The sequence below is a fragment of the Dermacentor andersoni genome, chromosome 5 (genome assembly GCF_023375885.2).
Source record: "Dermacentor andersoni chromosome 5, qqDerAnde1_hic_scaffold, whole genome shotgun sequence".
Lineage (NCBI taxonomy): Eukaryota > Metazoa > Arthropoda > Arachnida > Ixodida > Ixodidae > Dermacentor > Dermacentor andersoni.
The window spans coordinates 14603550-14675638 of NC_092818.1; positions in this window are offsets into that span (position 1 = coordinate 14603550).

Genomic DNA, 72089 nt, shown 5'->3' on the forward strand with positions numbered 1-72089 from the left:
TATTAATGTGAGAGCCGTTCCTATCATGCCATATTTATACAACTTGTACAGTAAAATAGGGTGCTTAATGGAGTCGAATTGCTTTTTAAAGTCTAGAAAAACACCTATTGCATATATTTTTTGCTCAAAGTTGTCTATTATTTTGTCCTTAATTTTTATTAGCGCCATTTCAGTAGATTTCTCTTTCTGGAATCCGTATTGCTGCTCGGCGATGATATCGTTTCGCTCGCAGAAGTTTAGTAGCCTGATGTTTATAACTTGTTCAACTACTTTCGAGAGGATTGGTAGGACTGAAATTGGCCTATAATTATTTGTCATTTCTATCACATCCCTTGTGTATGACAAAGATTTTCGCCATCTTTAATTCATCTGGAAATATTCCGGTACTCAAAATCAGGTTGCATATTTGCGTAAGTGGCTGACTAATCATGTGACTGATGGATTTTATAGGTTGAACTTTAATGTCATCAGCACCACATGCACGGTTATATTTTAAGTCTTCGATTACTGTGCAGATTTCTAATTGTGTAGTTGGAAACATGAAGATATAGTTTTGGATGTTGGACGTGATATACGTTGTAAGATCAGTTACTTGCCTGAGATTTAGTTGAAGCGCCTGATATAAGAAAGTGCTCATTAAGTTTGTCATGAAGCGAGGCCCCTGTGTAAGGCACTCCTTTTATGAGTTCAGAGATGCCGTCTCTTTCGTTGTTGGACATTAGCTTGTTTACTGTATTCCGTACTTGTTCAGGGTTGTTGCAGATATCAGTAAACTTATGTTCGTAATAACTAGTCCTGGCCTTTTAATATCAGAGTTTAACTTACTACGAATTTGTTTGTATTCAGTCAAACAGTCCATATTTTTCGTTCTGACGAAAGAGGCAAATAGTATGTCACGTTCTCTAATTATTTTCAGAAGGTCGGCATTTATCCATGGCTTCCTGGCTTTCTTACACTTTTTGAATTGTACGGTAGGGAAGGCTTGATTGTAGAGCTCAGTAATTGTTTTAATAAGGACGTCATATGCTGCGATGGGGTCAGATAGTTGAAGAACACCTGCCCAGCTTGTTTCTGCTACTAAGTTTCTAAATATTGTCACGTGGTGGTGATGTTGAAGAACACAGTAGCAATACTGTGAAAGACAAAACTAACCTTTATTGGGTGAACCTTTGCCCCCAGAAACAGGCTACACTTATAGCACAACGATAGCGGCGAACACGGTCGGTGATCGTCGAAAATCTGACCAGCGGGTCAAGCGCGCCGGCATTTATAGATCAGTCGTCGAATTTTCCAGAGTAACCGCTGGGACCCGCGTGTCTTCCACAAAGTTCTACACTATTCGCGTCGCGCATACGTGCATATTACACAAGTTGCGGTGAAAGACAGTGGACGGAACCATCGATAACATTGCAGAAACTTCTTTTACATGCAGGCGCGTCCTGCGCTGTGCGGTAACATTTGTTAGGCGCTAAGAAGCGGCCGCCCGATAAAAGTAAAGAAGTACACGTGTCATTACCCCCTCTTAAAAAGCATCGTCCCGATGCTACAAATATAAGAGAACGAAACACAAAAGGACACTTATTAAACAAAAGTAACAAAACGACGACAAGAAACAAAGTCCAAACGTCAGTTACGCGAAGTCCCAAATTTCAGGTCGTGAGCGGCGCCGCTGTGATATAAAGCAGCGCCCTCAAATAACCTGATTGAAAGCAACCACGTTGCTTGTGAAAAACCCGAAAGGACAGCGCATCACCTTGATAATAGTACGGAAGGAGCACCAACAACAGGTTTCGCGGCTTTGCAGATATTCCTGTCTGCATACGTCGCATTTATTATCCGTTTCACAAGGCCCACTGATCACATTGATAATAAAAGCCGCCTGATAACGCAGCCCAATTGCACCCTGACCATGCACGAAACGCGAAAAGCAAATGCGATAGGCATAGCATGTTTTAAAATCCCTGCTTTGCTCGCACCGCATCGACAGAGTGTGCGCACGCAGCTATATTTCGCGCAAGAAACTGGCTTCGGACCACAGCCCAATTCAATGGACGGTTTTAGTTTTCATAAGAATGTATATGTGTGTGACGGCCCACTTATGGGGGCAAAGGTTCGTGTTCTCAACGTTTTAACGGTTCTCTTAGGCGGAGCCTCCGAGAACCCAATTGAGGACAAAGCCGTTGGTTTGAACACACACACAGAAAGACTTTTAATCAAACTAGAAAAGGCATAAAGCAATTAGAAAGAAATAGGAAGCATGCATAAAATAAACACTCAAGCGGACATTGCGGTAAGGAACACACATAGGGCTTTAACGAGGGCGCGAGTCCGGGCTTGCCACGAGGGCGGGGACGCGTCGCAGTCTCGACGCGGCAACGCGGTGAGAAGCTGGCAGAAGGAGTGGCGCCGGTCTCACCAAAGGTTTCGGCGTAAGCTGACCGACCGGGCGCCGGGAGCGCGCCAGCTCTGGCTAGGGGAGGTAACGCTGGCGGCTGGGTGGCAGGAGTGGACGGCGGCGGCGTTCTGGCCGGGCAGAGAGCTCGGGCCCGTAGCCCGACTGCTCCCCTCTCGCCCACGGCGCGGAAGCTCGAACGCCGGCCTCGGGCAGCAGGCGGCACGGCAGACGGGGCGGCGTTCTGGCCGGGCAGCTGGCGTAGAACTCGGGCCCGTAGCCCGACTGTTCTCGTCCTGCCCACTGGCGCAGAAGCTCACCGGCCTCGAGGAGCTGACGGCACGCTCAGGTAGACGGGCGACGCACAGGAACAGGTTGGCAGGAGGCCCCGGGCGGGTGAAGTCCTGGTGGGCTCGGGTCCGGAACCCGACGGCCCGTCTTCAACGCCCGCTCCGGTGGTTGACCTCCTCCTGCCGTTGCTTCCCGAGACTCTCCTGGCGTCTCCCCGGCGTCTCCCTGCGTGTCCTCTTGCGTGTCCCCCGCGTCTCCCTTGCGCACCACGCTTTTTCTTCTGGTCTGGCCGATTTGGCATTCTCAGATTGGCTGCCCGACGCCCCGTGGTCTTTTCTAATTGGTTGCTTTTTTCGTTGTTGTCTTTCCTGCGCCGCGCGTTCACGTGCCGGGCGCTCTTCGGCGTCGTCGTTTTCCTCCTTCCAGCTCGGCGCGCGTGCACTCAGCGTCGTCTGCTCTCGACCGCCACGATCACCGCACCACGTCGCGCACCACACATCACAATGTGCTGCAAGAACAGGTTCGTCGCATCAAATGAAATCGAAATAAACAGACTGGGAAGTGACCCATGCGTTGAGAAAAGGCAAAACCGATGGGTTCAAGAAAGTGAATAAGTACTGCTAAATTAGCCGAATTGGCAATCGGGACGTTTGCACAAAAAAAAAAAAAAATAGAATACATAAGATTTCAGTGTGCCCTTATTACCAAATAATTCGTAAGCGCAGTTGAAGACCAGTTGCTGCCTAGTGGACGCGTTCGAACGGGTGGCCTTCTGCAGCTACGCAGTACTGAGTGCGCTTTATCACATCTTCAGTGGCTTTCTTGATGACCGACGCTCGAACTCTATGGTAGACATCCGTTACCCCTGTCTTGAGCTAACCCGACGTCCATCTCTGTCATGTAAGCACGATCTTTCGCACAACCGCAAAGCAAGAAATCGAGTGTAGAGAGGTCAGGTGACCTAGCCGGCAAATTTGCAGGCCCGTGCCTTCCAATCTATTGCGCATTCAGGCAGTTTCGTGCGCGGCTGTGTGCTGGTGCTCCATCTTGCTGATACCACAGAAGTGGAAAACGTGAAAGCGGGACTTCGCCTAGAAACGTATCCACCACTCCTTTAAGGATTTCGTCCATGTAACGCGGTCCAGTCGGTGTGTGATCAAAGATGGGACCGATTATGGCACTGGCGTAGATTCCGAACCACACATTGAATTAACACTGGTAGTGGTGCCGAGTGCGCTTTACCTAGTGTGGACTGGAGTAACTACAAGAGTGCATTATTGAAGTTAGGTGTTTCTGCGAAAATTGGCTTCATCTGTACACATTACCTTGCACAAAAAGTCCGGCTACTCGTTGGCTTTTGTGAGAACCCAATTTGAGACAGGTCCCTATCTTCCAAGAATTGGTGCTGGTTAAGTGGTACGGATATTATTCTGTTCCGCAAACTCTACTAATAACTCTCCCCTGCTATTCCTAGTGCCTATGCCATATTCCCCCATTGCCTTTTCTCCAGCCTGCTTCTTGCCTACCTTGGCATTGAAGTCGCCCATCCGTATACTGTATGTTATTTTGGCTTTACCCATCGCCGATTCCACGTCTTCATAGAAGCTTTCGACTTCCTGGTCATCATGACTGGATTTAGGGGCGTAGACCTGTACAACCTTCATTTTGTACTTCTTATCAAGTTTCACAACAAGACCTGCCACCCTCTCGTTAATGCTATAGAATTCCTGTATGTTACCAGCTATGCTCTTATTAATCAGGAATCCGACTCCTAGTTCTCGTCTCTCCGCTAAGCCTCGGTAGCACAGGACGTGCCCGCTTTTTAGCACTGTATATGCTTCTTTTGGCCTCCTAACTTCACTGAGCCCTATTATATGCCATTTACTGCCCTCTAATTCCTCCAATAGCACTGCTAGACTCGCCTCACTAGATAACGTTCTAGGGTTAAACGTTGCCAGGTTCATATTCCAATGGCGGCCTGTCCGAAGCCAGGGATTCTTAGCACCCTCTGCAGCGTCGCAGGTCTGACCGCCGCCGTGGTCAGTTGCTTCGCAGCTGCTGGGGACTGAGGGCCGGGGTTTGATTGTTGTGTTCATATAGGAGGTTCATAGGTTCACAGGTTCATATAGGAGGGAGAGTTATTAGTAGAGTTTGCGAAAGAGAATAATATACGGATAATGAATACCTTCTTCCCCAAGCGGGATAGTGGAAAGTGGACGTGAAGGAGCCCGAACGGCGAGACTAGAAATGAAATAGACTTCTTACTCTGCGCTAACCCTGGCATCATACAAGATGTGGACGTGCTCAGCAAGGTGCGCTGCAGTGACCATAGGATGATAAGAACTCGAATTAGCCTAGACCTGAGGAGGGAACGGAAGCAACCGGTACATAAGAAGTCGATCAATGAGTTAGCGGTAAGAGGGAAAATAGAGGAATTCCACATCAAGCTGCAGAACAGGTATTCGGCTTTAACTTAGGAAGAGGACCTTAGTGTTGAAGCAATGAACGACAATCTTGTGGGCATTATTAAGGAGTGTGCAATAGAAGTCGGTGGTAACTTCGTTAGACAGGATACCAGTAAGCTATCTCAGGAGACGAAAGATCTGATCAAGAAACGCCAATGTATGAAAGCCTCTAACCCTACAGCTAGAATAAAACTGGCAGAACTTTCGAAGTTAATCAAGAAGCGTAAGACAGCGGACATAAGGAAGTATTTATGTTATTTATTTATTTATTTATTTATTTATTTATTTATTTATTTAAGATACTTTCAGGGCCCGAAGGTATTACAGAAAGGAGTGGGTGAACTTAACAAAACATTTGTGCAATATACAAAGACAGATTCAACGTGGCGTTTCATGAATGCTGGTTTTGAAGGTGTCGGTATCCAGGATGGCTGCAACGGTGGCGGGAAGGTGGTTCCAATCTTTGCTTGTGCTAGGCATGAATGCATTACTACAAACTTTAGTACGTGAAGACGGCACACCAACTTTGAAACTATGGTCAGAGCGAGATGAATGAATGACGGTTGGGCGATAAGCTGTTCTTTCAACAAAAGGTTGTGGTGGTAGATTTTATGCAATAGCGAAAGGCAGAAGCATCTACGACGGAAAGAAAGTTCTGGCAAGTTAAGTGTTGTCTTCATTGAGGTAACGCTAGCATGTCGGGAGTAGTTTGATAAGATGAAACGCGCTGTACGATTCTGAATGGCTTCTATGCTGTTTATGAGTGTAATGTTAGCCGGGTATAATATAGATAGAATTGAACATGCTCTCAGGAACGGAGGAAGCCTAAAAGCAGTGAAGAAGAAACTAGGAATTGGCAAGAATCAGATGTATGCGTTAAGAGACAAAGCCGGCAATATGATTACTAATGTGGATGAGATAGTTCAAGTGGCTGATGAATTCTATAGAGATTTATACAGTACCAGTGGCACCCACGATGGTAATGGAAGAGAGAATAGCCTAGAGGAATTCGAAATCCCACAGGTAACACCGGCAGAAGTAAAGAAAGCCTTGGGAACTATGCAAAGGGGGAAGGCAGCTGGGGAGGATCAGGTAACAGCAGATTTGTTGAAGGATGGTGGGCAGATTGTCCTAGAGAAACTGGCCACCCTGTATACGCATTGCCTCATGACTTCGAGCGTACCGGAATCTTGCAAAAACGCTAACATAATGCTAATCCATAAGAAAGGGGACGCCAAAGACTTGAAAAATTATAGACCGATCAGTTTACTGTCCGTTGCCTACAAAGTATTTACTAAGGTAATTGCAAAGAGAATCAGGAACACCTTAGACTTCCGTCAGCCAAAGGACCAAGCAGGATTCCGTAAATGTTACTCAACAATAGACCATATTCACAATATCGATCAGGTGATAAAAAAATGTGCGGAATATAACCAACCTTTATATATAGATTTCGTTGATTACGAGAAAGCATTTGATTCAGTCGAAACCTCAGCAGTCATGGGGGCATTGCGGAATCAAGGCGTAGACGAGCCGTATGTAAAAATACTGAAAGATATCTATTGCGGCTCCACAGCCACAGTAGTCCTCCATAAAGAAAGCAACAAAATCCAAATAAAGAAAGGCGTCAGACAGGGAGATACCATCTCTCCAATGCTATTCACAGCGTGTTTACAGGAGGTATTCAGAGACCTGGATGGGGAAGAATTGGGGATAAGAGTTAATGGAGAATATCTCAGTAACTTGCGATTCGCTGATGATATTGCCTCGCTTAGTAACTCAGGGGACCAACTGCAATGCATGCTCACTGATCTGGAGAGGCAAAGCCGAAGGGTGGGTCTAAAAATTAATCTGCAGAAAACTAAAGTTTTGTTTAACAGTCTTGGAAGGGAACAGCAGTTTACAATATGTAGTGAGGCACTGGAAGTGGTAAGGGAATACATCTACTTAGGACAGGTAGTGACTGCGGATCCGGATCATGAGACTGAAATAATCAGAAGAATGAGAATGGGCTGGGGTGCGTTTGGCAGGCATTCTCAGATCATGAACAGCAGATTGCCATTATCCCTCAAGAGAAAAGTTTATAACAGCTGTGTCTTACCAGTACTCACGTACGGGGCAGAAACCTGGAGGCTTACGAAAAGGGTTCTACTTAAATTGAGGATGACGCAAGGAGCTATGGAAAGAAAAATGATAGGTGTAACGTTAAGGGATAAGAAAAGAGCAGATTGGGTGAGGGAACAAACGCGAGTTAATGATATCTTAGTTGAAATCAAGAAAAAGAAATGGGCATGGGCAGGACACGTAATGAGGAGGGAAGATAACCGATGGTCATTAAGAGTTACGGAATGGATTCCAAGGGAAGGAAAGCGTATCAGAGGGCGGCAGAAAGTTAAGTGGGCGGATGAGATTAAGAAGTTTGCAGGGACAACATGGCCACAATTAGTACATGACCGGGGTAGTTGGAGAAGTATGGGAGAGGCCTTTGCCCTGGAGTGGGCATAACCAGGCTGATGATGATGATGATGATGATGATGATGATGATGATGAAGTGGTACGTGTTAAAAGGTGTAATTTAGAATCCTCTAAATTGATTACTTGGAAATTGGCTTTTGAATGACCACGTCCCACACGCTAGCATGAGGGTTTGAAGCCGTAGATGCTAGAATATCCACGCGTAGGCTAGGGCTCAAGGATGGAGCCCTCCTCCGCTGTTGCTTGAAGCTGCCGGTTTGTCTGACGTTTTCATAGCTTCTGATGATAGTCGATGTGTTTGGTCTACCACCACACTTCCTTGACGGATATATATTTGCTGCCTTCTTGTTGCCATTTGCAGCTCCCAAGGCAAATATCACGTTTTACTTATGCTAATTACTGAAAGAATGGCTACTGGGACGAAACCAAATGCACATTTGAACTCTTGCGCTGATCTTGTCCATTCGCTCTTGTGGTTATAGGTTTAGCGACAAGAAAATAGCAAAAAAACATCTGTACACTTTATCTACGCTAAGGTAACAGCTATCAGAGCTTGCTTCCAAATAACACCAAACGCGACGTGCTACTTCGGTCCAGGCACGGCCGATGAGGCACTAGCTCGATCACGATGTTTTACAGCGAAGCTGTATATGGCTAGCCGTTTCGTCCGTCCGTCCGACTGTGTCCTCTGCGCCGAAAACTCTTCCGGCGCAACCCCATGCGAATGTATGAAAAAAAAAGCGATAGAGAGGCGGGCGATTGGCTGCGCCAGTAGTCACGTCCTTGCTCGCTGTCGCAGCCAAGCGGGCATGCAGCAGTGTCTCTCCGGCTCCGGAATGGGTAGGCCACGCATCATGCGTACTCCAGAGGAGCAGGCAGCTTTCGATCAGCAACGCCGCAAGCAGAACCGAGAATGAGCTTGTCTACGCTTTCCCGATGCTGCAGCCTGGCCACAAGAACAGGCTCGTGCAGCCGAGCGCAAGCAGCAACTGCGTACCGAGGATCCGGCAGCCTACCGAGCCGTCGTTTGATGAACCGTCGGCATTAACCCAGGGATAAACACCAGGACCACACGGTTGACATTCACTGGTTAACCATCCGTACGGAGCGCAGGGACGGCGATTTTTTTCTTTATTTCCTTCATTTCGTTCTGGCTAACTCAGAAGGAGCCAGTTCGAGGGCGCCGCTTTATGATGTGGATGGAAGCGCAGTCACGTGGTATTCGCCATATTTGTCAGGGTTTATTTATGAGTCGCTAAAATTAGTAGGCAATTAGTACGTCGCTGAAGATACCGCAGTTAGATGTCCCTTGGCTGTACGTGCCTACAAATGCCTCATTGACACTTTGATATTTATGATAGCATGGCTCGATTTAGATAATTAATTACCATAACATAATTAGGTATCAGTGACAAAAAAATTACTGGCAGCTACTCCACTTTACTGGAAACAATATGCATTAGGCTTTCTTTGAGTAAAGCATTGCTGCTTTTTTTAAATCTCGGTGCATGATAGTTTATTGGGACAACCTGTATATATTTATGATCTCTGCATGCAAGTGACGATGTTTGCATCCCTAATAAATGTTGTAAATTATTAGAAGTGTTTTTAATGATTAGTTAGCGTTGCTTGCTGGAAAGAAAAACGATACTTAGACACATATCATTCATGTGTCTTTCACACTTAATAAAATACTGAGCCGAAGGGGTCACTAAAGTCTAAAGGTTTTTTTCTTTTGAGAGTCAAAAAAGCACGCAAAGCATTTTGAAGGAAGGTGAACATGCAGAGCATATTCATTCTCTAGGCATAAGCTATCTGTACCTTTAGAAATAATTGTTATTTGGCTACCTCCTTCTCATTAAAAATATAATAAACTTTGTCGTGTGTATATATTTAAATATATTGTGTATGTGCGTGGTGTTTACAGTGGAAATTTAAACCAATGTTGAAGTGAGAAAAGACGGATGAGGCAGCCGCCGTTGGTACTTCTAATGCGCTTGTTCTCCTTTCATCAGAATTTGGAGGAATAAAGCAAAGCATGAATTAAAATCCATGCAGGTCTGCTCCAACAATGATGCAGTAAGCTATTAGCCCCAAAAGCATAGATAAAAATGCTTTACCCTTATCAGTGCGGTTTCGGAGAGGGTCGGTCGATTATAGATGAACTCGTGCGCATTCAGGCAGATTCGCGACACCTTCATGATAATATTAATAATATTAATGATAATAATAATAATAATAATATTTATTTTGCATCATCACACTGATGGAGGAAGCTGTAGGCAAAAGCTACTCTCCGTAGAGGCAGCTTGACAAAGGCCCACAGCTACCTTTGTCCAAAACAGTCTGCAGAGCCAATTGCAAGAACATGCAGCATACAGCAAAACATGACCAAGAAATACAGAGGATATCTTAGTTTCATAAACAGACAAAACACAGGAACAAGTATAAGGGTTACCAGAGAAGCAATGCAATTTAAAAACCTAGCATAGCTTTTCGCAATTCGACGAGTGTACACAGCCGAAAATCTATGCCAGCTTTCACGTATTTATGGTAGTGCAGACATTATGTAGGATAACTTATCTTTGGAATAATTTGTTTTCCGGGTTATCACTTTACATATTTCTTTATATCCTGTATTAAAGGAAGTAATGTTTTGTTATTGATGTGAAAGGTCATGTAGAAAAGGTCGACTTTCTTTCACTTCGCGCCTAATTGCTACAGCTAACTTAAGGTGTAGAGGTTGTGGACACGTAAGATTCCAGGCTGCTGAAACAATTCACCCATGTGGGCATCATACGGTAAATTAAAGATTGTTCTGATATATTTCTTTTGTATCAGGTATAATTTTTTCATGTTCGCAGAAGTTGTGAAGCCCCATACCAAAACACAATAGGGGAAGAGTGAATAAAAAAGTGATTTACAAAGTAAAAGCTTTACTTTAAATTGAAAAACTCTTTTACAATGATATATCATACCCACAACGCGCGATAACTGGTTCAGCATCCTGTCGATATGTTCGTTCCAAAGCATATTGCTTGAAAATGTAACTTCCAGAATTTTGGTATCGTTTACCAGCTCAATTTCAGTATCAGCCTACGTAAGTTGCAAATTATCGTTTATTGACTTATTGTTTGTCTAAATAATACCACTTTTGTTTTACTTATGTTAATGCTTAAATAATTAAAACATGACCAGTGTCAGTCCATGAAAGAATCTGGTCCATTCTTTCATGGACTGTTATACCGTCTGCAGCCAAAACAAATATGCCGGCATCCTCCACATATAGAACATATGTAGCGTTGGGATAAGAGCGAATTAAGTCATTTGTGTACGGTATAAAAAGAAGAGGCCCAGGGATGCTTCCCTATGGTACGCCCTTAGATATAGACTTAACCTCCGAGCAGTTCCTATTGGTCTCGACTACCTGTTGGCGATGTTTTCGATAAATTTTTATTAAATCTAGCGGATGACCACGAATTCCATAGCATTATAATTTCTGAAACGACGTAGCATGTTGAATATTATCAAACGCTATTATGAAGTCTACATACAAACCTAGCACGACATGTTTGTTTTCAAACTGGGATAGAACATCTCTTTCTGCTCCATTAAAGCCATTTCTGTACATTGCTGTTTTCTGAAACCAAACTGACTATGTGAAATCACATTATGTTTTTCGAGAAATTGGTACAGTTGACAGTGCATAACTTTTTCTAACCCTTTCGAAAAAAATGGCAGTATAATATGGGTTTATTGTTTCTAACATAACTTTTATCGTTCTTTTTGAACAAAACACGGACTTTTGCTACCTGCAATCTTTCAGGAAGAACTGCTCTCGACAAACAATGATAAAAAATGTGAGTAATATAAGGGAGAAGAATATCTTAGCGTATATTTCATGGAACTAATCTGCGGGGCATCAACTTCACGAGACGAGCTGTTCCTAAATTGCAAAAAAAAATACAGAATAGAAATGTTGTTTTACTAAAGGGGCAAGAAATATCGAAGATAAATTTGGATCAGGAAGAAATTAAATACACTCACTAGACATCGCGTCATCTGCAACAATCACGAAGTAGTCATTAAATGCATTTGCAAATTCGACTGCTGACATTTTCTTCCAATTATTTGTAAGGTTTCCACTCTTTGCCGTGATGTATTCCGGTTAAGAAATATATTCGCTTTTTACACAGGACATCTGCCTTATCTGCACTGGATTCTACTGCTGTGTCTCTATAGTGCGACCTCCCTTTTCTGATTTCCTTGTTTAATCGATTTCTGTACGTCTTGTATTCTTTAAGAATGATAGAATTTCTACTTGCCCCGAACTTCTGATAGAGTTCGTTCTTATATTTAATTTTTCTGAGCAGATCAGGGGTCATCTATGGCTTACAGTTTTTGTTTTATTCAAATTGACTTCTCTTTCTGCGAAGTGGCATTATATATGTCTGAGATTGCGTAAAAATTTATTGTAGGCTTGTTCACAGTTTTTTATCAGAAGAATCTCGTCCAGGTTACTACGAAGCAATTCATTTCTAAAAGCCTCCAGAATAGACCCATAGATATATTGAATGCAAAACGCCTTGCTCGTACCTTCTCGCGAACGGTGTCTTTTTTTATGAAGAGAAATATAGGAAGATGGTCGCTGAGATCCTGTGACAAAACTCCCGCAAAACTTATCCGTACGAACTCGTACCCAACAACCTTTGTGCGACCCTCCTTAATCAAACATTTGCACAGAATTTTTCCTCGGCCTCTTCAAATGAATTCCCCCTGACAGAAGCGATCAATCGACGTACGTGGTGTCGCTAAGCTTATCGGCGGGTTAAATAACTGACGGTATTAACACCAAAATTTTGAAAAACGTTAGTGCGTACTGCTCTATTATATTAACAAAAATATTCCAACAATCCTTGAACAAGGGTACGCTCCCCAATAAATGGAAAATAGGCAAGGTGATTCCAATCTTTAAATCAGGCGTTAAAAACTTTCCTTGTAATTCTCACCCTTTTTCTCTCACCAGTAACAGTTGCAAAATACTACAACATGTAATCTACAGTAACTTGGGTAACTTTCTGGAATCAAACTCATTTTTTAGCGCGGCTCAACATGGCTTTCGCAAACATATTCATGTTAAACGCAACTTATATGGTTTACTCACGCATTGCACCAAATCTTCGATCGCTCATCTCGTGCCATTTGTACATTCTTAGATTTTTGAAAAGTGCTTGATAAGGTCTCGCATAGATTACTGCTTCAGAAACTAAATCAACTAAATTTAGACACCAGTTTGTTAAAGTGGATTGAATTTTTTCTTACACATCGTTCACAGTTTGTGGACGCGAATCAGTGCTGTCCTGCTTTTAGCCATGTTTCTTCAGGCGTTCCGCAAGGATCGGTTCTTGCACCGCTCTTGTTTCTTATCTGTATCAATGACTTGGCGTTTCTCCTAAAATCTAACGTTCTTTATTTGCTGAGGACTGCGTTATTTTTCGCGAAATAAAAACTGTTAATGGCACTACCCTCTTACAGTCCGATCTTGATGTTGTTGCTACCTGATTCAAAGCACGGTTAATGGAACTTAACACTAGCAAATGTAAAACAATGAATATCTCTCGCACTAAGACCTCCATATCTCCTTTTTACCTTAACAATGTTCAGTTAGAATCAGTCATCTCGTACAAATACCTTGGCATTAGCATTACCACTAACCTAACCTGGAACCTTCACACCGAGCATATAAGTAGCAACGCCAACCGCATGTTAGGTTACTTACGTCGTAACTTCCTTAGAGCGCCATCGTCACTTGAACTATTGCTGTATAAAACACTAATACGTCCCAAGCTAGAATACGCATGCTCGATATGGGATCCAAGTCAGGACAAACTTATAATGGCAATAGAACTTGTTCAGTATAACTACGTTAGGTTTATTCTGTGTAACTACAATTGAACCGCTAGTGTTACTGCCATGAAGTCTGATCTTGCTCTCCCATCCCTGTCTGCGTGCCGCCCAATTTCCCGACTAACTCCTTTTCATACGTTGTATTATCATCCTGTTCTGCGCGACCAATTTATCTCTAGGCCACATTATCGATCCCATCGCATCGACCACAGCCACAAAGTTTGAATTGACATTTGCAACACTATGCATTTCTTTCACTTGTTTTTTACCCACGACTAATCGCAATTGGAATCACCTTCCTTCTGATGCTGCATCTACTAGTGATAACCAACACTTCCGACAGTTTCTATCTAAAGATGTATAAACAGGGTTCTTGTAATGTTGGTTTTTCATGTTGTTGTGCTAACATGTTCTGCATCTTTTCCAGGGATATAGCTAACATTGTATGAAGAGCGAATAATGTATACTTCTTTTACGTTTTGCTTGTAAATATAAATAAATAAATAAATAAATTAGTGTTAATATTCATAACAAACAAGCTCAGCAAAGTTGAACTGTTTGCTGTAATTATGGTTGGCGAAGCAATAGCACTAGTAAAACCTTTTGATACATTCAGTGTAGAGAGGAAGAACAAGGCGCCGAGTAGTACGGTCGTGCCCACATCGGCTCCTGCTTTCTTCGATATTTTTGGTGAAAAATTCATCTCAATCTCGATGATTTCTGCACCAACGGATGCGTAAGGAAAAGAGGAACCTACGGATACCAACCTTCCTACGGTGGGTGCCCTTTCGTCGGTTTTTCGAGCTGCTTCTCTTCCGTGACGCCGCGCTCCACTCAGTCTGACGGCAAGGCCTAACCAGCGTTCGCCGGGCAGGGTTAGTCCCGCCTCGTCATGACAGAGGGAATGCTTGTTGTAATGGAAGGAGACGATCTTTCACCGGAAGAATTTGATGCGGAGCATGGTTGGCGCTCTGCCACTCTCAAGAAAAACGCCCTGCGCGTCTCTCGTCGCGACAGCACCCGTGAAGCGGCAAACAGCGAGGAGCACCGCGAGCGTCTCAATGGCAGCAGGAAGCCCATTAGCTTAAAGCACAAGATCATCCAGTCGTTGCGAATGCCTCAGCTCCCGGAGGAACACTGGAAGATTATCGCCCACCCCAGGGGTGGTCTGGATTTTCAGAAAACGGGCTCCGCTCGGCTTGGTCGGGTTGTCGCCGCCGCGGCAGGACTCACGTCCGAGCAAGCTAGCCACGACATCGTCTGCCCCAACGCCACACAAAATATTATCGTCCTAAGCACCGCGTCTCACGATAACGCCGATGCTTATCTCAAAATGAATTGCTTCGCCCTGGGAATCAAACAGGACGAACTCAGAACTTACGAAGCCGTGCCGCATGCCACGTGCAAGGGTGTCATACGTCAAATTGATGTGTCGGAGAGCCAGGCCGACCTGAACAGAAGCATTCTCAACGAGCGAGATCCCTTAGCCCTGGGAGCCAAGCGAACCAAGAATAGCGAAACGATAGTCACCGTCTTCGACGGCTACAAGGTCTACAACTTCGTTTGCTACGGCTCGGCGCTAGTCAAGGGCTCCTTGTACCTCAGGCAGCACACGACTGCTGCTATGCCTGCGGTAAACTAGGCCACAGAGCCAACGTCTGCGCAACTCCGGATGACAAGCTATGCAGGAAATGTGGGGCCAACAACCCCGACGACAACCACACCTGCTCGCCTACTTGCGGGCTCTGCTAGGGCCCGCACTCCACAGCGGACAAGATTTGCAAGCAAAGATTCCAACTCCCGTACATCGTTCGACGGAGGAGAAGGGAAAGAAATGTAGAATCCAGGAATCGATATCTGTCACGAGCAGAGACAAGCGCCGACAGCGAACCAGCTAGACCTTCGAGCAGGCGCTCTCGCTCGAGAAGCCGCTCGAGGTCCAGGAGCTGTTCCCAGTCGTGGTCGAGGAGCCCTTCCATGTCCAGGTCCCGTGGCCGCTCTAGATCGGGAAGCCACTCCCGGGGCCCACAGAACAGGGCCCAGTTAAAGGAGCCAGCCGGTCCTGGGAAACAAGGCGCCACCTGGGCAGAGAGGGTGCGCAGTGGAGGGAGAACTGCCGAAAAGGTAACTGGGGGTGCGGCGCCAGAGCATGGCTCGTCTGAAAGAGCTCAGCTTAGGAAAGAAAATGGCAAGATGCGCAGCATAATCGAGTTAATGCGAGCCGAAATAGCAGAGCTGAGAAAGGCCAATCAACCTCACCACGTTCCAGTCTCTAGTTCAACCCCCTAAGGGACCCCCTCGGTGACCCCTCTCCCCGACCCGCTCGGGTAGCTCACACCATTCCAGTCTCTAGTCCATCCCCCTCGGGGATCCCCTCTCCCCAAACCGCAGACGTTCCCATGGTCGTGGATGTGAGCCACTCGGGCGACCCAGTCAAAAGACAGGCCGTTCGCAGCACGCCCGAAAATGTACCTGCTAAAGCAAAGTCCGAAGTCAGGGAAATGTTGAATTCCATCTGCTTCGAGATCAAGGCTAACGAACGACTATCTGCTGTGGGTCAGTGACTCGTGGTCGTGGATCAGAAGTTAGACGCGCAAAATGTCAAAATTCAATGCTTAGAAAACAGAATGCCAGAGATAGAGTCCAAAGTGCAGGAAATGGACATCAGGACGTCGACCCACGTACGTCCCGTTTACTTCCCAGATGGCGCGTCAGTACCTACGCCGCCACCAGTGCACATTCCCGGACCGATTAATAGAACCATCTCCCTCGAGACCCTGGTAGCAACGCCGGAAAGCGCTCTATACAGCAAAAATGGCGCCACACACCCAATTTAGGATTTGGCAGTGGAACTGCAGGGGACTCCACCATAAAAGATGCACCCTGCAGCAGTTTCTTCGCACTCACAAAGAAAAGCCACATGTTATATTATTGCAAGGAACGATGACTGATCAGGTTTCACTCCAGGGATACAAAGCTCTTACCTCTGCGTGAGGACGGCAGAGGAATCTGCACATTAGTCAGCAGCAAGTTCACTTTCGTCGCACATGATCTAGGGGTCCGGCCTAGCAAGACGGAGGCCTCCCTAGTAGAATTCATCCCAAGTCAATCCAACATCTCCAGCATATTTATATTTAACGTATATAGCAGCCCGTGCGATCACAGACAACGTTTCAAAACCATGATCACTAGGGCAACGAAACTCGCCGGAAACTCTCCACTGGTTGTAGCCGGCGATTTCAACGCCCCCTTTCACGCGCGGAACTACACGCAGGACACGGTCAAGAGCAGAAGCCTGTGGCAGGAGGCGGGAGATGTGGGACTCTCTATTGACGGACCCAGCCTTTCCCCCCAAACGAGGCACCTCCTCGACCAGACTCTGTCCCGGATGTCGCCTTTGTTAAAAATGCTGGCTCAGCCATGTGGTCGAATCTGCTCATAGACCTCGGTAGCGATCACTACATGACGGTCACCAGCTTACAAGTGGAGCACAAAAGAAAGAAGACCTTCTTGGTCCCTGACTGGGAGAAATTCAGTGTGGTTCGCAAGGCCCGCGCCGCCCGTGGAGAAAAGCCGGAGAGTCTCGTCCAGTGGTGCGCGCTAATTCTGCATGATGTTTGCTCCACCACCAAAACTATAGAGACGGATCCACAGACAGACAAAATGGATAGCAGGCTAGCACACCTTCTCGAGGCTAAGCAATCACTTCTCGAGAGGTGGAAAAGCCAACGCTTGAATCGCAAGCTCAGAAAAAAGATAGCCGAGATCAACAAGCAGATCGACGAGCACTGCCAAGCCCTGTCAAGGCAGCAATGGGACAAAATTTGCAATTCAATCTACGGGGAGATGCGCACGGGAGGTCAGTCGAATCTTCTCAAACACTTGCTCGACGACTCCGGTACCAAGTCAAACCAGAGAAGTGTCCTCGCTAAAGCGCTTAACGAAGCCAAGAAGTCGTCTTCGGAAAAGGGCGTGCTGGTGATGTTCGCTAAGAAGTAACTGCCGCTGAAAACTGTGGCCGATGAGGCGGCATACCCAGCATACAAAGAGAAGCGTAACTCCGCGCTGGACGAGCCTTTCAAAATCAGTGAAATCCGCCGCGCCCTACACGACCTCAATGGTAGGGGAGCACCCGGCCCCGATAACATTAACAACAAGGCTCTCAGAAACCTAGAGGACGCATCGATCGAGTTTCTCACAGATAAGATAAATCGGATTTGGTAGGCGGGAATCGTACCGGAAGAATGGAAGTTGGCGATGGTCATACTAATCCCAAAGCTCTGTAAGCCGCCGAGCTTGGACAACCTCCGCCCCATCTCACTAACGTCATGTGTAGGGAAGGTGGCCGAGCACGCCATCCATAACAGAATTGCCTAGTATATCGAGACCAACAACCTTTTTCCTCACAACAAGATCACCCAGGACGCCATGAAGCTTATCAAGATCCAAGTCCTGGAACGCTGCACTCAGGACACGAGAGCCATCCTTGGTTTGGACCTGCAGAAGGCTTTTGATAACATCTGCCACGAGTTCGTTCTCGACGCCATCTCCAAACTCGACCTGCGCTCGTCCTTCCATGCCTTCATCAGGCCTTTCTTGAGCAAACGATGCGCCATCCTCACGGCTGGAGATTTGGAACCGGAGAAAATGGAGCTGAGCAGAATAGGCACCCCCCAGGTGTCAGTCATCTCACCGCTCCTCTTCAACATTGCAATGGTCGACCTCTCAAGATAGCTAGACAAGGTCCAGGTCATCGGTCACACGATCTACGCGGACGACATCACTGTCTGGTGCACGGGTGGCAGTGACGGACAAGTCGAAGCCGCTCTCCAGGATGCTGTCGACACTACAGAGCGCTTTCTAACCGACACGGGTCTCCGGTGCTCCCCAAAGAAATCGGAGCTCCTTCTCTACAGCCCAACTAGAAAGGGCCGCAAACCACAGAACTCGAAACCTCCTACTGAAATTGACATTAATCTCTGCATCAAGTGCGGAGATCCCATTCCCAAAGTCGCGTCCATTCGAATCTTGGGAATGACACTCGAAGGGGCGGGCACGAACAGCATCACCATTCACAAAGTAGCAAAGAAGACGGATAGCGTCATCGGTCTAATCAGGCGGGTAGCTAACAGAAGGAGAGGCCTGAGCGAAGAGAATCTGATAACGCTAGTCCATGCTTTCTTGTTATGCCATTTTACGTACGTAGCGGCCATGCACGTCTGGAAGAGGGTCGAGCAATACAAGCTAAATGCCATGATAAGGAGGGGGATCAAGAGCGCGCTCGGACTACCAAACTACACACGCACCGACCGACTCCTGCAGTTGGGTATTCATAATACCCTGCAAGAAATTGCAGAAGCACAAGAAAGGGCACAGATTCTCAGGCTCTCCGGCACCAGGGCGGGCAGACCACTCCTAACTGAGATGGGCGTCCCACCGGCCACTGTCGAAAACGCCTACCAGGGTCTTCCGAAAGAGCAGAAAGATAACATCATCATATCGCCCGCCCCGCGCAATATGCATCCCCATGGCAACGTAGAAAGAAGGAAGGCCAGAGCGGTGGCGCTCCTACGCCACGCAACAGAACTCCCTGGCGGCAGCTGCTTCGTTGACACGGCCCAGTATGGAAACAGCAACAATTTCATGGTAGTGTCAATCAACCACACGGGTTCGACCGTTAACGCCACTTCGGTACAAAGCAAGTCGTCGCGTGCGGCCGAGCAAGTGGCCATTGACTTGGCCCCCCTGGACGACAAACATGCCAATATCTTCAGCGACTCCAGGGCAGCGTAAGAAAGCCTGTCGCATCCTCGACGGCAAAAACATATCCACCCACACTCACACGTGATTCCCCGCTCACATAGGATCCATCATGGGAGGCCCCACAAACCACAACGAGCTGGCCCACTCCAAGGCGCGAGGTCTCGCTTTCCGCGACCATGGAGAATTCTAACGCCGGTCCGCAGTGGTCGAGAAGAGAGATCAACCGACTTCATACAGTGAAATTGCGCAGCACTTTTATCTCGGCCGGAGAGACTTTCCCCTTCCACACAAGAAGTTAAATAGAGCGCAGGCATTGACCCTCAGATTATTGCAAACAGGCTCATATCCCAGCCCGGCTTTATTTCACCAAATTTATACCGACACCTATGCCACTAGTTCTTGCAGGCACTGCAATGACATCGCTAGCCTAGACCAAATGCTCTGGCGTCGCCCCTCGTTCCGAGGCACAGAACAAATCAATGAGGACAAGTGGCTCTCCGCTATCAAGAGCCTATGCCGGGGTGCAACTATGGGCTTTCCAGAGGGCCCACGACGCGGCGGTCGTGCATGGCATGACTGTCCCAAAGTGGGAGCGGCGCGCAGCGCGCTGAGTCGCGTACCTCAGGACCTTCATTAAAGTTTTGCATTCATCCATTCAACAATCAGTGTATGCATATTATGGTGGCATGCAGAATGACCTAACATATCAAGGTTAAAGTCACCTGCAGATACCAAAAGATACACGTTGCCAGACGAAAAATGTAAGAGCTTTTCATAGAAGCATAAAAAACTGCCAGGGTTTCCGTTTGGTGGCCTATAACACACTGAAAACAGATATTTACTGGCGCAAGCAGTAAGTATTTCGAAATTTCCACATCTGATGCAAAAGTCAGGAACTAGTCCACATTGCACGTCTTCTTTCAATAGCAACATAACACCACCCCATGACGCGTCGCGCGATTCAAACAAAAAGACTGATAAGACATGCATGTGGATGCATCATCCTTATCTTTGCTTCATGTTTAAATAAGCAATATGGCATCAAAACAAAAAGAATTCGGAGATAAACAATTGAAGATAGACTTGTTTCTTTCAAAGGGAACGAATGTTTAAATGTGAACATTTCATGGAATGTTTATGATGAGCGGTAGCGATAGCATTTAGTTCTTGCAAAAGAAATACTTTTTTGGTTCAGCCATCTCAGCGAGAATGACAAGGGTTTACCATTGGCCAAAACAATATTATAAGGGAAAGCCATGTGCTTTTCCTCCAATAGCCCGCTCGGCGTTTGCCCTGCGCACAAGAACCTTTCCATTCCTCTGCCACACACACTGAAAGCCATTTTCTTTCGCCCATTCATTCGCGACGTTAAGCAACTGCCTGTTGCGACTAATTAGGTTGTGTAGCACAATCACACGACAACCTTTTTCCTTCAATTTTTGCCGGTTTTCCAGCCACTGATCCCTCACCACCCGCTTCGTGTACTTCACAATTATGCCTGCACTTTTACCTGGTCTCGCTGGGAAACGGTGAATAGCAGCAGCTTCTAGTTCCGAAAGTATCGGCATGCTCATCACATCAGTCAAGTTGCTAACTTTTTGTAGCAGGCTCTCACTCCTAGTTACCTGAATTTCATGAAATTCTAAATTTAGCTTTCGGTTTCGCCACTCGAGGTCATTTAGTTCCATCTGCAACATTTTCTTCCCATCAGAATTTTTTTTTTTGCACTGCGCCTAAATAGCTCCAATTCGTTTATGAATGTCTTTATTCTCTTTTTCATGGTTTTCCAGTCGGCGTGGAAGCTCTTCACACTGTTCTGATATCATTTGAACTGGCCCTTCAATGTTTGACACTGTCTCCTTCAATGGCATCGGAACGTCAATTTTCTGGCTTATGCTACACAAAAGTAATCCGATTTCACCAGTTTCATGCCTCACGTCCACATGTTTCTGAGCATCTTTGCTTTTTGCAGTCTTACACGTAGAACACGCCCACTTCTGTCTTGATGCTACGCTTTCGCTTCTGTATTGTTTTTCTTTAAGGCTCGTGCAAGTTACGAAATGGTAGAAAGCAGAACATTCCTCACATCGGACCGGCATATCTAAATATAATTCTTTTCTTTTCGTGTTCTTAGATATGGAAAAGCCATAACTCAACTTGGCGATATGGCATTTTACGAGACCTCTCAGGCAATATGCTTGATGTAATTGGGCGTTGCTTATCACGCCTTGCATTTCATGTTCGAGTTAGCAATGCTCTATGCAGGTCATTTATACTACTGCAAGGTGGCGTACTAAGATATCGCCTTTTTGTCGTGAAAACGAATTTCTTGCGCTCATATATACGGCAGAGTATGTCTTATTTGGCATACGTGGATGGCGTACAGCTAGGATTAAACTCATGTAACCTCGCAATCTGTAAGGGACATATATTCAGCTTGGCTTGAACAATGTTTGTAAATATGTAGAAGAAAACGGCTTTAAGCTAAATCCTCTTAAACACTCCTGCGTCCTCTTCGCGCATAAAATAGGCTTATTTATAGAGTCCAATATAGAACTACAAAGACTGTCCATACCAGTTACCACACAACAGAAATTTTAGGTATCATATTAGACTCCAAACTAACCTTCATTCCCCACATAAAGCACCTAAAACAGAGATATGCCTAAAAGATTATTGCCCATTCCACTCTGAAGGTAGTTGACCAGCGAAGCCGTTTAACGCACAACACGGAGGTGACACAGAATTTCGAGCAAAGGTGTGAAATCATTTATTGTCATGATGGGCGGACATCGTAACGAAAGGTAAGCACACGCATTTTTTGTCTTGATCTGTGGTCATTATTTCATTCGCAACTGTAATCAAATTCTTTAATATTGTCAAATCGATGCACCTACGCCGCTGGGTCGTCGGTTGGGCCGGATCGGTGTGACATCGCAAAGGGCATGTCAAACCTATCAAATTGATGCGTTATTTTCTGACTTTTCCAAAGCTTTTGACACGGTTATGCACAACAAGCCACTAGGTAAACTAAACGTCATTTTAAATTATCCTCGACAGATCGACTGGATAGCTAGCTTTCCGAACTCTCGCTCTCAATTCGTTTCATTTAGTTCCACTACGTCCTCAATTGTAAATGTAACATCACGTGTACCAAAAGGCTCTGTTCTCAGACTCTTGCTATTTTTAATATTTATAACTGACCTTCCCTACAATATTAAGAGAAAAGTCCGTGTTTATGCCGATGACTGCGTGCTATACCAAGTAATTTCTTTGCCTAGGGATCACGCCTTACTTCAGGATTCCTAAAACAGATTTTGCACCTGGTGTACGGACTATCAGATGTGCATTTACTTTCAAAAAACCATAGTAGTGTCATTTACAAACAGCCATTTTCCTTCACAGCATGTGTATACGCTTTCAATAATACATAGTTCGCCGGGCACAGGTGTACAAATACCTTGGAGTTAACTTTACGCACAGCATGCAATGATCCGAGCATATTGGTCACATCGTATCTATAGCACTAAGAAAATTAGGTTACTTACAAACATTATCTAAATCGCCAAATACACTAAATTACTAATGTATAAAGTACTCATTCGTCCTCTATTAGAATACGCTTCATGCGCCTGGAGCCCGTACAAAGTTTGCGACATTAACAAAGTTGAATCGGTGCAAAGGAAGGCTGTTCGTTTCATTTGTCATCGCTACGATCGGGATTTTTCGCCTTCATCCGCAATGAATTCCTTGAATTTATCTCTTCTAGGCACAAGGAGCCATATAGATTCCATGAAACTATTACATTCAACTATTCACTTATGTTGTCGACTATCCGCTGATGATTACATCTCGTATGGCAGTGCTCTTCCAACTAGACGTTGTCACACCCTCAACCCAAAGCCTTTCTATGCGCGCACTAACACGTGTAAACAGTTATTTCCCGAGATTTGTGAACTGTTGGAACGAGTTACCCAGCTCTGTTCGTGAATTTGCACTGTCTGATTTTCTAGAAGCACTAGTGTGATAAGATTGCTGTTCCTTTTTTTATCGATTAAGTTCAACTGCCTTTTTGTTGTTGTTTTTTGCGTATTGTTGTACTCCACTCCTGCAATTGCCCTGCATGGATAGGGCTGAAGTATATGAAAATAAATAAATTAATTAATTAATGTGTATGCAAGACAATGTAGCTTCTTAAGTTATCACATGCAACATGGGGCAGCGACAGGAGGTGCCTCATGAACCTGTGCAAAAGTTTTATACGTGCACGGTCACATTATGGGGATATAGTCTATCAATCTGCCTGTCCAAGCGCCTCGAAGACGCTTGACCCTGTTCAACATCTAGGTATCCGCCAAGCGGATACCTAGATGTGACTCTCTACACTACGACTCTCTACGCTAAGAGAGAACAGGACAAGTCCTGTAGAGAGTCTTTGCGAGGAAATGGGTGTTTCACTTCTTGAACATATTCTGATGATTACGGCAATATCATTGCTGCCGTGGCAGTGGGAACGCACAGAATTCGTTACATCGTTCATAGCGGTGACAAAAGACGCGCCAGAAGCACATATTAGGATGCGTTTCCTAGAACTCCAGTCAAATTACTTGCGCACTGTATTTTACACCCACGCTTCCAAGTCAACTGGCGGGGTATTTTACGTAGTAGTAAGTCCATCCCTCTCGGATTACGATATGCTGCACCCGGAAAGAAGTATATTTATGGCAGAGGCCCATGCACAATAATGTCGGCTGTGAAGTGTAGAAGGAAATCAAAACTTCCAAAAACAATTGTAATGTGACACTCTAATGCGTGTTCTAGGTTTATGTCTGTACAGGTGGTGGAGCATCCTAGATTGGTGAGGAGTAGGAAGACGACGGGCGGCTGGCTACCTGAATCTCGACGGCGACTCAGCTGATGAAGGCCGTTGCGCCTAACTCTGCTCGACAACTTAATAAATGCCTTTCGGGGGCATATCAATATTTACAGACTCACTAAGCGTCGTTAAAGCCCTAATATGCCACGCTGTAAACACAAAATACTGTACTTATTGAGCTGTATTCCCTTCGGTGTAGAGCGTATATATCACACCAGCATGCTATTATATCCTACGTGGCCATAGAAAAATCGAGGATAATGTTCTAGCCGACCAAATGGCCGGATCAATTAGATCGTAAACTATTAATCCTACAGCTGCTGTCCCTGTCCCAGATCTGAAGCGTTTTTTACAAATATAACTGCGAAGCCACTGGCAACGCTTGTGGGACGCTAAAACATATAATAAGCTTCACGTGATTAAGCCACAGTTAGGTATCTGGCCCTCCACTACGAAGACAGGACGAATTGATGTCCTACTGTGTCGACTCAGGTTAGGGAACACTCTAAGGTGCCCATACTTTTCCACTGAGTCGAAATGAACCTCCAACCTGTGGTAGATGTGGTGAGCGGCTAACTGTCCTGCACGTCTTCCTGGAGTGTTTGACAAGCCGAAGCTGAGAGAAACTTTTCCTGTAGCATTTTGCTATCATATTCCTCTCCATCCGGTTATCTTTCTTGGCGCTTAACTGTTCTTTTTAACACCAAGACTGTTCTAAGTTTCTTGAATGATGTGCGACATGTTATTACCTCAAGAAATTCACAGCAAGTCATCTCGACAGAGGATGGTGCAGCGAGTTTTATTGCGATAGCAATTATATGGACGCACCAAGCGCATTTCTGCCGGCGGTGCCGCCCTCGCCGTGACGTTCCATCTAAATTTCGAGGGCGATGAAAGCTTCGCCGCGCGTCGTATGCTGTATGTGCGAGTGAAAGCGTGCGACGGTGAGAAAGCGATCGCGCTCAAAAGAGAGGAAGCGCGCCGTCTCCGTCACGCGCCAGGCTACAGGGGGAGGGCAGGGGCGGGGGCGTTCTCCTCCGGGCACCCGCGTGCGCCCGCTCCGGATTGTTGCATCTAGAAAGCCATCAGCGACGGCGACAGAGTCTGCATTGCGCTGTGTTTTCGCGGCTTAGTTCGCATTGATGCGAGAGCGAAAGTCAATTCGCTAGCTGCTGCTGCGGCCACACTTCCTCCCTCCAGCGTTTTGACAGCGAGTTTCCGCGGTCGTCAAGCGAGATGCGTTCATCTTTGCTTGTGTGGGCGTGACACTACGCTTGCTAATTCAGTTAGTATGCCTATGTTTGCAATTTTATACGGCCGATAAAGCTACTGTTCTTACTTCATATAGCTGTCCAATAATTTGTTATCGCAATTGATGTTTCGCTTTTGGACGAAACAGTGACACTTGGATTTTCTTTTTTTTTTTTGTAAAGCACATGCCTTCAGGCCCTTGTTTTTCAATGGCTTCTTAAGGTAGTAGTGCTTCTTCCAAATTTTCACCAATCACATATTTTAGTTTATCATTTCAAGCGACCGTCCGTCACTTCGTTGTCCCCGCCATGGGATTCATTGCCTCTTGCTCCGGAATCCAATTCGCCACGCCCTAGGGGTCACTGCACCCAGCTCTTTCTCGGACCCGAAGAGCCACTGCCCCAGTCGGGCAGCGGATTTTCTACCGTAACGTCGTGTCTGATAATCGGATCGTAGTTTTGACATGTTAAATCACGGTAATTATTTCAATTAGTTCGCACTTCATGATACATGTAATTGTGGGCAGATGCCGAAACTAGAGCATAAACCATATTGAGCCGGACGTTCCTCCTACTCCCATCTATTTATTTATTTATTTACCCACAGCGCCACAGTGGCATTACAGTGGGGGGGGGCGGGGGGTTGTACAAAAGAAAAAAAATATTACAATGGCAGTCACAATGACAATGCAAACACTTCATTGTCAGTAATATTAACAAGAAATGAAGATAAAGCATTCCATTCTCGAACAGTGCGAGGAAAAAAACGACATCTTGAACATATCGGTTTTTGACCTGAATTCACGAACTTTATGGTTATGATCAACCCGCTCGGATCTGTAGTGTAGATGAAAAATGTACTTCTCCCTAGGAATAGCAATCTTATCGTAATATATTTTATGAAAAAATTTAAGCCTTAGCTTTCTTCTAGTTACTTCAAGGGGTTCCCATTCTAATTCCTGTTTTATGCCAGACACACTAATGTATCTACTATAATTCCCAGAAACGTAGCGGGCCGCTAAGTTCTGGATTCTTTCTAATTTTTGTCTGTCAGTCTTTGTCGGCGGGTCCCATACAGTACAAGCATATTCCAACGCGGATCTAATATACGTTTTAAATAGTAAATTCCTAGAGTCTTGCGGAAACGTTCTCGTGTTACGGCGCAAAAAACCCAACATTTTGCAAGCTTTCCCAGCAACATAATCAACATGTCGATGCCAACATAGTTTTGAGGTGATGTACACACCTAAATACTTATATTCGAGAACAGTTTCCAATAAGTGGCCGTTTATGTTATAGACGTAATTAGGTACATTCTTTTTCCTCGTGAAACACATGTGCACTGTTTTTTGCAAATTTATATTCATCTACGTTTACTTTTTGTATTTTGCATCTGAGCCTTGTATTTATTGCTGTATTTTGTGTCACAACTTGTATTTAACATTTTTCAATTTTGCTAATCCTGTTCTTTTTGCATATATTATGTATTCGCCCCTCCTGCTTGGGCCTGCTGTAGGCCTGCAGTATGTTCTAAATAAATAAAATAAATAAATCTGCCACTGTTCGCACCACCGGTGCAATGTATTTAGGTCTTCCTGCAAAGCAAGCGAATCCTGGGAATTTTTCACTTCTCTGTAGACCACGCAGTCATCAGCGAAGAGCCGCATGTGGGAAGTAATATTCTCTGATATGTCTTAAATGAACACAAGAAAGAGCAACGGTCCCAAAACTGACCCCTGTGGGACGCCTGACGTGACGGAAGCTGCATTTGATTTGGCTCCGTTTATTGTGACATACTGACACCTTAAACTTCAATATTACCTAATCCATTCTACAACCTTCTCATTCACATTTAAACAGCGCAACTTGTGGACTAAGAGACCATGATCTACTACGTCAAAAGTCTTTTTAAAATCAATGAATATGCAGTCAATGATGCTACAACGATCCATAGCTTCGCATACCTCATGAACAAACTCGGTTAGTTGTGTGACACAGGATGTCTTTTGCAGGAAGCCGTGCTGATTTGGATTTAATGAGAAGAGGTTTATTGGCGGCTCCTAAGGCAAAAGCGCAGCGACCGGGAACGGCGAGACAGCCCGAAGCACAGTCCAAAAAAAGGCGACAGTAATCAACAGCGCGAGCGGAGCCGAGCCGCGCGTTGGCGATGTGTCTGTGCCGCGAGGCGCGTCTTCTTCACAATCTCCCCCCGGACAAAAAGAGCCATCCTGGCGCCTTAAGAATCAGGAGGCAGAGAGTCGTGGTAGGGCTTGAGACGCGAGACGTGGACAATGTCACGTCCACGCCGGCGCAAGTCTTCAGGTGGTGACAGTGGCTCAATTAGAAAATTCACCGGAGATGTTTGCTCCAAGACTCGGTAAGGCCCTTCGAATTTTGGGACGAGTTTCGAGGAAAGCCCCGGAGTCTGGAAAGGGACCGACAACCACACAAGAACGCCTGGAGCGTAGGTGGTGTTTGGATGCGTGTCGGTGCGGTTTTCTTTTTGGCGCTGCTGTTGCTTGCCGTAAAGGAGCGCGCTAGCTGGCGGCATTCTTCGGCTTGTCGGGCGACGTCGGAAACAGGTAGACACTCGGAGGCGTCAGGACAGTATGGAAGGAGCGTGTCGATGGTATGCGTAGGCTCGCGGCCATAAAGGAGGAAGAAAGGTGAAAATCCCGTAGTGGCCTGGATCGCGGTGTTGTACGCGAACGTGATGAATGGAAGGATGCGGTCCCAGTTACCATGATCAGATGCCACATACATAGAGAGCATGTCACCAAGTGTGCGGTTAAATCGCTCTGTGAGCCCGTTAGTCTGTGGATGGTAAGCCGTGCTTGTCCGATGAATAATATGGCATTCCGAAAGCAAACTTTCGACGACTTCGGAGAGGAAGGCGCGACCTCGATCGCTGAGGAGTTCCCGAGGTGCGCCGTGTCGGAGCACGAAGCGATGTAGGACGAAAGAGGCTACATCCCGCGCTGTAGCACTTGGTAAAGCAGCAGTTTCGGCGTACCGTGTCAAATGATCAATAGCAACTACGATCCACCGATTGCCGTCTGGCGTCATAGGAAGCGGGCCGTATAGGTCGATGCCGACGCGATCGAAGGGTGTGGCAGGGCACGGGAGCGGCTGCAAGGCACCAGATGGGCGCAAAGGCGGCGATTTGCGGCGCTGACAGTCAAGACAGCACCGAACAAACTTGTGTACAAAATTGTACATGCCGCGCCAGTAGTAGCGGTGGCGAATTCGTTCGTACGTCTTGAAGACTCCGGCGTGGCCACACTGCGGATCGTTGTGGAAAGCGGCACATATTTGAGACCTTAAGCTGCGGGGAACCACCAGAAGCCACCGACGACCTTCAGGAGTGTAATTGCGTCGGTGCAGCAGCTGGTCACGAATGGCAAAATGAACTGCTTGGCGTCGGAGGGTTCGGGATACAGGGATGGTCGACGATCCAGAAAGATAGTCGAAAAGAGAAGCGATCCACGGGTCACGACGTTGTGCGGTTGCAAAGGAGTCCATGTCGAGAGATGACACGGAATGTGCGGAAGTTGTTGCGCAGGCCGAGTCTGGAGGTAAAGGTGAACGAGACAAGGCGTCTGCATCGGAGTGTGTGCGTCCACTGCGGTATACGACGCGAATATCGTACTCCTGGATGCGTAGTGCCCAACGGGCTAGGCGGCCAGTGGGACCTTTCAAGTTGGCGAGCCAAGAAAGCGCGTGGTGATCTGTGACCAAGTCGAATGGGCGCCCGTACAGATATGGTCGGAACTTGCCAAGTGCCCATACTAAGGCCAAGCACTCTTTTTCGGTCACGCTGTAATTGGCCTCAGGCTTCGTCAGTGTGCGACTCGCATAGGCGACTACGTATTCGGGGTAGCCCGGCTTTCGTTGGGCGAGTACGGCGCCGAGACCGACCCCGCTGGCATCTGTATGCACTTCGGTTGCAGCTCACGGGTCGAAATGGCGAAGAATAGGTGGGGAGATGAGAAGACGACGCAGCGTAGCGAAGGCGGAGTCACATGCAGAGGACCAGCAGGAGAGGGCGGCTTCACCGCGTAGAAGCTGAGTCAATGGCGCCATGATCGATGCGAAATTTCGAACAAAGCGCCGGAAATATGAGCATAGGCCCACGAAGCTTCGAAGTTCTTTGATGGTCTGCGGCTTGGGAAACTCAGCGACTGCTCGAAGTTTTGCAGGATCGGGTAGAACGCCGTGCTTGGACACAACGTGGCCTAAAATGGTGAGCTCTCGCGCGGCGAAGCGGCACTTCTTGAGGTTCAGTTGAAGGCCAGCGTTCGTTAGACAGGTCAAAACTTGTCTGAGGCGGAGCAGGTGAGTAGGAAAATCAGGTGAGAAAACCACGACATCGTCGAGGTAACACAGACATATAGACCACTTGAGGCCACGCAGCGTGTTGTCCATGAGTCGTTCAAAGGTGGCAGGGGCGTTACAAAGCCCGAAAGGCATCACCTTAAATTCATATAAGCCGTCAGGCGTAATGAATGCGGTTTTCTGGCGATCGGCCGCAGCCATCGGGACCTGCCTGTACCCTGAACCCAAGTCAAGGGACGAGAAGAATTCTGCTCCCTGAAGACTGTCGAGGGCGTCATCAATGCGCGGCAAAGGATAGACGTCTTTGCGCGTTACCTTATTTAACCGACGGTAGTCGACGCAAAAGCGAATAGACACGTCCTTCTTGCGAACGAGAACGACAGGAGATGCCCAGGGACTGTGCGAAGGTTGAATAACATCACGGCGCAGCATGTCTTCGACTTGGCTGGTAATGACACGACGCTCTTCGGCAGCGACGCGATACGGTCGTTGACGTAACGGCTGATGTGAACCGGTGTCAATGTAGTGCTGCACTTCCGACGTGCGGCCCAGGTGAGGTTGCGAAACGTCGAATGAACTTCTAAATTTGTGCAGGAGATCAAGAAGGTCGGCGCGTTCGGCAGGTGTGAGGGTATCGGCGATGGCATTCGAGAACGCATCCCTGGACGTTTCCTCAAGCGCGGACATCGAAGATGGTTGGCCGGGGTCGACATCAAAAGAGTCTCCAGGGACGTCAACCAAAGACGAAGAGTCGAGGAGTTCCACGAAGCCAAGGCATTCACCAACAAGCAACGTAATAGGCGCACAGAGGGGATTGTAAAAGTAGATATTGCTGCAGCCGCCAGCCATGTCAAGCGTCGCGAAGGGTAGTGGGAAAGATTTACGGCTCATGAAGACGTCGGACGGTGTGAAGAGGACCGTTGCATCAGCGATGGCATCGCAAGAGACGGGTACGAGGGCGAAGGAGCCAGGTGGAATATCTGTGTCCTCGCGCACGGTAAGTTTAGAAGGGCGGTCGCAATCTTCGTCCAAGGGTGCCTCACAAGGAGAAAATTCAACTTCGGTGCGTGCGCAGTCGATCACGGCTTTATGACTGGATAAGAAGTCCCATCCGAGGATGACGTCATGCGAGCAGGTGGGAAGTACAATACACTCGACTATGTAAACAATGCCGTGAATAAGCACACGTACAGTACAGGCTGCGTGCGGAGTGACGTGCTGCGCGCTTGCCGTACGAAGCGACAGTCCAGAAAGCGGCGTGGTCACCTTGCGCAGCGAACGGCACAGTTTGGCGGCTATCACAGAAACGGCTGCGCCGGTATCCACAAGAGCGAATGCAGGAACACCTTCTACACAAATTTCGACCACGTTAGCAGGAGAGGCGCGAGGACTTTGAGAGTTCGAATGGGGCGCAGTTCTTGCCTCTTGAACTGCGACGTTCAGTTTTCCTGGTCAGGTGGTGCGGGTCGCCGACGCATTGGGGAGAGCGAGCGTCGGCGAGGGGATGGCGAGCGACGCGAAGGAAATTCTGGGATGTCAGCACGAGCGTACGGTTGGGGGGAAGGGGCGGCGTATTGGCGAAATGGCTGGCTGCCGTACTGGAAGGGCCGCGAGGCGTCGCCGAACGCTTGAGGACGACGGCGGCAATATCGGGCGACGTGTCCGGGAGTGCAGCAAGAATAACAGATGGGTCGATTGTCAGGTGTCCTCCAAGGATTAGCTCGCGGTGCGGTCCAAGATGTAGCATGGGCTTCCGGTGGCAGCGGTTGGGACTGGGTCGTGAAAGACGCCTGTCGAGTCCTGCGTACTGCCTGCGCGTACGTAAGAGGCGCGGCCACAGGCAGGACTGGCTGCGCATAGGTGAGAGGCGTGGCGACAGGCTGCACTGCCCGCGTAGAGTTGAGATTCGCGGCAGCAGGCGGCTGATGGTGTGCGGAAGGGACAACTTGGGCGACCTCTTCGGAAATGAGGGTGCGGAGCGTGTTTGGAAGACGGGAGGTGGGCTCCTGAGTGAAGGGGACTAAAGAAAGTTGGCGGGCAACTTCCTCACGCACAAAGTCCTTGACCCGCTGAAAGAATGAGGATGGGTCGTACGTGTTGTCAAGGCTCGCCAACAAGTCGTCGCTTCCAAAAGGACGCCGAGTCGAAGCGCGTTGCTTCCTTAAATCATCGTAACTTTGGCATAGGCTGACAACTTCAGACATAGTGCGCGGATTCCTGGCTAAGGGCATCTGGAATGCGCCGTCATCGATGCCTTTCAGTATATGGCGAATTCGCTCAGCTTCGGGCATTGCGGCGTTGACTCGTTTACAAAGGTCCACGACGTCTTCTATGTAGCTTGTGAACGTTTCTGCCGTCTGCTGTGCTCGGGCGCGCAAGCGCTGTTCGGCACGCAGCTTGCGAACAGCGGGTCGGCCGAACACTTCCGTAAAGGTTGTCTTGAAGACTGACCATGTGGGCACGTCACTTTCGTGGTTGTGAAACCACAGTTGGGCAACACCAGCCAGAGAAAAGATGACGTGAGTTAACTTGGCTGGATCATCCCACTTGTTGTGTGCGCTCACCCGTTCATATTATTACGATATGATAGGTAAATACCCGAGAGACGAGCCGCCATGAGAACGACGACGAAGTGGGTCGGTGCCCTTGGCGCGAGTGAATGTCGGCCTGGCGCTCTGGCTCCATTCTAGTGTAAATAGTCTGTAAATAGCCTCTTTTGTCTGTGTCTTTCTACACGTAACATTCTGGTGGAGGTCAGCGATCCCCGTCCTCGCCACGGAACTCCGGAGTGGTCGGTACGTCGAGCTTGTCACCATGCCTCCCGGTGACGAGCCCGCCTCTGCAACGGCTTCGGCTGGTCCGACTGCTCCCGTCGTCACGGTTGCGCAACATCGCGACCCTGGTGTGTTCTCTGGCCTGGAGGGACAGGACGTTGACGAATGGCTCAAGCTATATCAACATGCCAGCGCTAATAACAGGTGGGACCCAACCATTATGCTCGCCAATGTCATCTTTTATCTTGGCGGCACGCCACGTGTGTGGTACCAGACGCATGACGAAGACATCAGCAGTTGGGACTCTTTCAAAGAACAGCTACGGGAACTGTTCGGCGACCCCATTGGCTGCAAGGTTGCCGCGAGAAAGGCTCTTGCGTCTCGCGTTCAGACATCTACAGAGCCGTACGTTTCCTACATCTTCGACGTCTTGGCTCTATGCCGCAAAGCTGACGATGCTATGTCTGAATCAGATAAAGTGTCACATGTCCTAAAAGGCATCGCCGACGACGCTTTCAATTTGCTTGTTTTCGGAAATGTCTCGACAATCGACGACATCATTAAAGAATGCCGTCGCCTTGAACAAGCCAAGAGCCGTCGTATCACACACCACATCACGCGGCTACCCAACACCGCTGCTACGCCGACATGTGAGGGTCGATCGCGTCAGGCCACCACCTGTGACGACGTCACCCGTATTGTTCGCCGCGAGCTTGAAGCCGCCTGTTCGCCAGCTTTCTCGACGACGCCTCCCGATCCGCCAGCAACCACGATTGCCATGATTCAGGCCGTAGTCCGACAAGAATTTGAGAACATGGGTCTGAACTCCGTGTGTTCAACATCTCAACCCAGCGTTCCCCAGTTCTCCACCGGCCCTCCTCGTCCCAGACAGTCCTTTTCCGCCACATCTCGCCGCAACCCGTCCGATTGGCGTACCCCTGATGACAGACCAATCTGCTTTCACTGCTGTCGCATCGGCCACGTCGCTCGTCACTGCCGCAACCGTTGGCCTCCGCCTCCTCGGACATACGCCGCCACTTACTCCCGCACCGTTGGACCTTCCGTTCCCTATGCCACCCGCCGTGAACCCACTGCCGCTGATGCTCCTCTTCCGAACCTTCGCTACAGCCGCTCGCCCTCACCTCGACGCCGTCAGTCCCGTTCGCCCCAACCCCGCCGCTTCTCTTCGCCGCCTATCACCTCCCGGGCCCAGCCGGAAAACTAGGCACTGCAGCTTCTGGAGGTGAAGCTGCGTTGTCGACACTGCCCTCAAATCATCTGCTCACGTTAAACACGAACCAAAACCTTCTTGACGTTGACGTTGATGGCTATCCTGTCACGGCACTCATCGACACAGGGGCACATCTTTCTATTATGAGTGCTGCCTTCCGACGACGACTGAACAAGCTCCTCACCCCAGCGTCGGCACGCGTCGTCCGCGTTGCGGATGGTGGTACTGTGCCTATCATCGGCATGTGTACGGCACGTGTTAGCATCGCCGGCCGCCACATTCCTGTCCTCTTCACCGTGATTGCTCATTGCCCCCACGACCTCATTCTCGGCCTCGATTTTCTCTCCGCGCATTCTGCTCTTATTGACTGCTCTGCCAGTACCCTTCGCCTTGAGTTACCGATTCTCGCAGAACCTTCTGACGCACCCCAGTGCCGCCTACGCCCCACTGGCTTTATTTGCCTGCCGCCAAAATCAATAGCCTATATTGAACTCTTGTCTTCCCCACCAGTCCCTGATGGCGAGTACCTCGTCACTCCTCTGCGCGACATTCCACTACAGTATGACGTTACCGTGCCTCACAGTATACTTACTGTTACTGCGAACCGCACTTTCATGCCTATCTTTAACTTTGGATTGGCGAAGCAAATTCTACCACAAGGTATTTGCCTTGCCAACGTTGATTGTCTCGGCGACCATCACGTGGCAAATTTATCAACCGATCCTTCTTGCGAGCTTAGCAGGCCTCTCGTGCCAGCCTCCGCCGCCGATCCCAAGATACAGAAAATGGTTGCGACGGACCTGTCTTCTGCGCAGGCTGAAGACCTTTATCGAGTATTATCGGCCTACAGAGATATTTTCGACTTCGACGATCGCCCTTTAGGCCAGACGCTCGCGGTCAAGCATAGGATTCTTACTGGCGATGCTACTCCTATTCACCGACGACCGTACCGAGTTTCTGCGTCGGAACGCGAAGTTATTCAAAGCGAAGTGAACAAAATGCTAGACAAAAACATCATTGAGCCTTCTTCGAGTCCCTGGGCGTCACCTGTAGTGTTGGTTAAGAAGAAGGATGGCACGTGGCGCTTCTGTGTAGACTACCGTCATCTGAACAAAATTACTAAGAAAGACGTCTACCCGCTCCCACGTATAGACGACGCCCTTGACTGCCTCCACGGTTCCAGCTATTTCTCTTCTATTGATCTTCGTTCTGGATACTGGCAGATTGCTGTTGACGATATGGACAGAGAAAAAACCGCGTTCATCACACCTGATGGCCTATACCAATTTAAAGTAATGCCGTTTGGATTATGCAACGCCCCTACCACCTTTGAGCGTACGATGGACTCCTTGCTCCGAGGTTTCAAATGGTCCACATGTCTCTGCTACCTCGACGACGTCATCGTCTTCTCACCCACGTTCGACACTCACCTTGAGCGTCTCACAGCTATACTTGATGTATTTCGAAAGGCGAAGCTGCAACTTAACTCGTCCAAATGTCGTTTCGGCCGCCGCCAAATTACTGTTCTGGGCCACCTCGTTGACGCTTCCGGAGTACAGCCTGATCCTGACAAAACTCGCGCTGTCCGAGACTATCCGGTTCCGAAGACAGCCGCCGACGTTCGAAGTTTTGTAGGGCTATGCTCGTACTTTCGTCGTTTTATTCAAGATTTTGCGGCAATTGCTAGATCCCTCACTAATCTTTTGAAGAAAGGCGTACAGTTCTCGTGGGGTACTGCAGAAGCCGCCGCCTTCTCTCGTCTCGTTACTCTTCTCTCCTCACCACCCATCCTCGCCCACTTCGACCCTGATGCCCCTACAGAATTGCGTACAGATGCCAGCGGTCATGGCGTAGGTGCCGTCTTAGCCCAGCGTCAGCGTGGCCAGGATCGCGTTATTGCTTATGCGAGCCGCCTCCTCACACCACCGGAGCGCAACTACTCCATTACGGAACGAGAATGCCTTGCTGTAGTCTGGGCGGTAGCGAAGTTCCGTCCTTACCTTTACGGTCGCCCTTTTTCCGTAGTCACTGACCATCATGCTCTCTGCTGGCTCTCGTCGCTAAGAGATCCTACAGGCCGGCTTGGTCGATGGGCTTTGAGGCTACAAGAATTTTCATATTCCGTGGTGTACAAGTCTGGCCGCCTGCACCAAGACGCTGACAGCTTGTCGCGTTACCCTGTTGACGACCCTGACTCCTCCAATATTACCAGTGCTGCTTGCATATTCTCTGTGTCGCAGCTGCTTCATTTCGCCGACGAGCAACGTCGTGACGCCTACATCAGAGCACTCATCGACCGTTTTGAACACACTCCGGCCGACGCCACACTACGCCTCTTCGTCCTCCGCGATGGTACTCTGTACCGTCGTAACCTTCATCCGGACGGCTCTGAGTTCCTACTTGTCGTGCCTAAACACCTCCGCTCAACCGTTTTAGAAGAGCTTCACGACGCACCAACGGCAGGACACCTCGGCGTATCTCGAACCTATGACCGTGTACGTCGCCGTTTTTTCTGGCCGGGCCTTGCCCGTTCCGTGCGACGTTACGTCGCCGCCTGTGAACTTTGCCAACGACGCAAGAAGCCTTCCCAGCTCCCCGCTGGTTACCTGCAGCCGCTCGACATCCCTGCCGAGCCCTTCCATCGTGTCGGCTTAGACCTTCTCGGCCCATTTCCGGAATCTACATCAGGAAACAAGTGGGTTGCAGTCGCGGCAGACTACGCGACCCGCTATGCCGTAACACGCGCTCTTCCGACCAGTTGCGCAACTGATGTTGCGGACTTCCTCCTGCATGATATCATTTTGATTCATGGTGCTCCGCGTCAATTGCTAACAGACCGTGGCCGTACGTTCTTAGCCAAAGTCATTGACGACATCATGCGTGCCTGCGCAATACAGCATAAGTTTACCACCTCCTACCACCCTCAAACGAACGGCCTCACTGAGCGTTTGAACCGCACCCTTACAGACATGCTATCCAAATACGTTTCAGACGACCACCGTGATTGGGACCAGGCTTTACCTTACATCACCTTTGCGTATAACTCTTCTCGTCTCGACACTGCTGGCTTTTCTCCTTTTTACCTCTTGTATGGCCGTGAACCGACGCTACCGCTGGACACTGTGCTTCCGTCCAACACAGCATCAACTAGCGCTTATGCCCGTGATGCTATCGCCCATGCTGACCATGCTCGCCAACTTGCGCGCGCTCGGCTACAAGTCTCTCAAGACAAACAAAAGCAGCGCTACGACCTCCGTCACCGTGATGTCACTTTTGTCCCCGGCACCCTCGTGTTACTTTGGTCACCATCGCGTAAAGTTGGCCTTTGTGAGAAACTCCTTTCCTGTTATACCGGCCCATATCGCGTGCTTCGCCAAGTGACAGATGTCACCTACGAAATCGTTCTCGCCACGCCCACTACGTCCTCTGCTGTGACTACCAGTGACATTGTCCACGTCGCCCGACTCAAGCCCTACAACTCTCCACGTGCCTTGGATATTTAACTGCACCGTGACGGCGCTTTTGCCGCCGGGGGGTAGTATTACGATATGATAGGTAAATACCCGAGAGACGAGCCGCCATGAGAACGACGACGAAGTGGGTCGGTGCCCTTGGCGCGAGTGAATGTCGGCCTGGCGCTCTGGCTCCATTCTAGTGTAAATAGTCTGTAAATAGCCTCTTTTGTCTGTGTCTTTCTACACGTAACAATATGACGCAAACCAGTCTTCTACGTCTTCGTCGTCTGCACCGCTGAAGACCTTGGGGTCCCGTTGTCGTGGAACGCCGGTGCAGGTGACGGACTGTGGCGTCGGCGCCGTTTGGGATGAGCTGTCGGTCATGGCGGGCGATAGCGTTCTTGATCGCAGCTCCAGGGTTACAAGCGACGGGGTTTGAGTCCCAGCACCTCCACCAATTGAGAAGAGGTTTATTGGCGGCTCCTAAGGCAAAAGCGCAGCGACCGGGAACGGCGAGACAGCCCGAAGCACTGTCCAAAAAAAGGCGACAGTAATCAACAGCGCGAGCGGAGCCGAGCCGCGCGTTGGCGATGTGTCTGTGCCGCGAGGCGCGTCTTCTTCTTCACATTAATAAGGGATTGAGACGATTCATTATGTTCGTATATAGGATGTGCTCTAGAGTTTTACAGACATTACTTATTAAGGATATAGGACGGTAATTAGAGACCAATTCCCGAGGCCCGGTCTTATGAATAGGGACCACGCAGGCAACCTTCCAATCTACAGGAAGAGAACTAGAGACCAAAGATTTCTTGAATAGGAGAGCTAAAAAAGGAGATACAGATTCGGCACACAACTTTAAAAGGCCATTGGACAAAGCATCAGGGCCTCCAGCTTTGGACACATCTAGTCATTGATTCAATGCAGTAATTCCCCTTTCATCTATTTCTATGGGTGCCATAGGATTAAGCTGAACTGGCTGAGAAGGGATGTCACAAGTTGTGCTGGGCCGAAATATCGAAGTGAAAAAATCATTGAAGGAGTTTGCTTTTTCAAGACTGCCATCTATCATGTCGCCATTGTGCGCTATAATTGGAATGCCTACATTATCTTTACCATTGCGTTTGACGTATCGCCAGAATTCCTTTGGGTTCTTTTATAACCTTGACGAGAAGGAGTCAAGGAAGCCCTTTTTAGCTTTTGCAACAGCCATCTGTAGAGCCTTGTTGGCCGCGTCTAAGTTTGTTTTCGTCAAGGGGTTTCGATTCTTCTTATATCTTTTAAACGCTCTTTGGCGTTTGTTATGAAGGCGTCGTAAATCAGCATTGAACCATGGCTTATTCTTCCAATGCCTTGGCGACTGCACCCATGAAGGAACAAACCTTTCCTGTAACTCTAACATTTTGTTTTTGAAACTAAGCCACAGATCATTAACACTGCAAGTTTCTGACAAGGCCTCGTAAAGCGGAAAGTAAGCTTCTAATGCTAAGTCTATTTCTGTAGTATTAGCTTTCGAGTAATTATATATCTTTCTTGCTGCATTCAATTTTGCTTTTTCATACGACACCTGCATTTGACAAAAAACTGATTCATGATCACTGATTCCTGGCAGGACTAAAGTGGACGAAACCCAAGCTGGCCTATTTGTCAGTACTAAATCTAATATATTGGTTAGTCGAGTTGCTTGGGTCACCATCTGGGTCAATGCGAAGTCATGCATGTTTACGAATTCTTTCTCTGCACCAGAAGCAGCTCCGCACGAGCTAGATTGTTGATTAAAACAGAGCTCTGGTAAGTTGAAGTCTCCTTCTATCACAAGGCACTCTGCTTGTATCATTTCTACTGTTTTGTACAATTCTCGCATTATATCAACCGAGCTTCCAGGGGGCCTATAGAAGGAGCAAACAGATAAACCTTTCCCGTTTGGCAACCTAATCCGGCACCAGACAGCTTCGCATGACCCAACTGGCACTTGAAGACGGGAGCAAGATATAGTATGATGAACTAATATAAAGACACCCCCTCCGTGACTGTTCCTGTCTTTCCTGTAGCATGTGTAATCAGCGGGAAAAACTTCACTATCTCCGATATCAGAATGGAGCCATGATTCTGTGCCCAGAACCACGGAGGGCTCTGTCATACGCAGTAGGTTTTCCAAATTTTCCGCCTTATTTCTGGTGCTACGGCAGTTCACAACCAAAAAAGAAATGTTAGATACTGATACCGGCTTGTATCATGCACTCTCAACAACTTGCCCTAGACCTTCGTCATACACATATTTTGTATCATTTAGGTGCAGAACATCATACCTCAGTTTTACACGAGTGCCTTCACTCTTATGCAGCTTCGAAAAATCCCACAGGAATTTCCTTTTGCGACGTATAGTCTCAGAGAAATCTTCCGATATACTAACAGTTTTCCCTTTCAGCTTCTTCGCGTTGGCTAAGACGCTTTGTTTTTCTTTCAAAGAAGCAAATTTAGCAATGATAGGTCGTTTCCTTCCTTCATGGTGTTTCCCCAGTCTGTGCGCTACTTCAATGTGCATGGGGCCTACACCAAGGTCAGACACTATTTCCATGACGTGTCTTATAGACGTCTCGGGAGGCTCGCGAGTCTCTGTATCAGAAATTCCGTAAAATAGCAAATTAGAACGTCGACTTCTGTTTTTCAGATCATCGACTTTCTTCAATAAGTTCTTCACCACAGTTTGGTTGTCTTCGCATTGTTTCCTGCATGTGGTTAAGGTTGATTTAATACCTTCAAACTGTTCGATAGTTTCTTCTAAGCTCTCGATTCGCTTCTTTAGGTCATGTAATGCAGTCATACCCTCCTCCTGCTTTGCTTCAATAGCTTCTAATTTCGATTTAATTTCATTCTGTCCTTCCAGAAGCATGTCTAATGTACCTTGCATACCGGGTCCGGGATTCAACTCGACATCCCCACACAAAAGTAACAAGAGAGAATAAAAAGCATAACTACGCAATAGGACAAAGCGTCGCCGCTCAGAACGCTTGACACATCGCGACTGTGCGCTTGCAAACACAATCTGGGGCGGAACGGGCAAAACATGCAGATCAATGTGACACGAATCTTTAAAGCAATCACCAACCTGCGTAAGCAGAAAAAATTCCGTGTAACGCAACGGCATAGCTGCGCCGGTTACACGCCCCAAGTTGACACTGACGGTTCCGCCTTCTTGTAGGCTGCATACGTGTCGATGCGGCTCCCAATGTTCGTAGGATGGCAGTGGACACTTGTCAAACTCAGCTGGAGCACATTTTCCGTCGATGAAAACGTTGAATAGAAGTTCACCGCTGTCGGGAATGGATGATGCTGGTAGCAGAGCGATTCCTTTGTGGTCGACGAGAAGCGGTGCATCGGCAAAGCCACTGATAACCTGCGTAAAAAGAAAAAATTCCGTGTAACGCAATGGCATAGCTGCGCCGGTTACACGCCCCATCGCGTTGTCCTCATTGCTAAGGACAACGCGATAGGACGCAATCTGCAGTAGCGTCGCCCCTATCTGACCCTTAGCTCACTCAGGAAGGCTGTATTTATTCGACATCAACTGGAGCTTGAACCGCCTTCTTTCCTTTCATAATTCCCTCATTGCAGCGCTTCACTTGTTATCGATTTGCTCTTACCTAGGCCACTACCCGCCGGTGTCCAAAAATCCTGTAATATACCCTCAGGCCAATTAGGCTAATAATGTTAATCATGAACAGAGCTGCAGAAACATACATTCGTAGTTGTGTGTCCTTGGGTATTACGCAATCCACGTTCGCAACATTATTAACGGATATATTTTAATATGTTTTTCTTGGCCTCAATGTGCGGTTCCCTCAAAATTTTCCTGTTACTAGCTTTGATTAAGTGCAGCGAATCTTCCCGGAGGAAATCTGCAGCAATGACTGCGTTATAATAATGTTGCCATCGATTGTTCTACAAGGGACCCTTGTGCTGTTCGGAAAGACCACTACTCGTGTTACCATCTTACATGCACCTTTTGAAATCCACCAATATCAAATAACGGATTTCTGCACCACTTGTCACTGAGTCCATATATTTCTGGTACTCGGTAGTACTTCATATACAATATGAAAAAAGAACACTGAAGGTACAATAACAGCACACAGCACCTTCGACGTGTCTACCTCGGGATATGTTGCTCGTTCGTCTTCATTCCACCTTCCGTTTCACTTGGCTGCGCACTTCCTGCTTTCGTATCTTATAGCCCTCCCCTTTCCTACCATCTTTTCTGAAATAAACTCGCTTAAACAGAAAAGAAGACCGAAACGAAATCAGAGGACAAGAGGTGTAAAATAAAAACGGAGAGCTGGATGACCGCTCCTAGCAGAGTGCTGCGGAGTGCAGTTTGGTGTCCGCGGCTTGAAGTCGATGGCGCAGAGCTTGCGCCTGATCGATGGAACCCAAAGGCCGATTCAATTTGCGCGTCGCACACTCGAGTGGCGGCCAGTGACCGCAGGCGCTTCTCTTTGGGACCGGGAAGGAGGGTAGGCACTAAATTAGAAAATGTACGGTGTACACTGCGCGACTGGTATATAGATGACACGGAGATGTCTTCCTTAAACGACTCATCTCACTCTCAAAAGGCTCCCGCTCAAATTGTGGTGGCTTTTATGCCAGCTCAATTTGTTGCAACTCACGACACATTCTAACGTCGTAATCAACGCTACTGCGTCTCGTAAATACTTGAGGCATGTCGCCTTTCTTCTAAATCACAGCCGCCGTTTCTGCCATTCCTGCAGCACACAAATAACATTCTCGCAGGCCTCCCTGGCCACTTCAAAAAGCTATCTGTAGCGCCGACCTCCACTGCATATTTAACCGAACCTCGAGGATATTTGGTTTCTCGGAGTATTTTAACGCGAAGTTTTCCAAAATAAAGATACCGATAGGGTGTTACGTTGAGTGCAAAAGCATACAGAATTTATCAATGTGCTATCGGTTTTGCTCCCTATTGTTAAAGTCCCACTTCTTATTGTGTTAGAAAGCAGCTTTATTAGTTTTGGGCACTGCTCTCTTTGATTCGCATCAACGCGTATTCACGCTTGCCTGTTCATCAAGTAGGGCTGAGATATAATAGATTAGAAGAGTGTGTGATTCCGCAACTGAAGAGTATCAGACTAGCTTCCGTAGTAGCACTGAGTCAGAGTGACTCATCAGCATCACTGATCTTTGTAGCAAGTAGGTGACGCCCCCTTGGACATAATCTTGGTTCACCCGCCAAGCTCGGCGGCCTGCTATAGCTCGGCGGGCAACAGTGGTCACCCGCACCACAATAAACACCGACGAGCACGGCAGCTCGCCGGTCAGTAATCATTCAGCACCACCACGCTGCGGAGCGTCCGGCTATCGGAGGGTGCCAGAAGCCCTCCCTTGTTCACGACCCGGGGTCGACCCCAGTGTCACGATCCACCCCGGGTCGTGAACAAGGGAGGGCTTCTGGCACCCTCCGATAGCCGGACGCTCCGCAGCGTGGTGGTGCTGAATGATTACTGACCGGCAAGCTGCCGTGCTCGTCGGTGTTTATTGTGGTGCGGGTGACCACTGTTGCCTGCCGAGCTATAGCAGGCCGCCGAGCTTGGCGGGTGAACCAAGATTATGTCCAAGGGGGCATCACCTACTTGCTACAACCCCTCACCCCCAGTTTGTTTGTTAAATAAAAAACAAACGTCCAAGTTCAAACAAATGTCCAAGTTCAAGTCAAACTCATCAAACAAACGTCCAAGTTTACACTATGAGGCTCTGCCTCTACCCTAGCTGGGTCGACGGTGCCTGCTACCCAGGCGAGTAACGGTCTGGTGGCCTCCGCCGTCGAGTACTCCGCCTGGACACCGGTGTCGACGGGTCGGGTCGGGTGTGGCAACGCCGGGTGCTGCCTGGGCCAGCCTCGCTCCATCCGGAGGGTCCGTAGTGGTAGGCCTCGTGAGTGGTTCCGAGCTAGACACCGGTCCAACGGGTGCCGCACCACTGGCTACGGTTGCCGCCTCCGAGGTAGGTGGTACTCCACTAGAAGCAACTGGTGCTGCCGCTAGTCCTCCTGCGGGCTGGAACTCAGTGGCAGTTGAGGGTGCTGGCCAGGTCCCGAGGCGAGGTGTGACATGGTCGGCGTGTCTATGCCACATGGCCCCATCTGGCATGCGTACGAGCAGCGATGAGGCGCTGGCAGGAGACACCACCTGTCCGGCAGACCAGGGTGAGCCAGGACGGAAGTTCCTGGCGAAAACTGGAGCTCCCGACTCTGGCAAAGGCCCGGGACGGCATCCTTGGTCAGCAGCCAGCTTCTGCTTCAGCTTCTGCGTCTCCGATTGAGCCTTGCGCAGCTTGCGCTTGCTGCGGGAGACCTCGCTCTTGAGCTGCCTGTTGCGGCTCTGCAGGCTCGTTATAATGTGCCGCATCTCCCGGTTGATTGGCTGAGCCTGCTCGCTGGACACCGACGACGCCTCAAACTCAGTGCGTAGATTCTCGTACTCTCGACGAATCTGCGCGATGTTGTCCTCGAGGCGGATGACCTCCGAGCGAAGCCTCTTTTGGACAACCAGCTCCTCGCTTTCCATCTGCTCAATGTGGCGAAGGTGTGAGTTTTTGGCTGTCGAAAGCAAGGAGCGACACTCGTCCAGCTGAGTCTTGAGTTGCATGCTCTCGTTGTACAGCACGGAGAACTGGCTGTGCAGGCACTTGTACTCGGCCGTGCTCACCACCACGCTCTTGGGCAGTGACCGCAGCTCTATCCGCAGCCGCTCCACCGTCTTCAGGGCCTCCTTGTGGTCAAGCTGGAGCTGCTCCAGCTCCAGCAGCCGTGCCGATGCCAGCTCCCGCTGTTCCTCGAGCTGGCTCTGCAGGTCCTCCAAGCGCAGGGAGGCTGCTCCGCCACCACCTCCACAGCCCCCAAAATCCACCTGTAGGCGGGACCAGGGTCTCTGTGGGAACAGCCAGGGGGTGCTTTCCACATTACGCGAGGTTCGCTGATGCTCCTGGCAGATTTGGCAGCTCTGCATCACATGCAAGCTGGCTTCCGGGTACTCTGGCAGACTAATGCCCAGTACATGAATCCAGTTTCGGCCCAGCAGCGTCGGCGACGACCCCTTCGTTAAGTAAAGGGGAAGGGTTGCCTCCCTGTCGCCAAAACGAACGCTGACCTGTGCCTGACCCTGGACCTGGGAGAGTTGCCCGGAGGAGCTGCGCAGCATCACGCCCGAAGCCTCGACGGACACGCCGGGGAAAGTCCGCTTGAAGAGCTTCCCGGCCATTACAGACACGCTGGCCCCCGTGTCCAGCTCCATGGAAATGGGGTGCCCGCAGATATCGACGGTCAGCATGTATGGCGGCACAGACGACGGTACAAAGCCTGTGTGCCACATGTCGAAAATCGGCGGGTCCTCGGCCACGACGTGGAGCCTGGCCGCGGAAGAGCTTGAGCTTGCTGCCGCATGCCTCCGCCGCGTACCCTTGCGACGGCTACACTCGCCGCGGGCTTGTGTTGTACCTGGGCTTGAATCCGGTTGCTGCTTGGTGTTCGTCCTCCCACTTCGGCATACACGTGCCAGGTGCCCAGTTTTCCCGCACGTAAAGCTTTGTGCTTGAGAGAACTGGCACTGTGAAGGGGAGTGGGCACCACCACAGCGACCGCAGGTACTGCCCTTTGTCGCGAATTTGTTGACCGCCGCTTCCGTCGACGGTGAGCCAGTCGCACGGGAAATCTCGCCGGCGTCCTTGGCGGCAGCTTCCATTGCCAGCGCTGCCTTCACGGCGTCGTCCAGCGACGGGTCGGGAAGCTCCAGGAGTCGCGTCTGCATGGCGGGGTTGTTGATTCCGCAGACGAAACGGTCCCGGAGCAGCGAGTCCAGTTGGTCCCCGAAGGCGCAGGCACTCGCTAACCCTCGTAGCGCAGCAACGAATTGCCCGAGGGTCTCTCCTTCCCGGCGGCTCCGGTTATTGAAGCGGAAACGCTCCATTAGCGTGGACGGTGCTGGGTTAAAATGCGAGCGCAGTATGGCAAGCAGCTCACCCAGCGTCTTAACGTGCGGCGTGGCTGGCTTCAGAAGGTCGAGCAAGAGGCTGAAGACGCGGGTCCCGCAGCTGGCCAGGAAAATGTCCCGCTGTTTGGCCTCGGGTGTGTCGTTTGCCCGGAAGAACACGTGGACTTGCTCCTCGTAAATTTGCCAGGCGGACCCATCTCCCTCGAACGGCTCGAGCCTTCCGTACAGCGGCATGGCGACAGCAACGGGGGGCGGTGTTTCGCCGCTCGCGGCGGCGTGCGACGCTCCGTAGGTACCCGTCACCAGCTTCGTCGCTAGAGTCACGAGGATCCCATCCTCGTCGCCAGTGTCACGATCCACCCCGGGTCGTGAACAAGGGAGGGCTTCTGGCACCCTCCGATAGCCGGACGCTCCGCAGCGTGGTGGTGCTGAATGATTACTGACCGGCGAGCTGCCGTGCTCGTCGGTGTTAATTGTGGTGCGGGTGACCACTGTTGCCTGCCGAGCTATAGCAGGCCGCCGAGCTTGGAGGGTGAACCAAGATTATGTCCAAGGGGGCGTCACCTACTTGCTACAATCTCAAAGCACTGTTCGCAGTGCTAGTCCCCCTCATTCTCTCGACTCGCCAACAAGCTGACTACAGCACTCCCAAACTTGTCAACTAAGGTGACCCACACATCCTCAGCCACACTTCTTTGGCGGCAGCGCTGAGGGCATCATCCCAAGACAATCATCTAGTCTCACCATGATCAGCCACCCTAATTGGTGCTCTATGCCACTCACTCGCTCGAAGGCAATAGATGATCTTACTCCTCCGTGCGTCAGACGTCAAGCGCTGTCCGCGGACGTTATCATCGATCGCTACCGCTATATTAGTTCCCACAGCCGTTATATATAGAACAGCGTGCCCACCCTGTCCATGTAGGGCAGTCAGTCCTGCGTCCCAAAAACATAAATATTACCTCAATGCACGAAAACTTTCAGACCTGTTATATCTAAGGAATCCACAGATCATCTGACTGGGTGGGTTTCCGCTCAGGTGTCAGATCTACTCGCCGCAGCCGCTAGTAAAGTGACTTCCTTAGGCAAAAAAAAATTTCATAGGTTAAGTCATCGCACGATGAATGTCGACGGTAATGCAATTAGCATTGAATCCATGCAATGACACACCGTGTTGTTGGTCAAGATTAAAATCTGTAGTGGTCATTATGAGACTTAGGTTGCTTCTATTAAATGCGAGATACTCTCTCTCCGGTAGCGCTGAAGTTTGCTATAGCACTCACTTGCCAAGACAAACCGTGAGAATGATGACATGACAGAGACTGTATGACCACAACGCAGTGACGCAATGGAACAAAGAACAAGGAATATCGACGATGGATTGACGACGGCGCTACTACGACGGTGGCATAAAGCCAATGAGATGGCGATTCTGAAATGATGGCAATGGTACAACGACGACATTGTGACAGTGACGGTACGAGTACAATGCCATGACGAGGAGTGTGTGACAATAACGTGACGACGACGGTATGACGACAAGAAAAAGATCAATCTAGAATAAAGACTATGGTTGGACATGACGGCGACGATATGACAACGGATGCATGGCAGCGACTGTTTCACGCCGACACTATGACGACAATGGCATGATAGTGGTTGCATAATAACGAGTCATTCTGGGCAGGACGATTGCGCTAGCATAAGGAAGAAAGAATGGTGTCGATGGAACGATAAATGTCATATGACAATGGCATGACGACCATGGGATGACGTTTCTGAAGTATTGACGATGGTAAAACGATCGCTTCATGACGATGGCATGAAAACAATAATATTGTCACGGCCTAGTAGGAGACGGGAAAGCCGGTGTAGAGGATTTATAAAAGAATTTCATTAGAGCAGTCAACGCCACGTCATTGTCGACTCTGATTTTTTACCCGCGCCCTACATCAGCGTCGTTTTCATCGCCTGGCACATACCTGCGGCGACCATATAGGATGTGGCATTCGCCCCTCCTTTGAAAAAAAAAAAAGCATCGTCCCGATGCACCAACCTCCGCAGGCAGCGCACAGATGGTGCAAAGTTGAGGTCATTAGGAAAAGTCTGGCTTCATATGAAGCGCGTGCACGACATCGGGCCGACGCCACCGGCGTCTGGAGCAGTTATGACTGACGGGAACAACTTTATAATTCACATCGATGATGCGGCGCAGGACTGTGTACGGCCCGAAGTATCTTAACAGGAGCTTCTCAGATAGCCCCCGCGGACGGATAGGAGTCCATACCCACACCTGGTCACCGACAACGTACGTGAAGATTTGTTGCCGAAGATTGTAGTGCCTGGCATCGTTGTCCTGTTGTTCTTGGATTTGCAAACGCGAAAGCTGCCTGGCTTCCTCTGCGCGTTGCGTAAACTCCCCGGCACCAGTCTCGTCATCACCGCACTCATGTGGCGGCATTGCATCCCACATTGTATTCACTTCTCGGCCGTAAACGAGGTTGAAAGGTGTCACGCGTGTTGTCTCTTCGCGAGCCGTGTTATACGCAAAGGTAGCATATGGTAAAAGCTCGTCCCAGTCTTTGTGGTCGACGTTGATGTACATACTCATCATGTCTGCCAGAGTTTTATTCAAACGTTCTGTCAGCCCATTGGTTAGGGGATGATAAGCCGTGGTCTTTCGGTGGGTGGTACTACTTAGTCGCAAAACTGTATAGAAGCGTAGCCGTGAACACAGCACCTCTATTAAACTAAGAGTCCTGTGCTTTAGTTTTGAAACGGTGCCTATAAATGCCTCCTTTCTCAGGCCTACGTGGTGCCGCTTCAAAAGATTTGTGCGATAATAGTCTGGTAGAGTAATTAGATTCATTTCATTGAAAAGTTGAACAATGTGACTGCCATAAGGAACTTTTGCAAGAGCACGAATATCATTTTCCTGTATTACATGTAATTTACGGATATTTGTCGGAGTCTTCGTGCCCCATACGAGATCACAGTAGCTTATATGAGATAAACACGAAGATTTATATATTAGAAATTAGTTGTTGGTAGTGAAAAATCCCCGACAGAATCCCCGAGATACTCGATGTACTGGAAAGCATGTTTCAAAATGCTCAGTCCATGACATGTGTTGCTCGAACGTTATGCCTAGACAGTTGAAACGTGGTACCGTTTGGATTTCGGAATTAAGTTTTAACGGTGCGTCGGTGACTATTTTTCGATATATAGGCCTAACCAAAACAACTTTCGTTCATCAACACATGATTGGCGTCCATCATTAGGCTTTTATTAAAAAAATGAATTAAAATTAAATTATGGGGTATTACGAGCCAAAACCACTTTCTGATTATGAGGCACGCCGTAGTGTAGGACTCCGGAAATTTTGACCACCCGGGGTTCTTTAACATGCACCTGTAAGTACATGTCTGTTTTCGCATTTCGCCTCCATCGAAATGCGGCCGCCATGGCCGGGATTCGATCCCGCCTCGTGGTCAGCAGCCCAACACAATATCCACTGAGCAACCACGGCGGGTACATTAGGCTTTTATGATGTCGTGTAGTCAGAAGTATCGTTGTATCATCAGCATACATTATCTACTTTACAGAAGTGTCAACATTTACAATGTCATTGATGCATATACAAAACAGAAATCCTAGAATATTACCTTGAGGCACTCGCGATGAAAGGGCTCGTAAATTGGAGGCGTGATTATTGATAACAACCATCTGCTCACAATACATTAAGTAAGATTCAATCAGCTGCAGAAAAAACTTCGAAAGCCGTAATGACAGCATTTTTCAACAATTTGACATGATTTATAGCGTCAAATGTCTTCGAGTAATCCACGAAGTTTCCTAATATATGTAGTTCTTCTTTAAAAGCATCCAGTATAAATTCATTCTGCTCTAAGAGAGCATGCTCAGTTGAGCGACCTTTCATGAATCCGAATTGTGATGAGGTAATAATATGGTGCTTATCACGGAAAGAAGCAGTGCATTTGCGAACCAGTTTTCCTAAACCTTTTGATATTACGGGTAATATAGATGGACTAATTGCCAAGCGTATTTTTAACTGCCCTCTTTTGCAACACTAGTACTTTCGCAACTTGCAATTTCTGTGGGAAGATGCCAGTAGAAAAAATTAGGTTAAAGCTGTATTCCAGTGCATCAGCTATAATATCTGACACATGTTTATTGGGTCTAATCTGTAGGTCATCTGCGTCACAGCAGGCGCTGTTTATTACAGACGAGAAAGCATTAATAACTTCAGTGGCTGTTGTCGGCACCCAAAACGCGCTTTCAGAGGTCCTATCAGTTAAGTATGTAGCACACACCGGATGGTGTGCTTTCTTTGCTAAATATACGAAGTAGTCGTTAAACACATTTGCCAAATCTGCTTTGCAGATAGTGTCCCCGTCTAACACAAGCTCAGTAGGCCTGAAACTTTCACCGCTACGACTGAGGAACTTATTTAGTCTACTCCAAGCTAATTCTGATTGATTAATTACATCAGTGTTGAACAAGTTGTCCAGATACTCTCTCTTTTTATAACGTAAGAGACTTAACTTTATTCTTATGGGCTTTAAAACGGTTTAAGGTGTCCTCGTTTTTATTTGTAGGAAGAGTTGAAATGATTTATGTTTACGTTTTATTTCCTGGAGGAAAGTCTTAATCAACCAAGTCTGTAGGCTCTGCCTGCATTCTTCTCAGCCCTCTTGAATTTATCATGGAGACAACTATACGTGACCAATGATTTCTGCTGGCGAAATACGTCTGACCAATCGATTATTAATATCTCATTGTTAAATGCTGTCAATGTGCATTCAATGATATCTTGAAGAACCACTGATTCCTCTTTAGTTTGGATTGCGCACGAGACACCGTTTCGTCGATGGACTTAAATATAAGAACATGGTCCCTAAGGCGGCACTGAGCACGCCAGACAAAAGTTTCGTAGCTTCTATGTAAGCAATCAATACATCAATTAATGTCGCGACGTCTTTCTCAATCTAGGTATTGAGGGTAATAACATTAATAAAACAATTCAATTCAATAGCTTGACACAATCCAAATTGCTGATGCGACGATTTACCAAGATCCATATTCAAATCACCGGCAAGGACTAGCTTATAACCATTGTCTTTTACCCAACTTCAATACGTATCTAGGAATCCTAGACACGTCGACCTGTTACCGCTAGGAGGGCGGTATAAAACACCAAAAATAGAATGGTCACTATGTACAATCAAAACTTCATAATCACTAGTAATGCCGGAAAATGGGTGAACTAAACAAGATTTTATTGGGTTCTTAGCCATCAACATCACTCCACCTACCGTTCTTGTTACGCGAATAAAAAAATGCTTAAATAGCCAGGAGATTTTATAACACCGGTCTCATTCCGATACCAAGTCTCACTAACCATAAGAACATTAGGTTCAGAACCAAGAGTTGTAGATACCGCAGTTATTTGGTCATTTTTGTTGGGTTCGGATCGAGCATTAAAATGCATGAAAGACACTCTATTCGTACATAAAGAAAACAGTGTGCCTAACTTATGAAATGCCACATAAGCGTTTTTCGCCATTTTCTTTTTCAATAAACGTCATTCAGTTGATTGTCAGTTCCTTTTCTTCATGACTGACAGTTCTTGCATACTAGCGAAGACATCAACTCGGCTGCGCTCAGTATTTTTCGCTTTGATGCCTCCATTGTCAATCGAGAAAATTTTCCATTTCTTTTCCCTCTTTAGGGATAGCGCTTGAGCAAACAATCGCTTGTTGTCAGGGGTCAACTGGTCATTCACGTATAGATTAGCCTCTTGGGATTGAGGAAAGTCAAGTGTCCGGGCTGTTAGACGGGCTTTGCTGGCCTTACGCAAACAGTTGTCCTTTTGTAACAAAATCTAGCGATTATGTTCGGGTCCTTTTCTGCAGGTGCCCGGTGCACTGCGTCAGTGTCACCTTTATTTACGGGACAGCCGATAGCGTCGCCTATTTTCTGAAGAATCGCTTTGTAGCCTTCGCCTTTCGTACGTGGCACAACCTTTAATTCGACATCGTTAATTCTTGAAAACTGATCCATGCCATCTAACCGAGCAGTAAACTGACCATTAGATCTCTGCAGGCACTTGTTTTCAGCTGTTGCAAGTTCATGTTTCTTTTCGATTTCTTCATAGAAAGTGTTAATGACAAAGATGCTTTCAGGAAGCTGCTGAACTGCGCGAAGCTGCTGTGTCTCGCGTGCCAATTCACCGTTCGAGGGCATCTTGCAAAAGGAAAATAAAAATAAGACAATTGCGCGATTGGCAGCAGGAACCGCGGCAACAAGAGTAGGAGCAAGTCAATGGTGCAGACAGTGCTCTACCAAACTGCGCAAATGAAGAATGCTGCTCAGTGGACTGGAGTTCCTGCTGCCCCGAATGCCACTGCCAAATCAGGCTAGAGGCGAACGCTGCCGAGGTTTAATAGGATGTTCCATAGGTGTCCTGCTGGTCTACGCTGGCGCAGAAGCTGCTTCCACGTGGTCACAGTGGCGGGGCAGTGACGTCGCTCGACCACTTAGTGCAGGCAGACGTGGTGAAAATCCCCAGAACTTCGTCGATAGCTAGGCAAGTAGGTCGACTCTAGATGGTCGTCACAATATGCACATGTGAACCTTCGCAAATGAAGAATGCTCCTCCGTAGACTAGTTACCGCTTCCGCGACCGCCACTGCCAGATGGGAGTGTTAGCCAGTGTTACCACTAACAAACCTTGGTCGTAGATGTGAACATCCGTTCTGCCGAAGGTGTCATAAGTACGTGATCATTTTGGGTGAAGGCAACTGATCGATAAACTCACATATGCCGCCTGAAGACATCCACGTTGGCGGATTCGAGACCCTCTTTATGTAATAAACGACAAGAAAGGGGGCTAACCTAGGGGCCCGATTTTTGTTCATCGTATCATAAGGAGCGAACACACAGTGACATCAAGGAAAACATAGAGGAAAATACTTCTACTTACCAATTCAATTACAGAAATGATAAATAATGGAAATGACGGTGTATTAAAAAACTAACGGCAGGTCGGGAATGACCCCACGTTTCCGCATTACACGTGCGATGCTCTACCAATTTAGCTACCGCAGCGCCGTTTTCCCATCCACTTTCTTGGGTATTCATGTTTTTACTACTAGAAGTAACCCCGGGAGTGTTGGCCAGCGCCACCACCCACAAAGCTTAGCGGCGGATGTGGAACATCCTTTCTGCCACATGGGTCACTGTAGTTCAATTGGTAGAGCACCGCACGCTTAATGCGAAGACGTGGTATCGTTCCTCACCTGCAGTAAGTTGTTTCACCCACTGTCATTTCTATTTATTCATAATTTTGTTTAATTGAATTAGTAGGTACATGTAATTTTCTCTATGTTTTCTTGGTGTCATTGTTTGTTGGCTTCTTATGATATGATTAATAAAAAATCGGGCCCCCTCGGTTAGCCCCCTTTCTCCTTGTTTACGTTATAACTATGCATGAGTAATCATTCGTGGTCTTTCGTGGCGTTTCCTTCATGCCAGCAAAGTGCTAATGGACGCATGGTCAACACGGCTTTCGAATGCGTGCAGAAGGGTTGGTCTATAATCGCCCATTGCCCCCATGAACGATTCATCGACGATTAGAGAGCAAGTTCGATTTAGTTATTCCCGGAAAAGAAAGTGGGAATGAAGCAGATGGCTGCGATGAGAGATAGAGAGCGAAAGAGAAGATAGGAAAGGAAGGGAGGTTAACCAGATGCACGTCCGGTTTGTTGCGCTGCACTTGGGTTAGGGTGTATCGGAATGAACAGAGACAGAATGAGAGAGGAGAGACAGCACAGTTTCGCGTACAGTTGAAGGTTCGCACAGAGTCTACACACGGTTCCCAAGATCTGTTGACTTGAGATATTTCAAGACCGCTTTCATGGCCTTCTGTGCCATCGACGCGAACGGCCAGACTCGAAGGATCTTCATTATGGAAAATGGTCTAGATTCCAGCTGGTTCAGTGCTGTCCGGAGAACGTCGCGCTCGACGTCGTATTGCGGACAGATACATAGGATTACAAGAAAGCATTTGATTCAGTCGAAACCTCAGCAGTCATGGAGGCATTATGGAATCAGGGTGTAGACGAGCCGTATATAAAAATCCTGAAAGATATCTATAACGGCTCCACAGCCACCATAGTCCTCCACAAAGAAAGCCACAAAATCCCAATAAACAAATGCGTCAGGCAGGGAGATACGATCTCTCCAATGCTATTCACAGCGTGTTTACAGGAGGTATTCAGAGACCTGGATTGGGAAGAATTCGGGATAAGACTTAATGGAGAAAGGCCGCCATTGAAATATGAACCTGGCAACGTTTAACGCTCGAACGTTATCTAGTGAGGCGAGTCTAGCAGTGCTATTGGAGGAATTAGAGGGCAGTAAGTGGGATATAATAGGGCTCAGTGAAGTTAGGAGGCCAAAAGAAGCATATATAGTGCTAAAAAGCGGGCACGTCCTGTGCTACCGGGGCTTAGCGGAGAGACGGCAACTAAGAGTCGGATTCCTGATTAATAAGAACATAACTGGTAAAATACAGGAATTCTATAGCTTTAACGAGAGGGTGGCAGGTCTTGTTGTGAAACTTAACAAGAGCTACAAAATTAAGGTTGTACTGGTCTACGCCCCTACATCCAGTCATGATGACCAGGAAGTCGAAAGCTTCTATGAAGACGTAGAATCGGCTATGGGAAAAGTCAAAACAAAATACAGCATAATGTTGGGCGACTTCAATGCCAAGGTAGGAAAGAAGCAGGCTGGAGACAAGGCAGTGGGGGAATATGGCATAGGCACTAAGAATAGCAGGGGAGGTTTATTAGTAGAGTTTGCGGAAGAGAATAATATGCGGATAATGAATACCTTCTTCCGCAAGCGGGATAGTCGAAAGTGGACGTGGAGGAGCCCGAACGGCGAGACTAGAAATGAAATAGACTTCATACTCTGCGCTAACCCTGGCATCATACAAGATGGGGACGTGCTCAGCAAGGTGCGCTGCAGTGACCATAGGATGATAAGAAATCGAATTAGCCTAGACCTGAGGAGGGAACGGAAGCAACTGGTACATAAGAAGTCGATCAATGAGTTAGCGGTAATAGGGCAAATAGAGGAATTCCAGGTCAAGCTGCAGAACAGGTATTCGGCTTTAACTCAGGAAGAGGAACTTAGTGTTGAAGCAAGGAACGACAATCTTGCGGGCATCATTAAGGAGTGTGCAATAGAACTCGGTGGTAACTCCGTTAGACAGGATACCAGTAAGCTATCGCAGGAGACGAAAGATCTGATCAAGAAGCGGCAATGTATAAAAGGCTCTAACGCTAGAGCTAGAATAGAACAGGCAGAACTTTCGAAGTTAATCAACAAGCGTAAAACAGCTGACATAAGGAGGTATAATATGGATAGAATTGAACATGCTCTCAGGAACGGAGAAGCCTAGCAGCAGTGAAGAAGAAACTAGGAATTGGCAAAAATCAGATGTATGCGTTAAGAGACAATGCCGGCAATATCATTACTAATACGGATGAGATAGTTCAAGTGGCTGATGAGTTCTATAGAGGTTTATACAGTACCAGTGGCACCCACGACGATAATGGAAGAGAGAATAGTCTAGAGGAATTCGAAATCCCACAGGTAACACCGGAAGAAGTAAAGAAAGCCTTGGGAACTATGCAAAGGGGGAAGGCTTCTGGGGAGGATCAGGTAACAGCAGATTTGTTGAAGGATGGTGGGCAGATTGTTTTAGAGAAACTGTCCACCCTGTATAAGCATTGCCTCATGACTTCGAGCGTACCTGAATCTTGGAAAAAACGCTAACATAATCCTAATCCATAAGAAAGGGGACGCCACTGGCTTGAAAAATTATAGACCGATCAGTTTACTGTCTGTTGCCTACAAAGTATTTACTAAGGTAATTGCAAATAGAATCAGGAGCACCTTAGACTTCCGTCAACCAAAGGAGCAGGCAGAATTCCATAAAGGCTACTGAACAATAGATCATATTCACACTATCGATCAGGTGATAGAAAAATGTGCGGAATATAATCAACCTTTATATATAGCTTTCATTGATTACGAGAAAGCGTTTGATTCAGTCGAAACCTCAGCAGTCATGGAGGCATTGCGGAATCAGGGTGTAGACGAGCCGTATGTAAAGATACTGAAAGATATCTATAGCGGCTCCACAGCCACCGTAGTCCTCCATAAAGAAAGCAACAAAATCCCAATAAAGAAAGGCGTCAGGCAGGGAGATACGATCTCTCTGATCCTATTCACAGCGTGCTTACAGGAGGTATTCAGAGACCTGGATTGGGAAGAATAGGGGATAAGAGTTAATGGAGAATACCTTAGTAACTTGTGATTCGCTGATGATATTGCCTTGCTTAGTAACTCAGGGGACCAACTGCAATGCATGCTCACTGACCTGGAGAGGCAAAGCCGAAGGGTGGGTCTAAAAATTAATTTGCAGAAAACTAAAGTAATGTTTAACAGTCTCGGAAGGGAACAGCAGTTTACAATAGGTAGTGAGGCACTGGAAGTGGTAAGGGAATACATGTACAATAGGACAGGTAGTGACTGCGGATCCGGATCATGAGACTGAAATAATCAGAAGAATAAGAATGGGCTGGGGTGCGTTTGGCAGGCATTCTCAGATCATGAACAGCAGGTTGCCATTATCCCTCAAGAGAAAAGTTTATAACAGCTGTGTCTTACCAGTACTCACGTACGGGGCAGAAACCTGGAGGCTTACGAAAAGGGTTCTACTTAAATTGAGGATGACGCAACGAACTATGTAAAAAAGAATGATAGGTGTACGTTAAGGGATAAGAAAAGAGCAGATTGGGTGAGGAAACAAACTAGAGTTAATGATATCTTAGTTGAAATCAAGAAAAAGAAATGGCCATGGGCAGGACACGTAATGAGGAGGGAAGATAACCGCTGGTCATTAAGAGTTACGGATTGGATTCCAAGGGAAGGAAAGCGTCGAAGAGGGCGGCAGAAAGTTAGGTGGGCGGATGAGATTAAGACGTTTGCAGGGACAACACGGCCACAATTAGTACAAGACCGGGGTAGTTGGAGAAGTATGGGAGAGGCCTTTGCCCTGCAGTGGACATAACCAGGCTGATGATGATGATGATGATGGCTTAGTAACTTGTGATTCGCTGATGATATTGCCTTGCTTAGTGACCCAGGGGACCAATTGCAATGCATGCTCACTGACCTGGAGGGGCAAAGCAGAAGGGTGGGTCTAAAAATTAATCTGCAGAAAACTGAAGTAATGTCTGACAGTCTCGGAAGAGAACCGCAGATTACGATAGGCAGCGAGGCACTGGAAGTGGTAAGTGGAAGTGGATCTACTTAGGGCAGGTAGTGACCGCGGATCCGGATCATGAGACTGAAATAATCAGAAGAATAAGAATAGGCTGGGGTGCGTTCGGCAGGCATTCTCAGATTATGAAGAGCAGGTTGCCATTATCCCTCAAGAGAAAAGTGTATCACAGTGTGTCTTACCAGAACTCACGTATAGTGCAGGAACCTGGAGGCTTACGAAAAGGGTTCTACCTAAATTGAGGACGACGCAACGAGCTATGGAAAGAAGAATGATGGGTGCAACGTTAAAGGCTGAGAAAAGAGCAGATTGGGTGAGAGAAAAAATGTGAGTTAATCACATCTTAGTTGAAATCAAGAAAAGGAAATGGGTATTGGCAGGACATGTAATGTGGAAGGAAGATAAGCGATGGTCATTAAAGGTAATGGACTGAACTCCAAGGGAAGGGAAGCATAGCAGGAGGCGGCAGAAAGTTAGATGGACAGATGAGATTAAGAAGTTTGCAGGGACAACATGGCCAGAATTTGTACATGACCGGGGTAGTTGGAGAAGTATGGGAGAGGCCTTTGCCCTGCAGTGGGCGTAACCAGGCGGATGATGACATAGGATGTGTTCAATCGTTTCTGTGGTTCGGAAAGAGTCGCACATGGGCGCATTCCCCATTCCAATGTGGAACGAGTAGGCCTTCGAAAATTCCACCCCGAGCTAGAGGCGGCACAATACTGTCGCCTCAGAGCAGGAAATTTTTGATGGCACTTGTAGCTTTAAAAATGGATCCAGGCTACGAAGATGACAATTCGGGACGTTGGGAAAACAGCAGTATTTGTGGGTCATAGCTTTAGCAACAATACGAAGCTGTCTGGCAACGTCAGCTCTTGATAAGGGGATTGGATCTGGTCGGGCATCCAGATGGGCAGACTGGGTGGCTTCGTCGGCGAGGTCATTACCAGCAATACCTGTATGTCCAAGTAACCACTGCAATATAATTTCATGCGCTTTAGAGATAGCGTGATGGTGATCTTCCTTTATTTCACATCTCAGTTGCTCATGAGTCCTATGAAATACGACAAAATGCAGACTCTGAAGTGCTGCCTTAGAGTCACAAAAGAAGACCCATTTTTTAGGTGTCGCTTGCAGAAGATATTTGACAGCAGCAGGCAGGGCAGCAAGCCTTGGAGCCGTTGATGTTGTCATGTGGGACAGTTTAAATTTGATTGTGGTTTTTCTAGCAGGAACGAGAACGGCACCTGAAGAGCTGGTAGGCGAGACCGAACCATGGGTAGAGAGTATATGCGGTCCCCGTATGTCTCATTGATTAATAGCAGCGTCATCTGTTGCAGAGCTATTTTGGGTGATTTGCCTTGTTCTTTACACCTGGAATACTTAGGCGCAACTGAGTCTGTTGGAGACGCCACAAGCGCAATGAAGGCCTTGTTGCTGGTATGAATCCTAATGGAAGACAATCTGTATGGGTAATTATAACTTCAGAAAACGTTTCACGCGGTCTCTGCGATGGCACGATCACGAAGTGATGACCAGGGACGCGGGAAAGATGACGGATATGCGCCTGAGACAATCCACAGCAACGTATGCTTTCATGGATTGATCTTTGGTGATCATGGTTGTTGCAGCTCTTGATGCACAGCGAGGAAGTCCTAAACAGGTACGCAAAGCCTGGCCCTGTAAGCTCTCCAATGAGCGAATATTTGACGTGCACGTACTGGCCAACACTGGAAGGCTGTAATGTTAATAGCCTAAGAATAGAGCTCTTACAACTGAAGCATGGAGCGTGCAGATGTGCCCCACCTTTTCCCGCACATGAATCTCTGTACCTGAGCAATCAACAGTTTTTGTGCGAAGCATACTAGCCGCACAACCACGCTCTTCCTTGTTGCGCCGCGCGCGGCCGCGTAGCTACCATATGACGTCATAACAGCTGCAAAAGCGGAGGCTCGACTCGTGCGCTCGCTTGCGGCCGCGTAGCTACATAGCCGGGTCTCAGCTCATGCGCTCGCCTGCATGAGTTGTTTCTTCGTCTAGCCGAACCAAATATAGCCAAGCAACAGCAGTTCACCAGGCTAAACAGTGGTTCAACAACTAAAATAAAGGCTAGTATGCTTCGCATCCTGGGCTTAACCTTAGCTAAGCCACAGCCATTTTTTTCTTCAGGTACCTACAATGAGGGCTCTAGGAAAGATTTCCATCAAACATTAGGCCTGTAGTATGAGGATTTATTATAAGACACTAGGCACAGTCTCGTTGCACCGCCTGGACATGAACGCTGACCGCGCGCACAGCAGACACAAGAGCGTTTTCTTCGTCCTCTTCTTCACTGCAATGGCCCCCGGGAGAGAACGTGAGCCATCCTGGTGATTACCGCGTAGGTAGGGTGAGGGGGTCATAGTACGGCTTAAGTCGGTTTACATGAACCATGTCACGCCCGCGATGCCTAAGATCGGGTGATGGCGCCATATGTTCCCCACAGTAGCTGCCAGCGGAGGTATGGTCTATGACGGGTAGGGGCCATCATAGCGTGCAAGAAGCTTGGTTGAAAGGCCAGGGCTGTGAGGCGGGACCCACAACCAAACAAGGGAACCAGTCGGGAAAAGTGGTGTCCATACAGCAGAAAAAAATACGAAATGCCAGTGGTAGCTTGCGTGGCCGTATTATAGGCATACGTTACGAACGTCAAAACAATGCGCCAGTTACTGTGGTCCGAGGCGACGTACATAGTCAACGTGTCACCGAGAGTGCGGTTGAACCTCTCTCTTAAGCCGTTCGTCTGCGTGTGGTAGGCTGTAGACTTGCGGTGAACGATGCTGCATGCAACGAGAAGGGCTTCGATTACTTCGGACAGGAAGACATGCCCCCCGTCGCGGAGCAGTTCGAGTGGTGCGCCATGTGGAAGAACGAAGTTCCGCAAGATAAAAACGAAACTTCGAGCGCAGAGGTTGCCGGGAGTGCGGCAGTCTCGGCGTAGCGCGTCAAGTGGTCGACGCCTACAATTATCCGTCTGTTCCGAGGAGCTGCAGGGAAGTGGCCCGTATAGATCTATATCGACGCGATCGAAGGGCCGGGCCGGACAGGGCAGCGGCTGTAGCTCACCAGGAGGGCGCTATGGAATTTTACGCAGTTGGCACGCCGTGGAATCGCGTACGTACTTGCGCACGAAGTGATACATGCCGTGCCAGTAGAAATGCTGCCTTAGCCGAGTATACGATTTCAGAACGCCGGCGTAACCATTATGAGGAGCAGCATGAAAATAAGTGCATATGTAAGAACGCATGTGTCATGGTAACACAAGCAGCCATTTGCGACCATCAAGCAAATCATTCCTGCGCTAAAGGACGTTGTCGCGTGCCGCATAATGGGCGGCTCGGTGACGAAGTGTTAAAGAAGAGGGTGTTACCAATGGATCGTGGACGAAATTCAGCATAGTTGAAAGCAGGGGATCTTTACGCTGCTCGTCGGGCATATCAGTGACGTTGATGGGTGACATGGATGCGAAGGGAGTAGACACTGAAGCCACATCAGGAGGTATCGGCGATCGGGAAAGCGCATTGGCGTCAGAGTGCTTCGGTAGACAACGCGGATGTCATGTTCTTGTAAGTGAAGTTCCCATCGGCCTGGCGACCTGGCGGATCTTTCAGCGAGGAGAGCCAGCGAAGGGCCCGGTAGTCGGTGGCAATGTCAAAAGGGCGACCATACAGGTAGGGACGAAATTTGACGAGGGCCTAAATTATGGCCATGCACTTATTTTCGGTTACAGGCGCGCAAGCCACGACGTACACGCCGTAGCCGTCTTTCCGTTGTACGAGGATTACACCAAGTCCGATTCCGCTGGCGTCAGTGTGTATCTCTGTAGGCTCTGTGGGCCCGTAGTGCCAAAGAATCGATGGCGAAGCAAATAGGCAACTAGTTCCTTGAAGGCTTTGTCATACGAAGGTGACCACACGGAGATGCCGTTACTAGGCGTAAACAATTGGTCAGTGGTGCGATAATATTGCAACATTGCGCAATATGCCGAAAATAAGAGCCGTACAAAGCTGCGGAGTGCCTTAAAGGGCCCCTGAAACGGTTCGGACAAATTTTGTAGGCGCGTAGGGTACAGCTTAAGTAGAACATTAGCACCACAATTTAAGTGAAGCGTTACGTATTAATGGAGCTGCAAGCGATTAGAAGTTACCCTCCTCCCTAGGTATGCTTTTCCTCCTCAACTCGCTCGCCGAGCGAGCGGCGCTAAGCTCCACCTTCACTGGTTCAGCGTCACGATGCGACGTCACATCGTTCACTTCCGGTTGTTTAGGAGCACGCCCCCTCCCGCGCAAGACCTCTCCGCTAGCCGCTTGGCCGTCGACCGAGAGCTATCGAAGCAGCGTGCGTTGCGAGCATTCTGTGGTAGCGCCGAACGTGTCCGGTACTCCGCTAAAAACAGGCAAGCTGGTCATTTCGGCAAATGACTGGAAGCATAAACTCAAGCTGATGAACGAACTTTAACTTAGACGTACGTGAGCAGCCTGATTGGTCTGCACGGTCCAGACACTTGCTGGCGCAGCGCTTAACCAGTCAAACAAAGCGCTAATATTGCTCTAACCAAGTGTAAAGCATTTTAAACATATATAAATCAACGTGTTGATGATTACACTCCTGCGAAAAATACGCACCAGCAGCAAAGAAGAATACACTTCGTTGCTGCTACTGTGTATGGTTGAGCTCTGTGCCACCAGGTGGCTGCACCGTGCGGACCATTCACATTTGCCCTTCTGCTCATCTCGTGGCTCATCCCGGCACAGTCAAGCGGCCAGACCCTGTCCCCTTGCGCTTGCGTTTGCCCTAATACTGGACTCGCGAAACGGTATTGCGTTAGTAATCTTCCGGTGTAAAGTGACGGCCACAAACGCGCAAATCCTGGCGCCGATCGGATACCGGCAGTCCCCTGCGCAGCAGCCAGTTCGCTTGTATACTGCCTTGCAGAGGGACACGATGTCGCAGCTTGACATATTGCCAGTCGCTAGGTTTGCAGTCCACAAGGCAACAAAGTCGAATCATGGTGCTCGCGAAAAGACTGAGACCGACTCTGACCGCGGAGCTCTCGTCAAAATGGAGTACGTTGTAACACAAGCAGACGACACTTGCTGTGTGCCGGAAGTGCTGAAGTGTACTGAAAAATTGTTCTTGTGCATTCTCTTAAGGTTACTTTCTTTTTATAAGAACAAATGAACTAACATTCCAACTATTACGAAGATTATTTGTTTACCATACAGTTGGAAAAATTATCGACCACGCGCCCTGGTCAGCCAATCAGATAGCTCGCCCACGTGACGTCATATGGGTTATTTGCATCATATAGGCAGGGGCGGATTAAAATTCCGCCGAGCAGTGTGCTACGATCGGCAGCGATGTGTATTTTTAAAACCTTATAATAAATTACACGCTTTACGCAGAGCACTTAGATGCATCAATTAATGATCAGAAGGACCTACTCTAACGACTCAGTACGTTTGTAGAAAATCGCCAAAATCGTTTCAGGGTCCCTTTAAGAGCAGTGGGCATCCGAAACTCTGCGACCGCATGAAGCCTGGCTGGGTCAAGAAGCACACCGTCCTTCGATAGAACGTGTACCAATATCGTTAACTTGCAGGCAGCAAAACGGCACATTTGATCTTGAGTTGGATGCTGGCAGAGGTGAGGCAGGTCAGTATCTTACGCAAGTGAATGAGGCGTGTCGAGAAATCTGGCGAAAACACGACGATGTCATCAAGGTAGCAAAACCATTTTTTCAACTTGTAGTTACGAGGGATGGTGTCCATCATACGCTCGAAAGTATAGCGGGCGCGTTGCAGAGCCCGAATGGCACTACGGTAAATTCGTACAAGCCGTCGGGCGTGACGAAATTTGTCTTCTCACAGTCATCTTCTGCCATCGGCACTTGCCAGTAGCCGGAGCGAAGATCCAAAGATGAGAAGTACTCCGCGCCTTGTAAGGAGACAAGGGCGTCATCTATCCGAGGCAGCTGATAGACATAGATAAGACGAGGGGACTTATTGAGTCGGCGATAATCCACACAAAAGCGTATTGACCCGTCCTTCTTGCGTAATAAACTACAGGAGACGCCCAAGCACTGTGGGAAGGGCGAGAATGACGCCACAGTGCAACATATCGTCGACTTGCTCGTTAATTATCTGTCGCTTGGCTGCCGAATCGTGGTTTGGTCGCTGTCGTAATGGAGGATGGGAACCAATGTGAACGCTCTGAGTGGCGGTTGCCGTACGCCCCATAGATGGTTGTTCGCAATCAAACGACAACCGAAAATTCTGAAGCGCGAACACTTCCTGGCGATACGGAGGTGGCAGATCGGCGTCTACGAGAGATTCAAGAACGTCTGACGATGACGACAAGAATGATGGTGATGACGTGCACTACACGAAATAAGGGAGGGCGTCGAGCTGATAATAGGCCGCTTCGTCGGAAGTATGTAGAATGTGAAGCGGGTCAAGGGGCTGAACACGACCTAGTGATTCGCCGCGCAGTAAGGTCACAGAGTATTGAGACGGGTTACACGCACGCAGAGAGGATAACCCAGATCAGTACAGTGGTAAGGACAGCAAACGGTTGAGGTAAGGCCTTGCGACGTAGAAAAATAGGCGACGATGTAAAACGTACTGTAGCGTTTGGCGCCGTAGAGCAAGAGATGGGCACAACCACCGACATTTCGTGTGCTATGTCCATATCGGACACAACGGTGAGGTTGGAGGCTTTACCTTCACAAGGGTCAGGCTGCGGGGCATCGGCAAGCGGGAAAAGCGCCACTTCTGCCCCGGCACAGTCGATGATGGCACGATGGTGAGACAAGAAGTCCCAGCCGAGAATGATGTCATGCGAACATGAAGACAACACGAAAAATTCAACAACATAGACAATGCCGTCAATGACTACCCTGGCCGTAGATTGAGCAAGTGGTGTTATATGCCGTGCAATCGCGATGCGTAGAAGCATACCAGACGACGGCATTGTGATCTTGTGGAGGTTACGGCAAAGCTTTTCGGCTGTAACAGAAACTGCAGCCCCAGTATCAATAAGTGCAGTTGCGGCGGTTCCTTGGATCAAAACGTCCTATAAATGGCGTGGCCACTGTGCAGGCCTTGTAGAAGTCACAAAGCTTTCAGTTCGTGTTGCAGAACTGCAGAAACTAGTTTCCCTTGCTAGGTGACCGTCGGCGCGTAAGGGGGAAAGCGAGCGACGACGCGGTCATGGCGAACGATGGGTGCAGACAGGGTGTCGAAGAGGTGGAGAAAACTCTGGGTTGGGAAGCATCGCATGCCCGGAAGCATCGTGGCAATAGCCACACCCAGGCGTTGCGACAGCAGGGTTAGCACGTGGCATGCGATGATAGCAAAAGCGCAACGCATGGCCGGCGAAACCGCAAGCGAAGCATATGGGCGCGTTGTCGCATGTGCGCCAAGGGGTCTGAACTGGGCTACGATACGGTATTAGAGGCGACGCGGGAGGAGGCGCAGCTTGAAGTCGTATTGGCGCAGGAAACGCGAACGGCGGCAGCGCAGGTCGCGCGGGGACTTCGTCATAGGTCAGAGGAACAACTACGGGAGGGCAGGGTTGAACTAAATGTAGCGACTCAGCAAGCTCCTCGCGAATGGCCCGCCTAATGGGAGCAGCCAGAGATGTGTCAGACTGGTGAGGTCGATCGCTAAGAGGCAGCATGAACAGTCGGCGCGCCACCTCCTCAAGAATGAAATCCTTAATCTCAACAGAGAGCACTGATGCTGGTGTGGAGTTGGAGCAAAGCGTGAGACCCGAGAGATATAGTCGCCAGGTGCAACAGAGCTCCACGCAACGACCCTTTGTCGACGCAGCTCATCTAAGCTCTGGCAAGAGTGACGGCAGAAGCGACAGAAGTGGGGTTTCTCGCTAGAAGCATTTGAAATGCGTCGTCCTCAATGCCCTCGAGGGTGTCCTTCACCTTGTCCTCTTGACTCATGGTGGAATCGACGCGGGCGCAAATATCCACGACATCTTCTATGTAGCTGGCGTAGGTGCTGTTCAGCGCGGAGTTTTCTCCAGGCCGGGCGGCCGATGACTTCCGCGAATGCCGTTTTCAAAGTGCACCAGGTTTTTAGTTCTCTTCATGATTGTGGAACCAGAGGTTCGCAACGTCAGCAAGATAGAAGATGGCGGTACGTAGCTTCGTCAAGTTATCCCACTTTTCGTGACCACTCACGCGCTCGTAGGTAGAGAACTAATCTCGCACGTCAGTCTCACCTGATCCACGAAAAATAGGAGGTTCCCGCTGCCGCTGGACGGCGCCGCACATGATAGGAGCGGCGGATGCTCCAAGCGGATTGTTGGGAGCCTCGTTCATGGTAGCGGCTGGAGCAATTGTCAACGTTCGGCTGCGAAGTTTCGGGGTAAGGTGGGGGTGTGCACCACCTCTCCCCAAATGTAGCATGAGGATTTATTATAAGACCCTAGGCACAGTCTAGCTGCACCGGCAGTACACGAATGCTGATCGCGCGCAGACACAAGAACGTTTTCTTCGTCCCCTTCTTCACTACACGCCCAAGAATCGATGGGTCTTTCCATAACTGATAGTGCGTTCATTAATGGCGACTGGGTATGGTGTCATATGTTTACGTGTGAAGGCAGTCAATGCGCATTTTTCGGTCGATATAGTTAAGTCTTCTGTTTGAAGGTATGCTGATGTCAAAGTTGCTGCCCACTGCAATCGCGCGCGCGAACCTGAAGGCGAGTTACCGCAGACGTCAAATGCAACATTGTCATACATGCCTTTCACGTCGACCAAGAGCGCAACTGATATGCGCTTATGGATTTTCTCCTGTTTCACAAACGTTGTCAGGACAATGGCGCTATCAACTGAGGAACGACGCCGAAGAAAGCCTGCCATGCATGCTGAGCAGATATTGCAACGCTCGAGGTACCATTCTAGACTTGCAAGGACCATCTCTTGGCATCACCTTTCCGGTGCAGCTGTCGAGAGCGATAGGGCCATATGCCGCCAAATCTAACGGAGCTTTTCCAGGCTTTAGCACTGGCACCAGCCGGCTGAACTTCCATTGCCGGGGAATTGTGCCTCTATGCCATGAGTTGTTGAAAATGCTCAGAAGCGCTCTTCTTGCCTCTTGTCCAAGGCGTCCCAGGGCAGCATAGGTGACGCTGCTAGGGCCTGGAGAGGATGACCGTTTCGAAATATGCAGGGCAGCTTCGAGTTCTTCAGTGGTAACGAACATATCCATTTCTGGTACCTGAGCCGCAGGGAGGTCAGTCACATCAATGTTGGTGCAGACAGGCTCGCCAGTGACTCTCGCACAGAATACCTCCGCCACACCAAGCTCAGTTGGGCCAAGATGAAGAGGCAAAGCTGCGAATGGGTGTCGTTGTTGCGGGGATGAACGAACACAGTGGACTGTCCTCCAGATATGTGAAAGCGGCTTCCGAGGGTCCAGTGACACACAGAATCTCTTCCATCGGTCGCTCTCTAGTTTGTCTATGCGACGCCTAATTTTCTTCTGCGTCGTGCGTCTCTGAGATCATGAATTGATTTAGTGCGTCTGTATCGTCGCTCTGCACGCCGTCGAATCACACGAAATCACCTCAAGTTCAATGTCGAAATCGGTACGGTTTGACGACATTGACAATAAACACTTGGCAGCTTTCATTGCTTCTGCGATGGCGTCGTCGAGGTTGCCGGTGAAATCTCCCCGACACGCTTCTTCCATAAGCGACGTGGACATCGCCCAGTCAGTGCTCTTCGAGACACTATGCGCGAAAAGCCGAGTGAGTCGAATAATATTTAGGTAGGTGGGAATATGATCAGTCCCGTGAGTCTCGATGTCACGAAACTAACATGTGATGTGAAACTTCGTGACACTAAGGTCAAGTCGAGGCAACTGCGATACTCCGGACTGTGCAGATACGTCGGGCTACCACTGTTCATGATGCAGAGCTCATAATCAGATGCAAGCGACACAGTATTCTTTCCCCTTGAGTTGATCTTGGTGCTTCCCCAAAGCAATTGATGTGCGTTGAAGTGCCCAGTGATGACCCAGGGGCGAGCAGTTTCCTGTAATATATATTTCAGTCTTGCACAGTCAAACTACCTTGATTGAGAGATGTAACAACCAATAAGAGTGAAAGGTACCTTGATCTTTCTGCCACGGAGGCATACATATTGACTGTATACTTAACCGTAGGCGAAACATAGGTCAAGTCCGTGCGGATGTAAATGAGAACGTTGCTTCGTTCCTCGCATATGGAGGAAGCAAAATCTTCGCAACCAGATAATCTGTGTGGAGTTGATACGCTCGGTTGGCAAATAACAAGTATATGAAACCGGTTCTTCAAGACAAATTGGTGCTAATCCGGGATGCGGGACGACTTCGAGCCACTGGAATTTTATTGAAATATCGTCGCACTTCTAACTTCAGAGCGACAAGAAAGGTTTGGGTGAGCCATGCTGCTTATATTAGGCTTGCAAGTACTAGATTCAGTGCGTCTTGTATTTGCGATGCGCTTTGAGCTGTCGGTGTCTGCAGCTTGTTCAGTAGCATGCGAATTGTATTCATCAGTGAGCACACCATCACAACCACTTGCCGATAATGTTCAGTCAATTCACCGGCAGATGTTCGGGATAGACTACTTCCGTCGGCGAGCAGTGAATATGCAGGTGGTTGCCGCGTCGGCAACGCCAGGACAGGCTTCGGTGTCCATATTCGTCTCAGTCCCCTTGTCTTTTGTAGGCCTTTCTGATGTGCGTGGCCTGGGTGACAGTGACAGGTGACAGTGGACGTGGCACACTCGTCACCGACGTAGCTTTCCTTGAAGAATGTCGGTGACGGGAGCATCGCTTCCTGATTTTAGAGGCGGCTTCTCGATGAGAGGAAGGATCTCTTGCCATTTCCTTTAAGGTAGCCATTTCTATCCTAATATTTCGGCAGTCCTTTGATGAAGCCTCATGGGATCCGCGGTAGTGTGGATATTTCATGACAGTGGCCACACATTTATCCGCGAAAAGTTGCTCAGCGCAGCGGGGGTACACTGTTTTGTTCTCACAGACGCTGCTCACGTATTCATGCAGTTGCGGCGCAGCAGAGGCTTCGGAATGAAAGGCTGGACAGGATGACGAAAGTGGCCTACCTTAACGTGCGGCGGCCGGCTGTTGGCATTAAACACAATCTTCACGCAACGTGAGTTGCCCAGGCGCAAGACATCCACAATGACGTCATGATCACTCGCTGCTTTAACTAGAATCGGCAAGTCATTGCTGATGATAGCCTGTCTACGTCGTATATGACACCGGTGATGACATCAGAGCGCAGCGGGATTTGATAATGCACCTGCATGCCATCAATATCTGTTACCTTGCGTAGGGCGCTAAGTGCTCCCTCATGCAGAACATCAACCGCCAGCAGATTTCTGGGGATGTTCACTCTAATGTCCGTGATTTGTTGGGTACCACTGTCACCAGCTGAATCGAGACAGATTGCCTATTAAGCCGCTTCATATTGCAGTTGTGTATCACAGCCATAAACAAGATGGTGCTGGTGTCGGTGCTCAGCGTGGACCCCAAAATTTGAGTACTGGAGGACCAAGAGGTGCTCGTGTTCCTTTTCTTCAACTTGCGGCTCTGCACAAGTTCGAATTCGTCACCATCAGAAGGGTCCTCGCTGCTGAGCCAGTAGACATGGGTGCCCTCACTGTCGCTGTCAGTCTGTAGCCCGATCCGTTTCCTGGAGGAGGCCGTCACTCACACCAGCGGTTCCGGTAGACGCCCTAGACAGTACACATCCACCACCACCAGACTAGGCGCGATGACTGTTAGATACACTGGAGATTTCGCAGATATAGGCAGAGGTAGAAAAACAACACTCCGCGAAGAGACACTTCGTCATCGTGCATCTCGTGGCTGCGATGAATTACAAAAAGAAACGCGTCAATAGCGGAAAGAGAACGAAAGAACAAAAGTCACGATATCACGGGTGCATAGCACGTAGACTTGCACTCGAGGCGTTTCACGCATTTATCTTATGGACTTGGGCATCATCAGCCTATTTATGTTCGCCTTTCCCCACAATCTCCAGCATCCTCCATCATGGCTCTTACAATGTCACTTCTGGGAGCTAGAATCTGGTATTTCAATACATGTAATACTTACACCTAGTTCTTATTGACCGCGCTGCCTGTTGAATTTCAGAGTTAGCTTTGCTTAGTTCGTTGCTCAATTTCGTGGCGTTGGCACTGTCCGCAGGCATAGATATTGACTCCGCTTCAGCAGGTGTTTCCATTCATTGGAGCGTACGCGTCAATGCAAGGGCCGTTATTGCTGAGAGAGGACAATTTGGTCACTGTGACGTAAAGCTCGCTTCCCTGGAACACCATATGTGCACGTTGGTCTCCACGCATCACGGGTTGCAGAAACAACGGATTTCCCTTCCCTTGCCATCATACATTTGTCGTTATCCCATTTTTGTGATGCCGTCAGCATCATAGAGCTTTTGTCGTTCCTTAGACGTCATTCGTTCTTCGTTGTTCTATATTGATCATGCTGCTATGATTAAATCAGGATTATGACCATGTTTTCATACCATTATCGTCATCGCATCGTAGTCACAGTATTCGCAATGTTTTCGTTCTCTGTTGTTGTGATGCCATCGTGCCCGTTCCGTCGTCAATATTGTAGCGTCGTCATCTGATTCACGTCTCGCCATGTCACGCCATTGTCGCTACATATTTATCGTCATACAGTTGTTACGCCATCATCATCGCGGCCTCGCGTTACGCTTTCGGGGTAATTTCAGAATAGTCATTCCATTGTCGTTATGCCGTCGTCACCATGGCGTATTGGGCATCTAACACAGGAAGCCGACGAGTACTCGAGCACAGCGTAGCAGCGTAGTAGTTGAAACAAGAACGATACGAAGCATCCTTTACACTGATATGCCATAGATGAAGCAGCCACCCAAGCCTTCAGCCACCCAAGCGATTCGACGAGCTGGAGATTGTGAGCCAAAATGCCTAGCTCGGACAACAGCTGACGCTTACACTTTCTCGTTCCACGCTCGCAACAGTCCTGCCAGTTGTTATTCCTTTTATTTCCCATAACTCGGTTTCTGGTGCGAGGCAGCTAATGCTCTTGCTATTAGAGAAGCACTTGTGCCCGTACTTTAGAACATGCGTCCTTTGAACACTCCACCTCGACCAAAGAGAGTACGGTGTGTCAACCCTGGCGTGAATGCACCCTACAAGAAAGCGGATGACAGCACCTCCCGTCTACAGACGAGGTCAGTGCGCTTCATTGGCAGTCTGTGGCTGGTTTTGAGTTTCAAATGGAGTGCCAATAGATTATCACCATTGCCATTATCATCATGGAAGGGAAGAAGAGCTGCGAGTCAAGGATCATTTCAAAATATGCGTGTTGGGGACTGAAAGGCGTATAAGGCACACCACGACCTGTGCTTCCAGTTCCCGGCCACTCAAGAACAACCAATAAATTAATTTATGGGGCTTTACGTGCCAAAACCACTTTCTGATTATGACTCACGCCGTAGTAGGGGACTCCGGAAATTTGGACCACCTGGGGTTCTTTAACGTGCACCTAAATCTAAATACACGGGTGTTTTCGCATTTCGCCCTCATCGAAATTCGGCCGCCGTGGCCGGAATTCGATCCCGCGACCTCCCGCTTAGCAGCCCAACACAATAGCCACTAAGCAACCACGGCGGGTCAAGAGCAGCCATGCTATTTTTTGTTTTTGTTTTGGGATATCTTCCCTTACACCTACAAGCTTCAGAAAGCGCCGCAATTCTCATTGGTGACTTGCATATTTTACCACAAGACACAAAGCGTTTTGAAGCAGATATCTTGAGTGTCCAACTAAATTATGGATACAAACGCAAGATAATTAGCCCACCCCAGCGAGTCTCTCATTAGCTTAGCCTAGTTATTTTAAAGTAATCACAATTTCGAAATAAGTACTCAGACCATACAATTCTAGATAACTACCCGTAGTTGAAGACCTATTGACTCCTGAGGCTGCAAGAAGCACGTTCAATCTTCAAGAGCCCTACCGAGAGACATATCTAGCGGCTTTCTTGTACCTCACAACAACCGCCTCATTTCAAGCTTCTGTGACAGCACTGATTTTGTCTGACGCTTCCCTCTAGTGCGCAACCACTGTCGTGTTTCTCCTCGCTACTGAACAAGCGTCGTTTCATTGCTTTGGCTACTGCCCGCAGTTCCGGGCCGCCGTGGACATTTCCCTGGCTCCCAGTGGCGCATCTCCGACGTCTTGTTCCCCGAGGTGGTGGCACTGGCGAATAGAAGGACTAACGGACAAGTGTGCCCTATTTCGTTATGTGCAGTTACAAGTACAATTTGGCTCATGAACCTTACCTTGCTTTACGTGCTTTATGTCTTATGTGGATATAGAAAAAAATGAGTGCGCAACATTGTGATGACTCCACACGGAGAGGAGCGAACACAATGAGCTCTTTGTCACTCTTGTAAATCTCGTGTGCCAGCGCGGTACGTCTAAGAATGCATCACGAGCCAGCCAAACTTCCCGCTTTCTTTGGAAATGGAGCAATCACCAAAGACTCATTATCCTTACTTACCATAAGAAGAACCATCATCAGCATCGCGAGCCTAGGTATGGTAGCACACTTGCAACGTAACTCCATAGTCGACATTGATGTAGTACGGAGGTCTTGTTCAATGACAGCTTGTACCAGCGGGACAAACGAGCACAATCAGCTTCTTTTCTGCATCATAACTGCTGTTCGCGGAGCAGAAAAAAAAAGTTTGTTCGGGTCATTGCTGATTTCAGCTAGCCATCAGAGTAACGAAAGCTTGCCGCTTGATTGAGCATTTTCTTTTTTATAGATATTGTGTTGCAAGCAGAAACTCTTAATGAGGATAGCACAAGGAACACTTTCCAGGAACTGTCTCTTGATTTTCCAGAAAGTATGAGCCGACTGATTCAGCTGAGAACCGTCGTGCAAGCAATGAAGCTTTTGATGAGACATTGGCGTGTGAGGTTATGACTTGAATAGGTGTATGGCATTGCGATTAAAAGACAGGACAAAGGAAAACACACAAGGGCACACACAGCGCTAACTTCCAACCTGTGTCCCCGTGTGTCTACTTTTGTCCTGTCTTTTAATCGCGCTACCGTACACATATTCAATATGCGTTCCCAACAAGCCCACATTGCAATCCTCCAGAGGTAACGGCGATGACATTTCGGGAAGCGGTCCACTACGGTATCAACGCATCTTGCTACTGCGTGGCGCTGCTAAGTTCGAGGTCGGGAGCAGCGGGAGCAGTGGTAAAGTAAACATGTCCGCAATAGGCATTAGTAAGAGGCGATTGGAGGATTGGTGGAAGAAAAGTAGGGAAACTACAAAAGAGAGAGACGTACAAAGGCACAGTTCGCACTATAGGATCCCAAAATTTGGG